Below are 72,089 nucleotides of genomic sequence, written 5' to 3'. Positions count from 1 at the left end.
ACGGAAGAAATTGTGACCTTGCCATCGGCTTATACACCACTCCTGCATAAGTGTAGTAGTAATACACCAAGGGGAGGAGGATCACGGCATATTGACACGTGATCACACCCTATCAAATGTTAATATAATGGAGCTAATACGTATACAGCATATGGTTATTTATTGGTATATACATACAGTGCCTTCAGAAAGTATTCAGACCCCTTCACTTTTTCACATTTTGTTATGTTGCAGCCTTATACTGAAATCGTTTAAATTAATTTTTTCCCACATCAATCTACACTCAATACCCCACAATGACAAAGAGAAAACAGGATTTTAGAAAGTTTTGCAAATTTATTAAAAAGAAAAAACTGAAATATCACATTGACATAAGTATTCATATCCTTTGCTATGACACGTGAAATTTTGCTCAGGTGCCTCCCATTTCTCTTGATCATCTTGAGATGTTTCCACACCTTGATTGGAGACCACCTGTGGTAAATTCAATTGATTGGACATGATTTGGAAGGCACACACCTGTCTATATAAGGTCTCACAGCTGACAATGCATATCAGAGCAAAAACAAAGCCATGAGGTCGAAGGAACTGCCTGCAGAGCTCAGAGACAGGATTGTGTTGAGGCACAGATCTGGGGACAAACAACAACAACAACAACATGCATTTTAAGGCCATTTCCCTGCTAGGGCTGGGGTTAGCCTTGCGGTCCCCATGACAATCTTCTCCATTTTGCCCTATTTTCTGCATCTCTCCTTGTTAACCCCCTTGCTCGCATTTCTTCTTCCACCATCTTTTGCCAAGTCTTTCTCGGTCTTCCCCGTTCTCTACTTCCTTCTTCATTCATTTCCATCACTCTTCTCAACCAGTCACTTTCATCCTTCCTCAACACATGACCAAACCAACTCAACCTGTTCCTCTTCACAGCATCAACCACAGGCTCTATTCCCATCATCTTTCGCAATTCATCATTTGTCTTCCTCTTTCTCAACGATACTCTGCACATCCACCGAACCATTCGCATTTCCACCCTTTCCAGCCTTCGTTGCTGCTCTACGTTCATTACCCATGTCTCGCTCCCATAAATCATAACACTTCTCACACATGCAGCATACACCTTTCCCTTCAGCTTTAGCGACACTCCCCTCCTCATCAGCCTGCCACTCAGTTCCCGAAACTTCTTCCATGCACATCTCACTGTAGCAACCGTTGCCGAGTCTGATCCACCTTCTCCATTCACCATGTCTCCTAGGTAGCAAAATGTTTTCACACCTTCCAGTTTCACGCCGTCTCCAAGATCCAACTCAACATTTCCTCCATCTGCAGCTCCCTCTGTGCACACCTTACATTTGAATGTAGCTGCTACACTGGTTAATGACCCTCTCAGACCACTACATTTTTGATGAACCCACTCAGCGCACATTGTACAATGAATGGAGTTCACTCCGACACCCTTCCTGCACACAGCACATGGCCACTTCCCAGTTCTTTCCACCTCACCACTTGCCATCACCTTCGTCTTTCCGATATTCACCTTCAGACCTTTTGTCTCCATACATTCCTTCCACTTGTTCATCTTTTCCTTCAGATCTGGGGAAGCCTACAAAAAACATTCTGCTGTATTTGAAGGTTCCCAAGAGCACAGTGGCCTCCATAATTCTTAAATGGAAGAAGTTTGGAACAACCAGGACTCTTCCTAGAGCTGGCAGCCCGGCCAAACTGAGCAATCGGGGGAGAAGGGCCTTGGTAATAGAGGTGACCAAGAACCCGATGGTCACTGGCTGAGCTCCAGAGATCCTGTGTGGAGATGGGAGAAACTTCCAGAAGGACAACCATCACTGCAACACTCCACCGATCTGGGATTTATGGCAGGGTGGCCAGACGGAAGCCTCTCCTCAGTGAAAGACACACGAAAGCCCGCTTGGAGTTTGCAAAAAAGCACCTGAAGGACTCTCAGACTGTGAGAAACAAGATTCTGTGGTCTGCTGAAACCAAGATTGAACTGTTTGGCTTCCCTGGCCACTCTGCCATAAAGCCCAGATCGGTGGAGTGTTGCAAGTAATGACTATAAAGGATATTTTTGATTTATTGATTAATCATTTAATCGATTAATTATTTATTGATTAATCAATTAATTAATTTTTTTTAAAATTAATGACTTATTTAATTAAATTTCTAAAAGATACATCTTCGGATGAAGCACTAGTGGTTTAGTTATGCTATTAGCCAATTGATTAACAAAATATTTTATGATAATCTTTTATTGATTTTAATTATACAATTAATCAATCAATTAGTGTACACCTCTCCCTCCCAATGCGGCCTCTATGAGCTGCACTACCGTATTGCCGGGCGTCGGAGGCGCTCCGGCAATGCCGCGCTGTAGGATCTATATAATAATACCGTAAGGACTCGACTTTGTTATCCCTTTTACGCCGCACCCAGTGACCCCATGCCCACGGCACTAATGCATTTTCCATCTACGAACCGCGCTCTTTGTTTATCACGTACAGCCATACTCGAAAAATCTGAATTCGCCGACTTTGGGACCCAAAAGCATCCGATTATCGGCCGATACGACGCCATCTTACGACACCATCGTATTGGCGTCTGCTGGGCGAAGGCGATGGTCAAATGGTCTTTATCGTCATTTTAATAAAGTTAAATGGAGTGACGTTTTGGAAACGTTTTTTGAAGTTTGAAGTTTTTTCGAATCGAAGTGAAGAAGTTTTTGAAGTTTTGATTTTGGAAACGTTAAATGGAGAAACAGTTTCACAGGAAGAGAATGCGATGCGATGAAGAAGAATCCATCTTTATTTTATTTTTTTGAACCACAAAAGATTGAAGCTCCACGAAGTCAAGAATGTGAAACTACGTCAATGTAATAAAATAACAAGTACAAAAAGTTTTAATTAAAACAAAAGCCGCGTCGATGTTACACAGTAACACAATGCCTAGATAGATGCAGCTGTGCCTATAAGTATAACGTCGATGTTATAAGCACAGGACAATTCCTATTGATTCGATTCCTTGATGTTATTTTTGTGCAAAGTGAAAATATATCTCGGCAATTTCTTGTGTGTGGCGACGAATTTTTAATATATCTCGGTATTTTCCCGTCTGTTATTTCAGGCGGTGTATGACTGACCATGCCGCGATTGAAAAAAAAATACATCTCGGCAATTTCCCGTGTGTGGCGACACGTGAACGAAGCTATGCTCCTCTCTCCACATTATTGTGACGACGTATAAATTAAATATTTCATCGTGACGATTGTCATCAAATGGACGAATTTTTAATACTAGGGCGTGCCCGTACGTGGGTGCAAAAAAACATGCGTGCAAACAACAACAACAAAAAAAAACTTTGAAACCACGTGGCAGTAACGACCACAGAACCCCCCCCTCTATTTACATGAAATGGTTTGGTCCATTCGCAAAGCCAAAGCGAACGGCTTGCGAGTACGGTAGAACCCCCCCCCCTCTATTTACATGAAATGGTTTGGTCCATTCGCAAAGCCAAAGCAAACGGCTTGCGAGTACGGTGACCATACCTTGGGAACCACTTGTCCGATTAATTTCAAACCTTGAAAAGGCACATCCTCAGGTCCCCAGCAATATATCTGGCAAGTTTCAATTAGATCGGACCCGTGGTTGTCGAGAAACAGCGGTCACAGACAAACACACAGACACACACACATACACACAGAGATTACTGGAATTATAGATAGACTAGGGCATGCCCGTACTATATCTATATCTAAAATTATATCCCCCCCTCTATTTACATGAAATGGTTTGGTCCATGAAATGTTTTGGTCCATTCGCAACGCCAAAGCGAACGGCGAACGCTTTACATGAAATGGTTTGGTGCATGAAATGTTTTGGTTCATTCGCAACGCCAAAGCGAACGGCGAACGGCTTGCGAGTACAGTGACAATCCCCCCGGGGTTTTTATTAGTTTTAAAACATAGTTTAACGCCAACATAGCGCCAACATAGTTTGCAAACGTGAAATAAATGAATACGCTCTCAAATGTGCCATCCGAGGCAGAGTGTGTCCGCCACGTTCGGCACACGCGATAGCTCGCTGCTCTCTGATTGGTTGAATCGTTTTTTGGACATAGCTCGGTAAGTAATTGTCCGATTAATATGAAACCTTGAAAAGGCACATCCTCGGGTCCCCAGCAATATACCTGGCAAGTTTAAAGTATATCGGACCCGTGGTTGTCGAGAAACAGCGGTCACAGACAAACAAACGTACAAACGTACAAACAAACACACAGAGATTACTGGAATTATAGATAGATATCTCGGCATTTTCCCGTCTGTTATTTCAGGCGGTGTATGACGGACCATGCCGCGATGTAAAAAAAAATATATCTCGGCAATTTCCCGTATGTGGCGACACGTGAACGAAGCTATGCTCCTCTCTCCACATTATTGTGACGACGTATAAATTAAATATTTCATCGTGACGATTGTCATCAAATGGACGAATTTTTAATATATCTCGGCATTTTCCCGTCTGTTATTTCGGGCGGTGTATGACTGAGCATGCCGCGATTTAAACAAAATATATTGTTACAGACACGACTTTGATGTTAAGGTGGGCCGAGCGGAATGGCCGTCGTGTCCGCACAAATTACCCGATTGTACTCGAACGTTGACGGAGCCGCGCTACGCTGGATCAATAAGGAAAAAGAAGACACCCGGCTGGGTTATAATGACAGACACCAATGTTTCGATTCTCAATTATATTCGTAAGGAAAGGTTAGATTACAGGGGCTAGAGGTATATCACAGGAAGACAGGCACTTAGACACACTCTTATATTAACCCCAACAGACGACAGGTAAACGGGACAAGGCTGACTCACACGGGGGTTGATGGCAGGAAAGCGGGTATCGATGGCTCAAGGTGCACTCTTGGCTCAAAGCAGGGTACAGTCCGGTCCAAAGATGCGGGGAGGTCACAGCGCTCGGAGGGGACGTTCTTTCTCAGGCGGGGCGCATCTGACTCAGCGCTCGCAGGTACCTCTTTCTCCAGCTGGGGGCGCATCTCTCGTCACGTCCGCTAAGTCGCCACGTATATCCGGCGGGGAGTGACACGCCCTCGGCTCGCTAGCGCCGCCCCAGATGGAATCGGTCCGCCCTTCTGATTGGGTGCGGGGGGTTACCAGGCTCCGCCCTTGAGGAGGAGCTGACAGCCAGCCCCTCCGTGGTAACCCCGTGGAGCGCGTGGTCAATGGCGCTAATCGAGCCGGTGTGAGGACGCATCCTCCCCCGCGCCGCCGCCATCTCCTCTGTTGTTGTTGTAATTGTTGGGGAAGAAGATGGAAGGAGGTATGGGAAAGGTCCTAAACTCACTACTGATGCCATATAATCACATTCTGGTGCAACGAAGAGTCAGAATTAATGGAAACGAGTCCTTAACTGACATAGATTAAGAATAACTAGCAAGATGTCCGAAAGTTGTCTACGTGTGGTGCGGTGGACCTGGGCACGACATTTAATGGGGGAATAAGGGGAAGGTCGGCTCTACTGAGTGTTATTTACATGCAATGGGACTAGGGAATGGGGGATTGGGGAAAGTTGGGGAGTATTGGAGAAATAGGGGAATATTTACAAGCGGATATGGAGGCCAAATTCCATATTCGCAACATTGCACCCTTCTCTACCCTCGGGGCGTCCCGACCCGATAAATTTTTACCTAGTTTAGTGTGGCACTCAGATGTAGTCCCTCTACTATTAACTCTACCCTGAGTGCGACAGTTTTACAGATGTTCACAAATGAGTAAATATGTCCCCCTGCGACGTTGCACCCTTCTCCTCACAGAAACACCCACAGGATAACCGAATCCGGAAAGAATTCTCAAACTACACATACAGCCGGTAGGGGGCATTATTTACAAGACTACGCTGCTATTTACACTACGATCCAGGACCTGTTTTTGGAGGAACACATGCAGATGTTATGCATAGAGAGAGCGCGCTTGCCAACATCGATACACCAACCCACGAGTGCTCTGTGGCCGACGGCCTTTAATAACGTGCAGAGCACCCTTCCCGAGCATCAAAAGCACCACCCCACCACCAATCGGTGCAGTCACCATTGTTCATCGGAATAAAAATAAATTCGACAACCCCTAACCCTGCAGGTGTCTCTTGCTCTTCTTGTGGTGCACTTGGTGTTAACTAAAAGTGGTTCACCTGTATGGCATAGGTGCCACGTTGACCCATAGGTCCATCCCCGGGTGGTGCTTGGCCGCAAACGAACTGCGGTCCATTGTGGGTGGCCACAAACATTGCGGTCCATATGGTGTATCGATCCCGGCAGCAAACAGCGAAAGTGCAGGCCCACAACTGCGCAGCCAGCACCTCTCTCTCCTCTCTCTCTACCCCAAAGCCAGATCCTCGGAGGTGGGAGACAAAAGAAGCAGACAAGTGAGTAAGGTGGTAAGGGCGCAAAAGTGCACGCAATGTAAGGTGATGCACACTGGGGGCACATGGGAACCAGGTGAGACAGGTACGTTCCTATCGTACGCCCCCCCCCCACCAGGTAACCTACATGGCCCCTCCCTTACCCCTTACTGTATCCACAAAACACAACACTACCCATAAACATCTACTTTACAAATCAACAAACATCCCTACTGTCTTCCCCGTTCCTCCCATAAACCAAATTCGTCTTCTCTCCCTCCTAACCAATCAAATTTGCCATTTTCAACTCTCATCAAAATTTGCCATTTTCAACTCAACATCAAAATTTGCCATTACCAATTCAACATCAGTCCCTCCTAGGGAGGGAGAGATGGAATCACCCCAATGTCTCATCCACGTCGTGATGCGTCTCACAAATCCACACAGCAATCTCATTTCCTGCAACAAACAAAGAAAACACAGGTGTGGAGTCATCATCATCACCACAGGTAAGTGGCTGTGTATGGTGCGACAGGTTCATCAATCCTAACTATCTCCAAAATGACTTTAACAACTTTACACTACCCGGGGTCTTTCTCCGGCCAAACCATTGGCCCTCTTACACTATGGGTTCTAAAAACCAATTCCCATTGGCCAAACTGTGGTGCTCTTCAATTTGGGGTCTCACTCCCCCGATTCATCTCCCGGTGCCCTCGCACAATTTCTGGGCTGTGGCGTGTACCTCTCCCAGTGGGTCTACCCACCTGCACACCTCCACCACTGCAGTTGCCTCCGAGCTTACCTGCTCCTTGCCCTAACCTAACTACCTGGGGAAGGCCCTCTGGCACTCTCCCCACTCGGTGCCCTCTCTGGCACTGGGCTACCCGGGTCCATCCTCCGGATCCTCGGGCCCCATCCACAACTACCGGCTCCCAGAGCCCACCTGCGGCCTCACCTGGCCGACATCCTCACAGTGGTGGAGTGCCCAACCAACTACACACACTAACAGGCTACACGCCCAGCCATTTCCACAACACTAATGCACCCATTCACAACACCATTCTGCAACCGCACCACAGATGCCAATATCCAACCACAATTTACCTGTACCTTCTACCTAACACTTACACTACCCGCCCCGGGTACTCGTGAAAGGGGTCCACTCTTCCCCCATCGACACCTTCGCACCATGCACACCACTCCGTACCACTTACTCCAACTCTCTCCACACACCTGTACCTGCACACCTGTGCTCTCACACCTGGTGCCACCTGCACCCTTCTCTCCCCAAGCGCATTCGCGCTGATCCACAACACTCACTACTCATACACTGCTCCACACACCTGTCCAGTTGCACACCTGTGCAATCACACCTGTTCAATTCTCACACACACAGCATCATCTCAGCTAACTACTCCCTTCTGAAACTTGCGCTTCCCAGTCGTCCCTTTAAACTATTGCGCTCCCTCGTCATTATCATCCATACTAATCTACCTGCGTCCCCACTACAGGTATCAGTCACTAACTAACCTTAACGTCACCTAATGTCATCTTCGTTAGATCCCTACCAATATAACCTGACCCACCCGGGCTAGTTTTCACTGCCATACACCCCATAAGCTATTGCTCCTTTGCCCCCTCATGGGAAGGATGGTGGATTTGCCATCCCACCACATCGGGGGTCTCTCACTACCAATTTTGCACATCAAATTTCAACAAATCAAAAATTTGCCAATCACTACCCATCATCTGCCAATCACTACTGCCAATCCTTTGCCAATCATCAAATTTTGTTTTTCTCTAATTTTGGGGCCAAAACACTAACCTCATCACCCAGTCTACTCACTAATACCTCTCGGTGCGCCAATCCCTGTCCAAAGCCCGGCTGCGTAAAGCCAAGCAATGGATGCTGGTTGTTTTGTGCCAGCGGCTGGATGCGTCCGGCACTCGGTGCAGGGACGGGGGCTTACCCGGGCCGAGATCCCACGCATCACCTCGGCGTGGAGCCATCCAATGTCCCGATCTCGACCTGCCGGCACGTCTCAACAAAACGTGGTCGCCATAACGACCCTTCCTATCGGGCTGCCAGCTCCGCCTAGTGGAGCCTGGACGCGGCCGTTCAAAGCGAGGCCCGGCACGCACCGAGGGCCTGCTTCGGCTAAAAGTCGCTCTAACCTCTAACCCGTGTAACGTCGATGCTTCACCTGGACGCTTACACCCCGCAGCCCGTTCCTTGCTCACACATCCAGCTGTGCCCATGCTCCTCGTACCCTTCCTTACACACCCAGGTACACCCATTCCACTCACAGCCTTGGTCACACACCTGACCACCGAACACTTTGGCACACATTCGTTGCTCGCACACCTCACCAATACACCGCTTCGCGCCCCCTCCTCGGTCACCTCTGTGACAATCACAGGTGTGCCCTCATTCGCACACCCAACCATGTGCCTCACCACCAACTCCAGCGTGCATTCCCACTCACGCTCTACCATTCCAGGTGTGCATCCTTCCATCCCAGGTGTACATCCTCGCTCACCTGTCACAACCAACTCACTCTCCTTGTCACTCTCAATACTCTCACCACCACTCTTGACAACGCACTCACCCTTACTCTTGACAGCGCACTCTTTCCTCGTGCACCTGTCCGTCACACACCTTTCTCGCGCACACTCTCCCGTTACACCCTCTGTAACACTCACCACAGGTGTGCATTCTTCCTTACTTCTGACAGCGCACTCTTTCCTCATGCACCTGTCCGTTACACACCTCTCTCGCGCACACCCTTGCGCACACTCTCCCGTCACACCCTCTGTAACACTTACCACACCGCGCTTCCATGTGCTCCCTCGCACACTCGCTACGACCGACTCACTCTCGCCAGCACCCTCACTCCTTGGCGTGCACTTTTTCCTCACACACCCCAGAGTCGGACTTTCTCGCACACCTCCTTTTTCGCACACCAGACCTGTCGCACACTTCACCAGTGGCCTCTCACGAACATCCGGGTCTATCTCGACCCCCAAGCTTATTAAATCACCTGGCGCATCATACGCACGACCATATTGGTCACCACTTACACCAGGTCTTCTTCCTCTTCGCTTCTCCTCCATCACCTGCGAATCCCTCATCCGGTTAATGAGCACATCACGATCCAAACACAGACTTTGGACCAATTCTTTCATCTCCTCTTTTATCTCTTTGTTATCCCCTCTCCGTCGCTTCTTAATTTCGCTCACCCCCTCTTCCACTTCTTTCTGTGTCGCTTTCAACCCTCCTAATACCGCAGTGTTCCTTTGAACCTGCTCCACTAACTCCGTCTGTCCCACCGTCAGCTGCTCCACCTCCTGCGTCAGGTCCTCTATGCCCCCTTGTAACTTTACAGTCCCCTTTCTCACCTCCTTCTCCATGTGCTCCTCACAGTGCCTCACCTCCTCGCGCACTCCTCCGACCTCCTCACTCACACCTCTTCTAATCTCCTCTCCCTCTACCCCATTTTTCACTCCCTCTATCTGATTCTCCTGGGCAGCCATTCTATTTTCTACCCCCATTAACCCATTTTTCACCTCCTTTATCCCGTTGTCTAACCCCTCTCCGGTACCCCTCGCTTCGTCCCTCATTACCCCCATCTGGTTTCCCATTACCCCCAATCGCTCACTCCGAGCCCTCGCTTCGTCCCTCATTACCCCCAGTTGGCCCTCCAATCGCTCACTCCGAGCCCTCATTCGGTTCGTTATTTCTTCAATTTGGTTTCCCAATCGCTCACCCTGAGCATCCATCCGGTTTCCCATTCTGTTTGCCATTTCTTCATTATTCTGGGCCATAAGGGCCTTCATTTGTATAAAAAACAAGTTCCAATCCACCGGGGGCGCTGCCACGGTCGCCGGCGCGGTGACCAGCGAGGCGCCATTTTGCGTGCTTGCTACCCTCGCTGTTTCGCTCTCCTCACGTGTCTCAATTTGGTCCTGGACCGACCCTGCTTCACTCTCCCCTACCGGACCCCAGCCGTCTTGATCCGCCATAGCGCGACTTGCAAAATTCGAGTTTCGTAAAACAAATCCAAATTTTTTTTTTTTTTTTTCCGTTATAATTTCGGCGAGCGCAGTAACCGCGGGACCGCGCTCCGAATCGATTCGGTCGAGCGCCGTACGCGCTCCGAATCGATTTTCCCTCCCAAAATTTGGGCCTAACTAATTTAGTCCCGGGTCCGAATCCCACTCCTGACACCAATTGTTACGGACACGACTTTGATGTTAAGGTGGGCCGAGCGGAATGGCCGTCGTGTCCGCACAAATTACCCGATTGTACTCGAACGTTGACGGAGCCGCGCTACGCTGGATCAATAAGGAAAAAGAAGACACCCGGCTGGGTTATAATGACAGACACCAATGTTTCGATTCTCAATTATATTCGTAAGGAAAGGTTAGATTACAGGGGCTAGAGGTATATCACAGGAAGACAGGCACTTAGACACACTCTTATATTAACCCCAACAGACGACAGGTAAACGGGACAAGGCTGACTCACACGGGGGTTGATGGCAGGAAAGCGGGTATCGATGGCTCAAGGTGCACTCTTGGCTCAAAGCAGGGTACAGTCCGGTCCAAAGATGCGGGGAGGTCACAGCGCTCGGAGGGGACGTTCTTTCTCAGGCGGGGCGCATCTGACTCAGCGCTCGCAGGTACCTCTTTCTCCAGCTGGGGGCGCATCTCTCGTCACGTCCGCTAAGTCGCCACGTATATCCGGCGGGGAGTGACACGCCCTCGGCTCGCTAGCGCCGCCCCAGATGGAATCGGTCCGCCCTTCTGATTGGGTGCGGGGGGTTACCAGGCTCCGCCCTTGAGGAGGAGCTGACAGCCAGCCCCTCCGTGGTAACCCCGTGGAGCGCGTGGTCAATGGCGCTAATCGAGCCGGTGTGAGGACGCATCCTCCCCCGCGCCGCCGCCATCTCCTCTGTTGTTGTTGTAATTGTTGGGGAAGAAGATGGAAGGAGGTATGGGAAAGGTCCTAAACTCACTACTGATGCCATATAATCACATTCTGGTGCAACGAAGAGTCAGAATTAATGGAAACGAGTCCTTAACTGACATAGATTAAGAATAACTAGCAAGATGTCCGAAAGTTGTCTACGTGTGGTGCGGTGGACCTGGGCACGACATTTAATGGGGGAATAAGGGGAAGGTCGGCTCTACTGAGTGTTATTTACATGCAATGGGACTAGGGAATGGGGGATTGGGGAAAGTTGGGGAGTATTGGAGAAATAGGGGAATATTTACAAGCGGATATGGAGGCCAAATTCCATATTCGCAACAATATATATATCTCGGCATTTTCCCGTCTCTTATTTCGGGCGGTGTATGACTGAGCATGCCGCGATTTAAAAAAAATATATGTCAATGGACTTGAAGTTACAGGCCTTTGAGAATTCATTTCGTTCTATAAAGGGCAACTTTCATCACATTTTCTTCCCGTTTTTTTTCAACCGAGTCTAAAACTATGTTGGCGACTGTGAAAAAAGAAATGATATATCGAATTTGATTTGAAAGAAAACTGTGTGAGAGGAAGACACCACGGGCCTACAAAACAGGCCTCAAAGCTATGCGAGTTAATAAATGGTGGATATTTGTTTATATGAAGGCTCTCCCAGAATGGGTGTAGCTTTGAGGTTTTGTCTACTCTGCAAGAACAAGAAGAAGAAGAAGAAGAGGAAGAAGAAGAAGACGTGGTAACAACAACAACAGCAGAGTGCACTCTATGAGCAGCGTCTGCGACGCGGCTAAAAATGTACATAAACGACACAGTTCTATGAAACAGTTTCACAGGAAGAGAATGCGATGAAGAAGAATCCATCTGTTCCGCCATTTGTGCCGGTCTCATCGATGGCGGTGTACGCTAACCTCATCAGGTGGGTTTACCATAATTTCTTCCATATACTGTGATAACAACGAAGTGAAACCGATCAGCAGCCCATCAGTATCTGCTCTATTCACGGTGCTTAAGTTAATCCTTCAAATCATTTAAAAACAACCCAACGTTGACGAAGCATGGCATACGAGGCCCGTTCAAAAAGTTCACGGAACGACGTACTCTCAAAGGTCTGAGGCCAAAATATTTGTTTTTTTCCCCCCCTTACACAACGGAAACAACAACTGGATAGGTAGGGCCGAGGCCTACGCTTACGTTTCGCTCCTGCATCTGCCACCGTTCATGATTATCAAAGTAGGCTTTACCCTGTTCACGATAAGGTAGAAATCAGTGAGGTGTATGAATGAATGAATGAATGAATGAATGATCGTTTTAAGGCCATTTTTCCCGCTAGGGCGGGGTTAGCCTTGCGGGCCCCATGACAATCATGGTTCCCTGTTTGAGGCAATGTTTTTATGGCCGGATGCCCTTCCTGACGCCAATTCGCCCTGTATACGAAGAGATAAAAGGATGGCATTGACTTCGAGACGGTACGTGATAGTTGGCTGCGGCTGGCTGATGCCACGTTTTTTTTTTTTTCCTAAGTGCCATGGATGCTGATGGACATAATAAAGGTATCGGCTGATCTCTCATCGTAATATTACCCGATGGAAATGAACTGTTTCTTTGTTTGTCATTTCCTGTGCAATAATGTCAAATTGATAAGTCAGACATCCTTTTCTATTGACAGCTGCGCTCCTTTTCAATGGCATCGTCTATTGATATGCATGTTCTTCTTTCATATAATTTTACACATGCACAATCAGTATTTCAACTCTTGCAGACATTGGAAAGGAAGTTGACTCACAGGCCAACTCTCTGGCTCAATCACAGGCCGACGCACAGGCGATGTAATTGTGAGTAGCATTTTTGCACAAGTGAAAATTGAAAATACACGTTTTTGGTATGTGGCTATGTTATTTAGTGTTTGTTTTGTCTCTAACAATATAAAATACAAAGTCAGGAGGTGACACTTTATACACAGTGTAAGTTGGATTCTACAAAGTGTCGCCTTTTTCTTGATTTTGTTCACACAAATCCAACCCACACCATATAGTCTCATAAAAAATGGCCAGAGTGGTGCTATGCCGATTCCTATTACGAATCCATTCATTTTTCAAAAGTATATCGTAGCGTTGTCATTTAAGTAGATTGCAATAAATACGTTGTTCATATACGCACTCTTCATTCTCATCTTTCTTCCTAACTCTTACTCGGACAAGCAAATCCCCTATGCCATCCATATTGGTACACTCTATCCATACACCACATCCTCCCTTCCGTGGATGTTCCACGGGTTTCGGCTAGTCTATATAATAATAGTGTAAGGACTCGACTTTGTTATCCCTTTTACGCCGCACCCAGTGACCCGATGCCCACGGCACTAATGGATTTACGATCTACGAACCGCGCTCTTTGTTTATCACGTACAGCCATACTCGAAAAATCTGAATTAGCCGACGTTGGGGCCCAAAAGCATCCGATTAACTGCCGATACGACGCCATCTTACGACGCCATCGTATTGGCATCTGTTGGGCGAAGGCGAAGCAAGCCGTCCGCTGAGTGGACAATCCCAGAGTGGTGCTATGCCGATTCCTATTACGAATCCATTCATTTTTCAAAAGTATGTCGTAGCGTTGTCATTTAAGTAGATTGCAATAAATACGTTGTTCATATACGCACTCTTCATTCTCATCTTTCTTCCTAACTCTTACTCGGACAAGCAAATCCCCTATGCCATCCATAATGGTACACTCTATCCATACACCACATCCTCCCTTCCGTGGATGTTCCACGGGTTTCGGCTAGTATTTAATTATTTGGCATGGGGGTGGTGTACTTTGAATGTATCTGTACTTGTTATTGTTTTTTTTTTTTTTTTTGGCTCTCGGCGGTGAAGTTTCAACTCTATAGCATTTGCCTGATCAGGGTCGCTGATTCCGCTTGTGTTTACGGTGATGTGTTTAATTTACCATGTGAACATAAATTGTTATAATCACCAGTAAAGTGTTTCACAGTGGTAGAGTTATTGTGTGTGTGTGTGTGTGTGTGTGTGTGTGTGTGTGTGTGTGTGTACGTGTGTGTGTACGTGTGGATGTGTGTACTTGTGTGGGTGTGTGTACTGGTGTGTGTACTGGTGTGTGTACTGGTGTGTGTACTGGTGTGTGTACTGGTGTGTGTACTTGTGTGTGTACGTGTGGGTATGTGTACTTGTGTGTATGTGTGTATGTGTGTGTGTACGTGTGGGTTTGTGTACTTGTGGGTGTGTGTACGTGTGGGTGTGTGTTCTTGTGTGGGTGTGTGTATGTGTGGGTGTGTGTACTTGTGTGGGTGTGTGTTCTTGTGTGGGTGTGTGTATGTGTGGGTGTGTGTACTTGTGTGGGTGTGTGTACTTGTGTGGGTGTGTGTACTTGTGTGGGTGTGTGTACTTGTATGGGTGTGTGTACTTGTGGGTGTGTGTACTTGTGTGTATGTGTGTACTTGTGTATGTGTGTACTTGTGTGTCTCGTAAGTTATTATATCTCCAGATACTGGTTTCAGAAGGTGCAACCCAGCCCGACCAGCGCTCAAAGTATCCATCTTCGTGTGTGTGTGTGTGTGTGTGTGTGTGTGTGTGTGTGTGTGTGTGTGTGTGTGTGTGTGTGCGTGTGTGTGTGTGTGTGTGTGTGTGTGTGTATATATATATATGTTTGTATATAATGTAATTGAAAGTGTTTGTAGGTAAATGATTGAATATCTGACAGGAGTGTTCTGTGATTACGAGTTGCGAGGTTGCTGGTATGAAAAGCACTGAAATTTGATCTGTAGGTGTCGTGTGGAATAGTAATTTAAACGTGGATACTGATTTTTATGAACTTTGATTCACTAGCAAATATAATATACGGTCGCGCCACCAAAAATGCTGGCGGGCCACCAAAAAATCTGTTTAGATGGCCCGGCGGACCACAAAAAAAAAAAAGCGTGTATATATATTAGACCCTGGATAGCCTGTCTGTTGGTAGATATATTATTCTATTGGCCTAAGAAAGCCTGCTGTGAAGCGGGTGAAACATCGCATGAGACGAGATCTGCTCTTGCTTATTTGCTCAAATTTGCGGAGTCGATCTCGTTTTACTTTCTGGCTGGAAGCGCCTTCTGTCGTTAAAAATGTATAATCCCAACTGCCTCAATCTTTTATCTCACTCTCACACACACACACACACACACACACGCACGCACGCACGCACGCACACACACACACACACACACATTAATAGGTTGTTAGAGGCATGGTACACATCGGAGTGAAGCTAACATCTCATGCGTATACTCATACATACTGTATGTATAAATAAATAAAAAAAAATAAAAAAATATACGTATATAAAAAAAATAAATAAATATATATATATGCAAATACACAACTTTTCCAGGTATATTTGATACTTTTGTATCATTCAGGTTGGTTATATCCTCCCACTTGTGGATATAAATATAGGCCACCAGGCATGGGAGGGTAGACAAACCAAATGCATGGCAAACTAGAACGGCACTCAGTAGAGAGCATACCTCCACCTGGTTGGCCATATCACTCAATGGTGAAGAATCACTTAAAAACCTCTAGTAGCCGGATCCGAATCCGGATCTTCACCAAAATCTAATCATTTCGTCCTTGTCACATACTCACGCTCTCCACCAAGTTTCGTCCGAATCCGTCCACAACTTATTGAGGTATTTTGTTCACAACCGGGCAAACAGAAAGACAGACAGACAGGGGTGAAAACATAACCTCCATCCACCTTTGGTGGCGGAGGTAACACGTTATCGAGTGGCAGGAGTTTGAGGGAGGATAAAAATATGAAACAAACTTGGTTGTCTAAACCGACTCCGTGGATCCTTTTTAGTGGCTGAACAATTCAACACTTTGCAAATTCTGTTTTTATATTTTTATACATTGTCTAAGGCTCGTAATTTGTACATGGTCGAAGGCTGGCACACTCACACACGCACACGCACACACATACACACACACACTGACGACACAAACACTTAAAAGCCACTGAGCTTGGGGGAAGTGCCGTCACCAACATCATTTCCTGGGATACTCTAGGTACCAGAAATGTCATAACAATGGCGTAAGTAACATTGGGTTACATGTTACCAGTGGCAGTCTCAAAAGACTGCTTCACAACTAAAGGAAAAAGTTAACTTTGGGATGGCGTGAGTAGTCAGCAAGGTCATTTTAGACCAATAATATGGTGAGTCTTAAAATGCTGCCTTGTTCAGACACACCTGCCTGAAGAAGATCACAAAACAGAATCCCATCAAGAAAGGCACAATGGCGTCAAGCTTAGGAAGTACTCAAGCGGTAGAGAAGGCTCAAAAGATGTCCAAAGATCTGGCACAGATTTCTTGCTTGAGGTTTAGACCATCCATAGATTGTTGAGTTAAAAGGAGAATATCCAGGGTGGAAGGATAACTCATGAGAGAGCAGAAAGTTAGTGAAGAGACAATGCCTGAGCTCTGCAGAAACGATAGAGCGAATCACTTTGTTTATGATGGGAAGTCGACTGAAGACTTGGAAGTCTTCTTTGAATATGAGTGATGTTGGTGGCTTTCCTACTTGAATACAGGCGACTGAAAAAGGTTTGAAGAGGGGCAAGGAAATAGGAGAGGGGTAAAGCACTGTTTCCGTCGAGGATTAAAGCTCCAATACCGTTGGGCCCATCTGTAGTCGTGAAGCGTCAGGATCAATTGGAAACCTCTCTTCTATAGTGAGAGAGAGGGAGAGAGCCTTTCCCAGAAAGTGAAAGGGTGGTTTTGGGAAAGGGATTGGGGGAGAGGAGCAGTGAGGAGGGGGAATTGGGGACTTCGGCCTTTTCAGTGAAGAGAATATTACAATATTCGGTATTATCAAGATCCTAGTCCAACATGGATCGTCCTGTAGGAGTGAAGCTGCCACCACGATATGGAGGATGGTGAGAGGCTCCTCGCCAGCAACACTCGTTCTTCATTCCACATGGTATCTCCCATAAGTTACATTTGCCTATTCCAAAGCAATCTGCTTTTTGCCAACTGCCTCACCACACACACACCATTGGACCAACGTCAGGAAGTCGGCAGACAGTTCTGAGCATGAAGGGGACACCAATGGTGACAGGGAGAAAGTGGTCTGTTGAGGAAGGAATTCCGGGAACTGTCGATGTCAGGAGCCATTGAGACGCGATAAACAAGACTATGCGGGAGGTAGAAGATTTTAGGGCAGACCAATTGCCCTGCACGGCGCATCGTGGCAAATCACTGAAGGCGGTGAATAAGATGTCAGAAATGCCAAATTTATTACCCTGCGCTCGCGAAGCGAAAAGTGGGGTTAAGCGTTCGGTTGCATGCGTACATTTGTCGTGCGTATCTGCATTTCTAGAAATCTTTTTCTCGGCAAGCGTTGGTCCGATTGACAGGAAATTTTGCGCTATAGGAGTGCCTCCTCCTGTAGATTGTTTAGTGATAATTATGACGTCATAGATCAAGTGATACGGATGCCATCTTGGAAAAACGTTGCACCTCTATATCTGAAACCGCTGAATGGAAAAAATTGAAGCATGGCTCATTGTCAAGTACTCCCCATGGGGAATAAGATATGTTAATGATGATGTCATCGGTGCCTTCATTATGACGTCATAATTCAACAAGTACAACGCTTGATCTGATCAGTATGGATTTGTTTCTCTGCAACTGTTAGTCCGATGGACACAAAATTTTCATCATAGGAACGCCTCCTCTGGCAGAATTTTAAAAATGATATTTATGACGTCATAGATCACGTCTTACAGGCGCCATCTTGGAAAAAACAAAAAAATTGCACTTCTCCATCTCTGAAACCACTCCATAGAAAAAATTGAAACATTTCTCATTTTTAAGAGCTCCACATGGTGAATAAGTATTGTTAGCGATGTCATCATTGGTGCCTTAATTATGACGTCATAATTTGACAAGTACAATGCTTAGTCCGATCAGTTTGAAATTTATTGAGCGTGATCTATGCAACAATTACATTGGAGAGAGTAAAATTTATGACGTCATCGGTCACGTGGTCTGGCAGTCATATTGGATCAAAGAAAAATACCCTTATAAACAGAAGAGTTGGCTCGCACCAAGTTGACTGCACGGAGTAAGTATTAAATGAATACCATATATTTATTAGTTGCAGTTATAAATTACACTAATTTCTCCACATAATGGATTGAAGTGAAAATATTGGCTAAATATAATGGTTAATAATAGAATATTGGATCTGACCACTAGTACAGTCAGCTGCAGATGCAACAGGTGATCCTGTATTTAAGAACACGAAATCGATCAAAAGGGACCGAAAGCCGGCTTTCCCATCTCCTTGCAGAATTAAAAAATATCTCTGGCAAAGCAAGGCCTTTGAGCCAGTCTTCCCATCACATCCCAAATTCCCTGTATTGGTGGAGCATATAGGGTAACCCTGAAACATTATGACATTTCCAGGTCTTTAAGTCTTATAACTGCTGTGCCAGCATGATACGGGATGTTTTAGTCCAATGGGAAATGAAATTCATACAATTTCGAGTATAATCCCCTTCATGAGCTTGTGGAAGGCACATAATCAACCAGTTAATGAAATGACAGATTAATCCATATTACCATCGACCGTTTAGCTATTATATCGTGTGTGCGTAAACCCTGAAAGAGACAGAAGAGGGGACAACTAGATTACTCCAGATTATAGTGGAAGTCACAGTGTAATGTCTGAGGCTTATAATGATAATAATTATAATTAGTATTATAATTAGTCCACCCGTCTGCGCTGTGGGAGGTGTGTGTGTGTGTGTTTGTGTGTGTGTGTGTGTGTGTGTGTGTGTGTGTGTGTGTGTGTGCATGTGTGTGTGTGTGTTTGTGTGTATATCTGTGTTTGTGTGTTGTGTGTATATGTTTGTGTGTATATGTGTGTGTTGTGTGTATGTGTATGTAGGTATGTGTGTGTGGTGTGTGCGTCCCGTGTGGTGTGTGCATGTGTTTGTGTCTGTATATATGTGTGTGTTTGTGTGTTCATTCCCGTGTCTGTCCATGGCATTAACTTTTTTTAACCAGTTGAGCATTTGTCATCAAATTTTCAACAAACCCTTATTTATGAGAATATTATCACGTTCCTGTTGATTAAAATCTTTCCAAGGAACGAATAGCTGAACAAGCTGTTACTCCACGGCGTTCATTTGAATGGCGGAGTTAATACACGCAGGGGAAAGAAGGGGGGAGGAAGAGGATGAGGATGCCGAAGCACTTACCTGCACGGATCCCCATCACAGTCCTCAAACCTGCGGAAAATAACTCAAACGAAACCGGATTTAAAATGTCCAAAACACCGGCTTTATTAAAAGAAAATGCCGGTACAAAGTAAAATGCGCGATAAACTAAAACTCCTAAACAGGACGTCCCCACAAACAGACACAACACACAGACGAAGGATAAAATAAACTGGAAAATAATTGTGTTGGATTTATGTCATGGACCTGACTCAGATCACTGGTAAGGTCTCGTCAGGGTCGGAAAAATCGTCCGGGGCACCGACGACGTTGCGCGCGAGGCGCGTGCTTTGGCCCGGAACAGGCGTCACTGTGCGTCCCTTCACTCCGTGCCTCGCACGCGAAATGAACAGAAGTTGTTGTGCCGCTAGTCGTTCTTGCTTGGGAAAACCTGCAGCTCTCCCTCCCGGACTCTTCCGCCTCACGTCCCCCAGCCCGACGTCGGAACACGGCTGCTCGCGATGAATCCTCCCCGTTCACTATCGCTTTTGGAATGAGGGGTGCAAGAGAGAATCTTTGCTCTCAATGTCCAGACGCCAGACGAACAGGGGAACGAGAAGAAGATGCCGGCACACAACCGTTACTGCCAGAACCGAAACCAAGAAGGGGGAGGAGAGGAGCACGACGACCGTTCACAATGGCATCTAAAAACATGCACAAGAGGCAAAATGCCGGTCAGAGTGTTCTTTCAACGTCCCGGCTCTGACGTAATCTGTGGTGCTTTTCCAATCAGCAAGTTGCTTCTTACTCGTCCTTCCTGTCAATCAACAGCCCTGGTCAATCACTGCCCCTTTTGAGCGTGGCTCTTAGTGGTGATGTAGCTGGTTGCCGTGCCATCGGCAGTGCACAGAACTGGCTTCCGGTTGGTTGCGTTTAAATGTGGGATTCTAGCCCTACGTGTGGTGCGGTGCCAAAAGAAACAGAGGGATAAATCGCCGAGGGAAAGACATACAGGGAATTTACATAATCCCTGAGCTAGTTAACATGCCCCATTCCTCGTAATGGGGATAAAGATACACCTTAATCCACCATCCGGGCTAAACAAATTCCCTACTTATTACAAGGTGGTTCTTCTTCTTCACGGCAATCGGTGCACACTAATCTATACAAATCTACCTGGTATAAAGTCATCACTGCCTACCCCATACAAACGTAACAATATGAAGAACACTGATTAACTAGTAATAGGCGTCGCCAACCATCCTTGACCATGTTGTGGAACGTCGGCTAAGGGAGGACCTCACGTTTTTTTCCTTCCACCGTCACTTTTTCACCTTTTATTCGCTTTTGAATTTGTTTTCTCCGCGACTGTTTGAGCAATTTACACGAAACTTTCAACATCGGAGTGCCTACCCATCAAAAATGTTAAAACAAAGTCACATGATGATTGGATGGAAAATGCGGCCGGCGTTCCAAAAAGTCTGTTTTCTATAGGCATGGGTTGCAGGGTGTTTTACGTATCAGGAATAAATAATTGAGTCAAAAGGCAAAGTCGCAGTGAAATAGACCTCATTAGCCCGTCTGCTGCTGTGCAGCACGAGATGACCGACCTTTTTTAAACTCGCTTCCCGTATTTCTTTATTTACTTACCATTTGAGCTTCAGTGTGTTTGCTCAGGCCATTTAACTTTTTTTTTACCATTCAAGCTTTTGTCATCAATTTTCCAATAAACCTTTACTATGAGAATATAGAAGAGGCTAATTAATAAAATTTACATTTTTTTTAGCTGTTGTTTTCGTCAACTTTAGTTTGATTAGTACAAAGTGGATGCGGCTGGGCTCTGCATTTTCAGATGCCTTCTAGTTACCCTCGCCAGAGGAGAGGGTATTTAATTTGGGTCTGTTTGTCTGTCACTTGTGAAAAATCTAAGATTTTTCAAGTGTATTGGTTGGTCTTGTGCGTTATTCTGTCTGTCTGTCTGTATGTCAGTCGCCTACAGGTCACAATTATTTTCAACCGATCTTCACAAAACTTCAACAAACGGCGGAGTTGGTCATAAGCAAGAAGTCTATTGTTATTGGGGTCAAAAGGTCAACATAGGCCGAATTTCTAAAATCCTCAGTTTTAATCCAATTGACTTGAAATTTGAAAAAGATTTTCATATCAGGTCACTGAATTCAACCATAAATTATTTTTTAAGGTCAAACGGTCAACATAGGTCGAATTTCTAAAATCAATTTTCATCCGATTGACTTGCAATTTGAAGAGGATTTGCATATTTTGACATTGAATTCAACCATAAATTAATTTTGAGGTCAAGATCGGCCAAGAGGTCAACATAGGTTGAAGATTAACAACTTCGATGCAATTTCTAAAATCCTAAATATTGATCTGATTAAATTGAAATTTGAACAGGATTTGCATATCACATCACATCACTGAATTCAACCACCATTTATTCTTGAGGTCAATATAGGCCAATACGTCAATATAGGTCAAAGGTCAACAACTTGGGTGGAATTTCTAAAATCCTCAATTTTCATTTGATTGACTTGAAATTTGAAGAGGATTTGCATTTCAGGTCACTGAATTTAACCACTAATTATTTTTGAGGTCAACTTTGGGCAACAGGTCAACATAGGCCAAAGGTCAACAACTTAGTGGCATTCGTAAAATCCTCAAATTTCATCCAATTCACTTGAAATTTGAACAGAATTTGGATATTTGGTCTTTGATTTCAACCACCAATGATTTTTGACGTCAAATTTGTTTTTGGGATATCACAAGTATCGTGCTCTGTATGACATCTTTCTTGTTTGTTTGTCCGTTTGTTTGTCTGCACATAATGTGCTAACATAGGCCACAAACGCCACCTAGTGGTAGCTAGTAGTACACGTTATCATTTTTCAACCGAGCACCTCCATAAAGTAGGTACATTTGGGACGTGAGTCTATAAAATACGTGTGATAAAACCACATGAAACAAATCTTGGCAATGCTGTACAATCGTTGATTGTTCTTTCTAGTTGTAATTGTAATAAAAAAAAGGGACCGTGTGGATGGGCACCCCTGTGTCACGCTGCCTGTCATCCCCGGGGATATTGAGTGCGAGCATCGAGGCGGCACAGGATGACAGGGTCGGGATTCGAGGAGGCGGTGGGTCATGGCCTGCAGGAGCAGTGATTGCGCCCAAATCTTTCCATCAGCGCCGGCCACCGGCGCGACCGCTTTGGCCCCCTTTCGTGCTAAGCATTTGATCAGGGGGCTTATTTACCCGGCCAGCTTGCAATCTCTGGCTGCTACACACCGTTATTCGTTTTATTTGGCGGCTTGATTCCCCGCGCACGACTTTATGAGTTTCTCCGAATCCCGCGCTCTGGCGTGGGAAGAGCGCACGTGCAGAGGGCGAGGGAAAGACACGGCAGCACAAATGCTTCGGACAAAGGTCCCCAGAGAGACCGAAGCGCAATTTGCCCGACGTCTTCTCAACGACAATTTCATCAGAGGCATTTCTACTCTACGCTTTAAACACTGATAAAGGTGACCATTGTGAGATTGTTGGTAATGGTGAGTGGTGGCCGTTGTTCTGGTGTTAAAATTGACCAGCAAGCACTTTCAGGTTAGATTTCAACACAATTTAAAGGTCCACTTCTGATGGTATCTGTAAATTAGCTTCAATGAAATACGAGATCTCAGCTGATAGGATAATTCAGAGGTGGTGTCCTCACCTTTGAGCTGTATTAGTCCGATTTAGAACCGACTACAAACTGCCACCCTGGCGCTGCGCAGACAAGTGGCACCTTCTTTCAAAATTAGGACTTGAAGTTCATTGCAAACCGACTGGTAAGAATTGCATGTGAATGTTAAAGATACCCTTTCAAAAAGAGCACACAATTGTGCGCTAGTGCACCCTGGTCAAGTTTTTAATTCCTGTCCTAAATATACAGACATCACTAACATCAGCAGGTCAACCGCAGACATGACGCAACTAGAATGATGGAATGTAGGAAAAAACAGAATCAAAATTGACTTCAACTCAGCAAGTAATTACAATTACAAATCAACTGCATTTTATGCGATGAAGGTCGATAACAAGAAATATGTCGTGCATAGCACGATACATGTGAAATCCCGAAAATAAGTTGATGACCTTTGGCCTATGTTGACCTCAAAAATAAATGGGGGTTGAATTCAGTAATCTCATGCAAATCCTCTTCAAATTTCAAGTCAATCGGATGAAAATTTAGGATTTTAGAAATTCCACCTTAAGTTGCTGACCTTTGGCCTAAGTTGACCTTTTGGCCTATGTTGACCTCAAAAATAATTGGTAGTTGAATTCAGCAATCTCATATGCAAATCCTCTTCAAATTTCAAGTCAATCGGACGAAAATTTTAAGATTTTATAATTTTGGCCTATGTTGACCTTTTCACCTTTAGACCTCAAAAATAATTGGTGGTTGAATTAAGTGATGTGATATGCAAATCTTCTTCAAATTTCAAGTCAAGCAGATTAAAATTTAGGATTTTAGAAAGTCCACCTTAAGTTGCTGACCTTTGGCCTAAGTTGACCTTTTGGCCTATGTAGACCTCAAAACTAATTGGTAGTTGAATTCAGTAATCTCATATGCAAATCCTCTTCAAATATCAAGTCAATCAGATGAAAATTTAGGATTTTAGAAATTCCACCTTAAGTTGCTGACCTTTTGCCTAAGTTGACCTTTGGACCTCAAAATCAATAGGCTTTTTCTTTGTGACCAACACTACTATTTGGTGAAATTTCATAAAAATCGGTTTAAAATTGTGACCTGTAGACAATTGACAGACAAACATACAAACATACAGACAGACAGGCAGACATACAGACATACAGACATACAGACATACAGACATACAGACATAATGACAGAATAACATACAAGACTCACCAGCTCTGCTCACCAAACTCTCCTCCGATGGTATCCATTTAAATCTCCACGCATGGCTTGCGGACTTCCTCTATGGTCGTAGTCAACGTGTGGCCTTGAATGGAATTCTCTCATCTCCCCTTCCTGATCAGGCTGGAGTTCCCCAAGGCAGTGTTCTGGGTCCTGTGCATTTTCTGGTCTTCATCAATGATCTCTCCGACTCTCTGGAAAATCCTATCTCTTTGCTGATGACTCCACTCTCTGCCGCTCCATTCCTCTTCCCTCAGATCGGCAGTCTGCAGCCTCTTCACTCTCTGCAGACCTGGACAAAATCACAGACTGGTCAAACAAGTGGAACATGTCTTTAAATCCTGACAAATCTCACACTCTCACTATGTCTCTCAGAAAAGACCGACTGAACAAACCTCCCATCTACTTTCTCAACAATCCTCTTGAAGAAGTTCTGTCACTCAAGCTTTTGGGTCTCACTATCTGCCATGATCTTTCCTAGGAAAACCACATTTCCAAGCTGGCTTCCAAAGCCAGTCGCCGACTGGGCATCCTCCGTCGTGCGAAGTCCTTCCTTGGCGCACACCTGAGCTCCTCACATACAAGGCTTTCATCCGCAGCTCAATGGAATACTGCTCTCCCCTCTGGGCCGGTGCTCCTGCCTCACACCTAGCTCGTCTTCACGCTGTTAAAACCAAAGCTTTCAGAATCATTGGAATCTCCCGCGATGAAGCTAACTCTGAGGGCCTTTCACTCACTCACCGCAGGCAGGTTGGTGGACTTTCTGTCTTCTACCGACTCCTATCCGGCCTTGCTCCCCCAGCTCTGTCTGTGTTCTGTCCCCCAAATATTCCTCCAGGTCGCACAAGATCTGCCAGCAACCCTCTTCTTGTGACATTGCCTAAATCAAGACTCTCTGCTCACCTTCACTCTCTCATTCCTCTTTTCTCCCACCTCTGGAACAAACTCACTCACTCTCTTCAATCCCACTCCTCCGTCCAGTTCTTTAAAACAGCTGTTCACCACCATCTCTTATCTTCCCCCATCCAAAACCTTGATCTTCTCTACCCCCGTTAATTCACCCCAGATCCACTTTTTTGAAATACCGACCTCTTTCCTGGGTGTCCTAGCTGTGTCCATGTGTTTTTTTTTAACCTCCCCCCCCTCCCATGCCTCCTCTCCCCCCCCCCCTTCCCATGCCTCCTCCCCCCCCCCTCCCCCAAGTCCTCTCCCTCCCACAGATCTCCCGATGTCCCTGTTCTCTACTGTTGTACTTGCGTGCTTCCCTCTCTCTCCCCATTTTGTCTCCCCCTCCCTTTATCATGTTTATGTGTCGGTTTGTTTTTTTGTGATTAAGATTAGCTCTTACATGAGCCTCGATCTTGTACACAAAAAACAAGACCAAAAGTCTAACAGCGGCGTAGCCGGGCTTGTAAAATATTATAAACCACAAACACACATGATTAGCTTTTTAAACAGTTGATAATGTTGTTTATAACATTAAACAAAGAAATTTTGTGGAATCCAGACATCCATGAGGTAAGAACTGAGCGAAGATCTGCTGTAATCTATATACCCCACAAGGGATGGAGGTGTGCTCATTTACCAAGCAGCTAGCTAGCGCTTGCCAAGCCAGCAGTTCCTTAAGGGCTTTGAATGGAGTGCTTGCTCGAATGCTTAAATCACTTGGCGATCTCTTCACAAGAAACTTGGTAAATGAACACACCCAATGCTCTTGAGAAATGAGACCCGACCATAGATCGACTGTAATCTATATAACCCAAAGAGGTCCTTTCCTGCCGCTCTCGAAGTGAGCAGGTGTTTACGCCGTAATGACATCATATACGTAATGACGTAGCATGACGGCCGGACACAAAACTTCCACTAGTATAATGTATATAAGATATATATTTAACCTCCAGTAACGTTGCGGTCACTACAAAGGGATTAGTGTTACGATTAGATTTACTATAATAATAACGTAACGTTATTATTACGAAAATTATATTATTTTTTTAAAACTTACTTTTAGAGGTGAATTCCTTACTTCCACGGTTACACCGCTTCAATCCATCACCTTTCCATTCACGACATTGGGATTCAAGTGTTATGGTTATATTTACTATAATATTATTTTTACAAAAACTATACCACTGTATTAAGAAACCTGGGTTTAATTTGTCCGAAGCGGACAGTGAGTCATAATGCCTAAGGCCTATACGTACTGTATTGTTGGAAGAGACGTAACGCCGATGCTTTTGATATTTGATGGTCATTTTAACAATCGGTTTGTTTGTGTTTCAGACTGAATGAAAAACGTAAAGGTGGGGCATGGCGATTGTGATATATGACAGGTACCACAATATGTTCGGCATGAACGGCATATAAATCAAAATGGCGGTGCATGGAGAGTCAGCCGCAGCACCGCCATAATGACATCAGATGTTATCACATCACCCTGTCATGTGACCAGATTCTCAGCTCTGATTAGTATACGTTTGAAGGGACATACATGCACACATACATACATACAGATGGACAAACACTGTTCTAGACGGCTCTGCCCGATGGGCTACGCCATAAAAAGTCAAATCAATATACACTACATGGCCAAAACTATGTGGACACCCGAACATCTCATTCCAAAAGCATGGGCATTAATACAGAGTTGGGCCCCCCTTTGCTGCAATAACACCCTCCACTGGGAAGGCTTTCCACTCTATGTTGGAACATTGCTGTGAGGATTTGCTTCCATTCAGCCACAAGAGCATTAGTGAGGTCGGGCACTGATGTTGGGCGATTAGACCTGGCTTACAGTCGGCGTTCCATTTCATCCCAAAGGTGTTCGATGGGGTTGAGGTTCAGGGCTCTGTGCAGGCCAGTCAAGTTCTTCTACTCTGATCTCGACAAACTATTTCTGTATGGACCTCACTTTGTGCACTGGGGCATTGTCATGCTGAAACAAGAAAGGGCCTTCCCAAAACTGTTTCCACAAAGTTGGGAGCACACAATCGTCTCAAATGTCATTGCATGCTGTAGCGTTAAGATTTCCCTTCACTGGAACTAAGGGGCCTATCCCGAACCATGAAAAACAGCCCCAGACCATTATTCCTCCACAAAATTTTATAGTTGGCACTATGCATTCGGGCAGGTAGCGTTCTCCTAGCATCCGCCAAACCCAGATTTGTCCGTCGGACTATCAGATGGTGAAGCGTCATTCATCACTCTAGAGAACGCGTTTCCACTGCTCCAGAGTTCAATGGCGGTGAGTTTTACACCACTCCAGCCGATGCTTGGCATTGCGCAAGGTGATCTGAGACTTGTGTGCGGCTGCTCGGCCATGGAAACCCATTTCATGAAGCTCCCGACGAACAGTTGTGCTGATGTTGCTTCCAGAGGCAGTTTGGAACTTGGTAGTGAGTGTTGCAACCGAGGACAGAAGATTTTTATGCGCTATGCGCTTCAGCTCTCTGCTGTCCCTTTTTGTGAGCTTGTTGTTGCTCCTACCACTTTGTGGCTGAGCTGTTGTTGCTCCTAGACATTTCCACTTCACAATAACAGCACTCAGTTGACCGGGCAGCTTTAGCAGGGCAGAAGTTTGACGAACTGACTTGTTGGAAAGGTGGCATCCTATGACGGTGACACATTGAAAGTCACTGAGCTCTTCAGTACGGCCCAATCTACTCCCAATGTTTGTGTATGGAGATTGCATGGCTGTGTGCTTGATTTTATATATAGCTGTCAGCAATGTCTGTGGCTGAAACAGCTGAATCTACTAATTAGAATGGGTGTCTGCATACTTTTGGCCATGTAGTGTACTTTAAAATCTTCGATTTCCGCAAGTACCAAGTTGTTGTTTTGTCAACTTCAATTGTTTTTGTATACAGAGTTAAGGCTCGTGGCAGGGCACAGTAGAGAGAGAGGGGGGGGGGGGGGGTCTCACCAACAGCAGGGTTGAAGGACAAAATAGAGGGAGACTTGGAGATGTAAGATATGTGAGAAAGAATGAGGGAGATGGATGCCGAAGCAGACTTTCAGGAAGGAAAAACTGGAAATTTGGAAGTCGGTGGGCTTGGGGGATCAGAAAGGGAGAGGGTTGACGGAGGTGGAAAAGATCATGGTTTTCATTGGACGATGATCTGAGATGATGAGGAACAGCTGTCTTGAAGACTTTGAGGGAAGATTGATATTGAAGAGAATGTGGAAGTTGTTTCCACAAGTGGGGAAAAAGAGGAACAAATGAGTGGAAGTGAGCAGTGATTTGGGGTTTAGGTAGTTTCACCAGAAGGGGGGTTGATGGTGGACCGTGTGTGCCCTGCAGAAACCTGGAGGGGACAAAGCACAGAAAAGGCAGAGGGTGCAAGACCAGAAAGGATGCAGTGGAAGACAGAGAGACCATCGACCTGTCTGGGATAGAAAAGTGATAAGCCCATAGACCCAGCTTCATCGCAGGAGATGCCAATAATCCTGAAGTCCTTGGTGTCTACGGCATCAAGCTGAGCTAGTTGTGAGGCAGGTGCACCAGCCCATAGGGGAGAGCAGTACTTCATCAAGCTGCGGATGAAAGCCTTGTCGGTGTATAGGAGTTCAGGTGTGTCAAGGAAGGACTCTGTATGATGGTGGTTGCCCAGTCAGTGTCTGTCTTTGGAGGCCAATTTTGAAATGTGGTTTGCCCAAGAAAGTTCATGGGTGAGAGAGAGAGAGATAGAGAGATAGAGATAGAGATATAGTGAGATTTGCCAGGATTGAAGGATATATTCCAAGTGTTTGACCAGGTTTTAATTTTTTTTTTCAATGTCTGAAGAGCGGAAAAGCATCCCCATAGCATGATGCTGGTGCACCACCATGCTGCACGGTACGGATGGTGTTAGATAGGTGATGAGCTGTGCTCGGTTTTCATCAGACGTAGCGTTTTTCATTCAGGCCAAAGAGTTAAATTTTCATCTCATCAGAAAATATAATATTTTGCCTCATGCTCCCAAGTCTTTCACATGCCTTTTTGCAAACTCCAGGCATGCCGTCATGTGCCCTTTTTCTCAGGATTGGCGTCCGTCTGGCCAATCTCTCACAAAGCCTACATTTGTGAAGGGCTGCAGAGACTGTTTTCCTTCCGGCAGGTTCTCCCATCTCAGCCAAGGAACTCTGTAGTTCTGTCAGAGTGGTCATTGGGTTCTTCGTCACATCCCTGACCAGGTCCTTCTTGCCCGGTTGCTCAGTTTGGTCGGACGGCCAGCTCTAGGAAGAGTATGGGTAGTTCCATATTTTCTATTTCCTAATGATGGAGGTCACTGTGCTCTTGGGAACTTTCAACACTCTAGAAATAGTTTATACTCTTCCCCAGATATATACCTCCTCAATATTCTATCTAGGAGTTGTACGGACAGTTCATTGGACTTCATGGTAGAGTTTCTGCTCAGACATTCACTGTCAACTGTAGGACCTTTTATAGAAAGGTGTGTTTCTTTCTCAATCATGTCCATTCAATTGAATTGGCCACAGGTGGACTCCACAATCAAGTTGTAGAGACATCTCAAGAATGATCAAAGGAAATTGGATGCACCTGAGCTCAATTTGGAGTTTACTAGCAAAGAAGGTGAATACTTATTGACTCAAGACATTTCAGCTTTTCATATTTAATTATTTTGTAAAACATTCTCAAAAAAAATTCCACTTTGACATTACGGGGTATTATGTGTTGATCAGTGACAAAAAAAAATCTCAATTTAACCCATTTTAAATTCAGGCTGTGACAACAAAATGTGAAAAAAGTCAATGGGCCAACTTTCAACCACTCATCCCAACTCTCTCTTCTTCAAGCAGTATGTGGCAAATTAAATTGTTGGTTTAGTCCAGGGGCCAATACTGATATTTTAACAAATTGGTACCACCCAAGGTCAGCAAACAATTTTGGTATTTTTGTCTTCCTACATGTCTCTAGTTTATATTTTGGTATGATAACCCTGCCTATATATATATTTTAAAAATAACCACCTTTAGAGGCCATTTTTCCCCGCAAAGCGGGGGTTGGCCTTTTTCGGGAACTGTGGTTGTTGTTGTTTTTCCGTCCCCTTTTTGAAGCAATGTTTTACGGCCGGATGCCCTTCCTGACGCCAACCCTTTTTGCCGCCTTTAACGACAAACAGGGAATTACCAGTGAAATGGTACTCAATTTGCCGACCTCGGAAGGATGACAGGCTGAGTCAACCCCCCTGGCGTTAGTTCAGCGATCGACCGGGATTCGAACCCAGGATCCTTGGTTTTTTATTTATTTTATCCTAAGCCGGCACCCTAGCCGCTAGCCCAACACCAGGGTCAACACCAACACCTGCCTATATAGTATCTTAATGATAGTTTTCACTCTGTAAACAAACCCACCTCCATATAAATCTGGAAGTTGAATTTTATGGGAGAGGGGTAGCATTTTTGCTTATAACTTCAGTTCTACTGAACATATTTTGACAAATTATGACTCATTGTGAAGCTACATCATATATCTACATAACTGTAATCCAATTCACACCTTTAATTATCAGGTGACTTCCTCGGAGGTCAAAAGGTCATGTTTCATTTGCAAAATCGAAAATGTAGCGTGTTTTTGTTTTCAACTGATCTGATTACTATTTCATGATATGTAGATGCTGAAATTATTTCACAATGTATATATAGGACGTTGTGGATGATTTTAATAACCTAGCATTCAAAAAACTTCAACAATTAACTTCATATTAACCCTTTTTATGCAAGCATTGTTTCTTCGATTTCCGAAAAATTTAGTCATTGCCTGTAAACAAACCCACCCCCATATAAAATGACTGTATATGACATATATTATGACTTCTAGACAATATTTTTGGAAAACCAATGAATATGTCTCCAATGTGTTTTATCATTGACATACCCGCAAGCGTTGGTATAAAGTTACACATTTATAAGAACATAAGCAGATAAAACAATCATCAGAAAAGAAATAAATAAGTTTTATTATCTCTGTTTCAATTATGTACAAAAATATTCAAATTGTCTAATAGGCCATTGTACTTGTTGTGAACACCATCTAGGTAATGCTCATACATTATAATCTTGTTATTTGAAGTGCGTTTAGACTACAAACAGTTTCTTTCATGTCATTGGGACAAACTTAGTCTGTGTCACAATCGTCCACATCACTATCATTCAGCTCTATTTGTTCTAGTTAATTTGCTTGGTTGCTGCAGGTTTGCAGCTTACACATGTCTGTGCATTTCAGACCATTTCAAAGGCATGTGCAGATTGGTAATTTGCATGATCATACACATGAGCAGGATAGCAGGTCCAACACAGCCTCTGGTGCAGGTGTACCTCGCATCCACTCAATGGCCAGATCCCCATCATGAATCTTCCATCCATGAGCCATTGGATAGGGTACACTAGGATTGCACTCCAAACACCTCTGCCAGATTGCAGCCTGATAGTTTGCCTGTAAGGCATGCATGAAGAGACAATCTTCACAAGGGGGAAGCTGACTGGAGTCAACTTATCCATGCCTTGCACAAAACAGCTGGCAGCGAAGCTTGTTGACTTGAGTTGTGTTTGTGGAAGGCAAATACATCCGACATGTTACTTCCTAAAGCTTTCCAAATAGTTCATCAGAGACCTCAAAGGACCTTCCCAACTCTCTGAATGTGTCTTGACAGGTCTTGTTAGTCTTCAGTTGTTTGAACATGGCCGACTTTCCATGCCCAGTGAAAGCACTGACTGTATCACAGCCTATAAATGAATGCATTCCAATCAGAGCATCACAGACATTATCTCCTAGTGCATGACTTAGCTTGCTGATGTCAGTGAACCTTGTGCAGTTCTTGGTGCCACATTTCTGGAACATGGGACATGGAATTCTCTTGCTGACTCCAATGCTTATAATCATTACATCTGTGTCCTCTGCTGTGACAACTATACCCTTGTAGCCTGATTCAGCTGCATGTAGAGCATGGAGTAGAAGACGGGTGTCTGCTTCTTCCTGGGTACTTGATAGCTCCGGAACCTCCTCCCATCGTTCCCTTGTGAGCTTGAAACAGACATCCTCACAGGTAACATACAGATCTTTGTCCTTGATCTTCTCAAGTTGACCTTTCCATTCTTCCACAAAGAACCTGATGAGGTGTGTTTTGTTTTTAGAGCTACACAAAAGCTTCCTCCACTGGTGTATATTGTGGCCAGGCGCAATGCTCCTTAGCTCAATACCTGAATCTGCGCCTCTCTTTGCTCTCTCCAAATCTTTGATGGACACCTCTCTATATACATCAAAGATAACATCAATGCGCTTGCTCTGACCACCTTCATGGATAACTTGAGCCAATATTGATTCTGCCAGTTTGGAGAACGTTTTGTCTTTCCCCTTCATCTTTTGGACCACGCTTCATTTCTGCTGGTGAGACATGCTTCTCCAACACCCTGGCAAGAGCAGCCTTGTTGGTCTTACGAAGAGACCCATCAATGTTTGCTAGGGCCTAAGGCAAATGTCCAAGCGGGTGGGCTAAAACTTCACCCATGTGCAGCTGCCTGCTTTCTGCAACAAGAATCATCTGCCCAAACAGCTTCCTATCAGCCTTGAGGATAACTTCCTTTCCCAACTTTCTGTTGCCAAGGGTACGTGATTTCTTGCCAATGTCTGAGAATGTTTTCAGCTTCTTCTTTGTAATCCTGTCATGAAACTTTATGGCTGGACTGTCTGTCTGACGCGCTTTTCATTGTGAGGCAGTTGCAGGAGAAGTACATGGAGAAGAGGAAGAAGTTGTTTCTTGGGTTTGTTGATCTGGAGAAAGCATTCGATCGGGTTCCACGCAAAGTATTGACATGGGCATTGAGGAAGTTAGGAGTGGAGGAATGGTTGATCAGAGTAGTGATGGCAATGTACAAAAGAGCGCGCACAGCTGTAAGGACGAAGGACGGGAACAGTGGTGAGTTTGAGGTGAAGGTGGGAGTGCATCAGGGGTCGGTACTAAGTCCACTACTATTTGTTGCTGTGATGGAGGTGCTGGCTCAGAACGTAAAGGAGGGTTTACCGTGGGAGTTGTTATATGCAGATGATCTGGTGTTGATTGCGGAAAGTATGGATGGACTGAAGGAAAAGATGAACACGTGGAAGGAATGTATGGAGACAAAAGGTCTGAAGGTGAATATCGGAAAGACGAAGGTGATGGCAAGTGGTAAAGCATGTGGTGAGGTGGAAAGAACTGGGAAGTGGACCTGTGCTGTGTGTAGGAAGGGTGTCGGAGTGAACTCCATTCAGTGTACAATGTGCGCTGAGTGGGTTCATCAAAAATGTAGTGGTCTGAGAGGGTCATTAACCAGTGTGGCAGCTACATTCAAATGTAAGGTGTGCACAGAGGGAGCTGCAGATGGAGGAAATGTTGAGTTGGATCTTGGAGACGGCGTGAAGCTGGAAGGTGTGAAAACATTTTGCTACCTCGGAGACATGCTGAATGGAGAAGGTGGATCAGACTCGGCAACGGTTGCTGGAGTGAGATGTGCATGGAAGAAGTTTCGGGAATTGAGTGGCGTGCTGATGATGAGGGGAGTGTCGTTGAAGCTGAAGGGAAAGGTGTATGCTGCATGTGTGAGAAGTGTTATGATGTATGGGAGCGAGACATGGGTAATGAACGTAGAGCAGCAACGAAGGTTGGAAAGGGTGGAAATGCGAATGGTTCTACGGATGTGCGGAGTATCGTTGAGAGAGAGGAAGACAAATGATGAATTGCGAAAGATGATGGGAATAGAGCCTGTGATTGATGCTGTGAAGAGGAACAGGTTGAGATGGTTTGGTCATGTGTTGAGGAAGGATGAAAGTGTCTGGTTGAGAAGAGTGATGGAAATGAATGTAGAAGGAAGTAGAAGACGGGGAAGACCGAGAAAGACTTGGCTAAAGATGGTGGAAGAAGAAATGCGGGCAAGGGGGTTAACAAGGAGAGATGCAGAAAATAGGGCAAAATGGAGAAGATTGTCATGGGGACCGCAAGGCTAACCCCCGCTCTAGCAGGGAAAATGGCCTTTAAAATGCATGTTGTTGTTGTTGTCTGACTCCATCCTCGCTTGTTTGAAATCTTCATAAACGTCTTTACCTATTTGGTGGGCTTTAATGAGGTTTTCAGAAACATCTGGAGGTGCAGCAATGCCAGTCGACAAACTGACAATGTCTTCATGGTCAGGATCGAAAGGACTGATCCAGCTGGACTCCATCATTTCAACAAGTGACTGAATATCAGCTTCATCCTTCCTGATTCTTGGTAATTGTAGATCAGGATGACTAAAGTTGGAGTCATTCTCACCAATCATGTCCTGATCCTGCAAGATCCTGCAAGATCCTGCAAGGAAAGCAAGGCATGACATATTTCATTTAGCATTTACGAGTCACAATATTATTTTAGTATCATAATGCTCTATTTAAAGCAGGTTTCACATTTGTACAGAGAATGACAAAAAATTTCGGAAATCGAAGAAATAATGCTTGCATAAAAAGGGTTAACATAGGGTTAATTGTTGAAGTTTTGTGAATGATATGTTATTTTAAATCATCTACAATGTCTTATCTATACATTATGAAATAATTTCAGCATATACATATCACGAAATAGTAATCAGATCAGTTGAAAATAAAAACACTCTTAATTTTCGATTTTGCAATTGAAACATGACCTTTTGACCTCTGAGAAAGTCACCTGATAACTAAAGATGAAAATATAACACAGTTGTGTAGATATATGATGTAGCTTCACAATGAATTATAATTTGTTAAAGTATGTTCAGTAGAACTGAAGTTATAAGCAAAAATGCTACCCCTGAAGCGGCTACCGCTGGGTTTTCACAATCGCCTTGCACCTATCAAGGACGCGGAGCGATCACCATGCCGGGCTCGTCCAGGACGCCCGGGCAGGCCCGCGCTCAACTTGCCAGGCCTCGGTTGGGACGCCCGGGCATGCCCGGGCAGGCTCGCCCTCAACTTGCCAGGCCGCAGCCAGGATGCTCGGCCACGCCCCCTCTCGCCTTTCCTGGGCAAACGCTCCGGGATAATGTGTGTATATATATTGCTGCCCGATAAACGGGCTTTTCAGAGTACCTGAGTGTTTTGTTTGAATAAAGCAACTCAGACGAATTCCAGCTTTTTGTCGCGTCCATTCTTCCGATCGACGTGGGAGCCTGAGCTCCTTCATTGGTGACCTACCGACATGGACACGGCAGTCGCCCTTAAACTGCCTACCTTCTGGGAGGCTCACGTGGCGGTTTGGTTCGCACAGGCGGACTCCCTGTTCGCACTGCGAGGCATCACGGCCGACGACACCCGCTTCCACCATGTGGTAGCAGCGCTCGGTTCAGCCACCGCGGCCCGCGCCCTGAGCCTCCTCGAGAGCCCACCAGCCGCCGACAAATACGGCGCGATTAAAAAGCTCCTCCTCGACGCTTTCGCCCTCCCAACGGCGGAACGCGCACGGCGCCTGCTCGACCTGCCCGAGCTCGGCGACACGCGCCCTTCCGAGCGAATGGACTACATGCTTTCGCTACTCGGCGAGCACTCTCCGGCATTCCTGTTCCGGGAGCTGTTCCTCCGTCAGCTGCCTAGCCCGGAACGCCTCGCCCTGGCAAGCACGACGATCACGGGTCCCCGTGCCCTTGCCAGGGAAGCCGACAAGATCTCCGCCGCAGGCCAGCGCATCACAGCAGCGACCTGGGGCCCACCTCCGTCCGACGCAACACCCATGGCGCCCGAGCACCCGGCACGGTCGACGACTGAACTGCCGACGCAATTGGCGGCCGCTACACCGAGCCGACCACCTCCAGCACGACGACCGGGGCCTCCACCTGACCAAGCGTGGTGTTACTATCATGCCAGGTTCGGACAGAAGGCCCGGACATGCCGACCCCCGTGCACCTTCGGCAGGCGGGGAAACGGCCGGGCCGGCGTTCATTAACAGCCATGAGCGCCGGCCACACGGGCAACTTACTGTTCATCACGGATAAAGCCTCCGGACGGCGCTTCCTGTGCGACACCGGCGCCCAACTGAGCGTCATACCCGCCTCTGACCAGGACAGGCAGTCCGCGGTTTGCGGCCCCTCCTTGGTTGCGGCCAACGGATCGGCCATCCGCACCTTCGGCCCGCGCAACGTCACCCTCTGCTTCGGCGGCCAACGCTTTACTTGGACGTTTGTAACCGCAAACGTGCCCATGGCTCTGCTAGGCACCGACTTCCTCTGTGCACACGGACTGCTGGTGGACGTCCAACGGCGTCGTTTAATCAACGCCGAAACCTTCAGCTCCCTGGTATGCACATTGAGCAGCTCCGCGCCGACCGAGCTGGCATGCGCCCTCCCGGCGGCGAACGAGTTTGCTCGCCTGCTCACGGAGTTCCCGGCCCTCACGCTGCCGACGTTTTCGGCCGTCGCAGTACGGCATGGGATCGAGCACCACATACCAACCACGGGCCCGCCGGTCTACGCCAGAGCCCGCCGCCTCGACCCAGCCAAGCTCGCCGTGGCCAAAGCCGAGTTCGACGCTTTAGAACACCTCGGCATCGTGCGGCGCTCCGATAGCGCGTGGGCTTCGCCACTACACATCGTCCCAAAGCCAGGGGGCGGCTGGCGCCCATGTGGCGACTACCGCCGCCTTAACGACGCTACCACCCCCGACAGGTATCCGATCCCGCACATCCAAGACTTCTCCGCCCGTCTGGCGGGACGGGTCATTTTTTCGAAAATTGATCTCATACGGGGATATCACCAGGTACCTGTCAGGGCGGCCGACGTCCCTAAAACGGCAGTCATCACGCCGTTCGGCTTATTCGAATTCTTACGGGTGCCGTTTGGTCTCAAGAACGCGGCTCAGGCGTTCCAGCACTTGATGGACGTGTGCTGCGTGACCTGCCGTTCCTTTTCGTTTACCTGGACGACATCCTCGTCGCCAGCACGTCCCGGGCTGAGCACCTCCTCCACCTCCGAACACTGTTCGGGCGCCTCAGCGAGCACGGCCTCATCGTCAACCCGGCCAAATGGCACTTCGGGACGACGGCCTTTGATTTTTTGGGCCACCACATCACCAAGAACGGGGCCGTGCCACTGCCAACCAAGGTCGAGGCCATCACCACGTTCCGCGTCCCCGCACCATAAAGGCCCTGCAGGAATTCCTGGGAATGGTGAATTTTTATCACCGCTTCGTGCCCCGCGCTGCTCAACTCATGCGGCCCCTCTACGAAGCCCTCCGGGGCAAGCCGGCCAAGCATGACATCGCCTGGTCCGCAGCAATGGACGCGGCCTTCCAAAGCTCAAAGCGGGCCCTCGCCGACACAACACTGCTCGCTCACCCGGTGCTCAACGCTCCCATCGCCCTCACCACGGATGCCTCCGACTACGCGGTGGGCGCCGTACATGAGCAATGGGTGAACGGGGTTTGGCAGCCACTCGCTTTTTTCAGCCGGCAGCTCCGGCCGAACGAGCTCAAATACAGCACGTTTGACCGTGAGCTCCTCGGTCTACACCTGGCCGTCCGCCATTTCCGCCACCTCCTGGAGGGCCGACCTTTCACGGCGTTCGTCGACCACAAGCTGTTGGTTTACGCAATGGCCAAGGTCACGGAGCCGTGGTCGGCCCGCCAACAGCGCCACCTCTCCACCGTGTCGGAGTTTACCACGGACATCCGGCACGTCGCCGGCAAAAACAACGCCGTGGCCGACTGTCTTTCCCGGGCCAGCGCGAACGCGGTCCACCTGGGCGTGGACTTCGCGCTTATGGCGGCGGACCAAACCACCGACACCACGGTGCAAGCCCTCCGGGCGGCGGACACGGGCCTCCGCCTGGCCGACATCCCCTTCGCGGACACTGTCCTGCTCTGCGACATCTCCCAAGGCCAGCCTCGCCCCATCGTGCCCGTCACCTGGCAACGCCGCATCTTCGCCTCCCTCCACGGCCTTTCCCACCCGGGCCGGAAAGCTTCCCAGAAGCTGGTGTCGGCGCGATTCGTCTGGCACGGCCTTCGTCGGGACGTCCGCGATTGGACCAGCACCTGCACAGCCTGCCAACGAGCCAAGGTCCACCGACACACCCAGGCCCCGCTGGCACCTTTCACCGTGCCCGAACGACGTTTCGACCACGTAAATGTGGATCTGGTGGGCCCCCTCCCCCCGTCACGGGGGTTCACACACCTGCTCACTATGGTGGACAGGACCACCAGGTGGCCGGAGGCCGTTCCCCTCGTCTCCACCACCACCTCCGACGTGGCACAGGCTTTCATCGCCACCTGGGTCGCCCGCTTCGGCGCACCGGCAGATATCTCGTCAGACCGCAGACCACAGTTCACCTCCGAGCTGTGGGGCGCGGTCGCCCGCAACCTGGGGGTCAAGCTCCACCGAACTACGGCCTACCACCCCCAAGCAAACGGGTTGTGCGAGCGATTCCACCGCTCCATGAAGGCCGCGCTCATGGCCGGCCTTCATGACGGCGGTTGGGCCGACCGGCTGCCGTGGGTCCTTTTGGGCCTCCGCACGGCCCCCGAGGAGGACTTCCAGGCATCCACCGCCGAGCTTGTCTATGGCCAGGCGCTACGCGTCCCGGGCGAATTCGTGCCCGACGCTACCAGTCCCTGGTCCGCAGCTCACCAGCGCACGGACCTCCAGGAGGCCGCCCGACGGTTTGCCCCCGTGCCAACATCCCACCACGGTGACCCCCAGTCCTACGTCCCCCCAGCACTTCGCACAGCGGAGTATGTTTTTGTGCGTCATGACGCACATCGGGGGCCACTCCGGCCGCCGTACGACGGGCCCTTCCTGGTCCTGCGACGGGACGACAAGTCGTTCGTCATCGACATCGGCGGCAGGTCGGACCGGATTGCGGTGGACCGCCTCAAGCCGGCGCACGTGGACGTCGACCAACCACCACGGGTGGCCCTTCCGCCGCGGCGAGGCCACCCCCCGTCCACGGTGCCCCCCACTCGACCGCCCACCACCACACCGGACCCCCCCCCCCCCCCACGACCCGCCAGGGGTCGCTTCGGCCGGGTCATAAGGACCCCCCTCAAATTGACCCTGCCAGTGCAAGTCGATTCTGGGGGGACGTGTGTAGCGGCTACCGCTGGGTTTTCACAATCGCCTTGCACCTATCAAGGACACGGAGCGATCACCATGCCGGGCTCGTCCAGGACGCCCGGGCAGGCCCGCGCTCAACTTGCCAGGCCTCGGTCGGGACGCCCGGGCATGCCCGGGCATGCCCGGGCAGGCTCGCCCTCAACTTGCCAGGCCGCAGCCAGGACCCTCGGCCACGCCCCCTCTCGCCTTTCCTGGGCAAACGCTCCGGGTTAATGTGTGTATATATATTGCTGCCCGATAAACGGGCTTTTCAGAGTACCTGAGTGTTTTGTTTGAATAAAGCAACTCGGACGAATTCCAGCTTTTTGTCGCGTCCATTCTTCCGATCGACGTGGGAGCCCGAGCTCCTTCAGCCCGAGCTCCTTCACCCCTCTCTCCTAAAATTCAACTTCCAGATTATATGGAGGTGGGTTTGTCTACAGAGTGAAAACTATCATGAAGCTACAAGATAGGCAGGATTATCACACCAAAATATAAACTAGAGACATGTAGGAAGACAAAAATACCAAAATTGTTTGCTGACCTTGGGTGGTACCAAAATCTGTATTGGCCCCTGGACTAGTTCACGAGTTATCAAACAGAGTGACCACTATATTCGTCATGGGTGTGTGTGTCTGTCTGTCTGTCTGTCCGCAACATAACTATCCGATGATATCATCCGATCTTGATGAAACTTGGGTGGGAGGTTGATATCATGATCTAGTTGTGTCCTGCCTAGAGTGGGCGTATTGCGCCCATTGTTGGTGGAGCCACGCCCGAAAAAGATGTCTTTTTAGGGGGTAATCGAGTTCAAGCTACATCTTCTCCGAGGGGTTGGGTGGAATCTGACGGGGGTTTCGGTATTTGGTTAGGCCAATGTCACGTGTCTAGCCCCACGGAGCTTGATTTTTCATTTTCGCTCCAAGGTCAAGGTCACAAGGTCACAAAATTCAGAAAAGTCGATTTTTCATGGTTTTATTACATTGTTCACTTCCTGATAGGGTGAAATGTCGTACATGTTTTTATATTATCACACACATCATGAAATACAAGTTTTCCAGCAAATTTTAGAATCTTCGACCTTTGACCTTTGAAGGTCACAAAGGTCCAATTTTCAAAGTTGTCGGAATCGAACCAAATTTTCGGTATTGTGTAGCTAACTAACCTCATAACTGATTATACATTATTTTCTATCTCATTTCAAGGCCAGTAACCTTCGTTTTGACATTTCAAGGTCATAAAGGTCAAATTTTCAGAGTTGTCGGAATCGAACCGAATTTTCGGTATTGTGTAGCTAACTCGTCTCATAACAGATCATACATTCCTATTTATATATTGTCAATGTCGGTTTTGACCTTTGTCATTGAATACCGCTCGCTCGTGAACCATCCTGACTTTTCATCATGCAAATTGGCTAGGTGATGCTACTTCTCTCACCAGCCATGGCACATCAGCAAATGACTTCATGGGACTGAATACAACAACACAACAACAACATGCATTTTAAGGCCATGTTCCCTGCTAGAGCGGGGGTTAGCCTTGCGGTCCCCATGACAATCTTCTCCATTTTGCCCTATTTTCTGCATCTCTCCTTGTTAACCCCCTTGCCCGCATTTCTTCTTCCACCATCTTTAGCCAAGTCTTTCTCGGTCTTCCCCGTCCTCTACTTCCTTCTACATTAACTTCCATCACTCTTCTCAACCAGTCACTTTCATCCTTCCTCAATACATGACCAAACCATCTCAACCTGTTCCTCTTCACAGCATCAATCACAGGCAATATTCCCATCATCTTTCGCAATTCATCATTTGTCTTCCTCTCTCTCAACGATACTCCGCACATCCATCGAACCATTCGCATTTCCACCCTTTCCAGCCTTCGTTGCTGCTCTACGTTCATTACCCATGTCTCGCTCCCATAAATCATAACACTTTATAAACACATGCAGCATACACCTTTCCCTTCAGCTTCAGCGACACTCTCCTCCTCATCAGCACGCCACTCAGTTCCCGAAACTTCTTCCATGCACATCTCACTCGAGCAACCGTTGCCGAGTCTGATCCACCTTCTCCATTCAGCATGTCTCCGAGGTAGCAAAATGTTTTCACACCTTCCAGCTTCACGCCGTCTCCAAGATCCAACTCAACATTTCCTCCATCTGCAGCTCCCTCTGTGCACACCTTACATTTGAATGTAGCTGCCACACTGGTTAATGACCCTCTCAGACCACTACATTTTTGATGAACCCACTCAGCACACATTGTACATTGAATGGAGTTCACTCCGACACCCTTCCTGCACACAGCACACGGCCACTTCCCAGTTCTTTCCACCTCACCACATGCTTTACCACTTGCCATCACCTTTGTCTTTCCGATATTCACCTTCAGACCTTTTGTCTCCATACATTCCTTCCACTTGTTCATCTTTTCCTTCAGTCCATCCATACTTTCCGCAATCAACACCAGATCATCTGCATACAACAACTCCCACGGTAAACCCTCCTTTACGGTCTGAGCCAGCACCTCCATCACAGCTACAAATAGTAGTGGACTTAGTACCGACCCCTGATGCACTCCCACCTTCACCTCAAACTCACCACTGTTCCCGTCCTTGGTCCTTACAGCTGTGCGTGCTCTTTTGTACATTGCCATCACTACTCTGATCAACCATTCCTCCACTCCTAACTTCCTCAATGCCCATGTCAATACTTTGCGTGGAACCCTATCGAATGCTTTCTCCAGATCAACAAACCCAAAAAACAACTTCTTCCTCTTATCCATGTACTTCTCCTGCAACTGCCTCACAATGAAAAGCGCATCTGTCGTTCCTCTTCCTGGCATAAATCCAAACTGCATTTCGTCGATCTTCACTTTCTTCCTTATCCTCCTCTCCAACACCCTTTCCAATACCTTCATTCCATGCTCCAATAACTTTATCGCTCGGTACGAGCCACACTCCAGAGGGTCACCTTTCCCCTTGTATAGAGGGACGAGGGTACTCAGTTCCCAATTCACTGGAATGCGGCCTTCTTTCACCACCAGATTACAGATCTCTGTCATTCTCTTCACACCCCAACTTCCTGCTGCCTTCAACATATCTCCCACAACTCCCGTCGGCCCTCCCGCTTTTCCACTCTTCATTGCTTTTATCGCTTCCTCAACTTCCTTCTCAGTTATCTTCTCTGCCGGTCCTAAAACTGGGTTACTCTCGATGTTGCCATCCCATTCATTCTCTGTATTCAACAGCATTTCCATATATCTTTTCCATCTTCCTTTAATTCCATCTGGGTCGACAACGATTTGTCCCACTTCATCCTTCAAGCAACTCACCCCCATCACATCACACCTCTCTTTCGCTATGTGCTTTGCAATCCTGAATACTGCTTTCTGACCCTCTTCCGAATCCAAGCGTTCTCCGAACATTTTCCTACATGCCTCCTGCGCCTTTGCTACCTCTTTCTTTGCAGCCTTCCTGGCTGCCTTATAACTTTCATGCTCTGCTGTTTCTGCTCCCGTACCCTTCGCCTTCTGCCACTCTTTGAACTTCTTCCTCTTCTCGTCAATCCTCTTTCCAACCTCAACATCCCACCACCATGTTTCCGAGTGCCTCGGTGGTCCTTTTGTCCATCCACATACCTCACCAACGGCTCCCAACAGACTAGCTTTCATTGACATCTAACCACTTTCAAGCTCAACCACATCATCCTCTACCCTACTCAGCCTCTCTTTTAATGCCTCCCTTACTGTCACCTCTTTCAACCTCCACACCTTCATTCTCGGTTGGTACTTCACCCGCCGAGCTCTCCTCGCACCTTTCACCCTTATGTCGCAGACAACCAAGTGATGCTGTGAAACAGCCTCCTCCCCTGGGATCACCTTTGTGTCCCGGAGGTGCCCCCTATCTCGCCGACGCACCATCAGGTAGTCAACAGTTGTCGTCGACCCACCTGACGTGTATGTAACAAGCTTATTGTCCTCTTTCTGGAACTGAGTATTACAAATCAACAAATCAGCTCCATCAGCAAACTCCAAAATCCTTTCACCTTCTCCATTTCTCACACCATATCCGTAACCCCCATGAACTCCCTCAAAACCATCCATACTCCTTCCCACATGTCCATTCAGGTCTCCTCCCACCACAACTTCCTCATCTTTCACGTTTTCCATCAGCTTCTCTATCGCACACCAGAACTTGTCCTTCTCTTCATCGCTTCGACCAACCTGCGGAGCATATCCCGAGATGACGTTCACCAAGAGCTTTCCAATCATCATTTTCACCATCATCAACCTATCACTCACTCTAGTCACACTCACCACACTGTCTACAAACTCCTCAGAAAACAGGACACCAACACCATTCACGCCCTCCGGGCACCCTTGCCACACAAACTTGTATTTCTGTCCCTGCCTACCCTTCACCATTCTCACACCACTTCCCTTCCATCTCGTCTCTTGCACACAACATATGTCCACTCTTCTTCTGACCAATACTTCCACCACTTCTCCTGATCTCCCTGTCATTGTCCCCACTGACTGAATCAATCTGTATATTTTCCCACCCTATTTGTCCCAATGGTAAATGCTCCTTTCTGAACTTGGTGATGACTAGCTTCCCTGCAAATCTCTGATGCTCTTCCTCTATGTCAATTCGTTCATCTGATCATGTGCTTGTGAAAGTGAACATCTTTGTGGCTGTTCTCAGAGAGCTGCCTCAGTGCCGGAGACTGACATTTCAATCGGGTATATTAGCAGGAACTGCAATCAGTCATCTCTCTTCTGGACTGGTCTCCCATATCTACTGCCCCTGATAATAACTAAGCCGGGGAATTCTCCCACAGAAACCTGTTCTCTCATGCGGTGACCAATAACCCAATGACCATTCTGACAAAACTACAGAGTTCCTTGGCTGAGATGGGAGAACCTGCCAGAAGGACAACAGTCTCTGCAGCACTTCACAAATCTAGGCTTTATGGGAGAGTGGCCAGACGGAAGCCACTTCTGAGAAAAAGGCACATGACAGCACGCCTGAAGTTTGGCATGTGAAAGACTGAAAGCATGAGGCAAAAGATTCTGTGGTTTGAAGAGACGAAATTTGAACACTTTGGCCTGAATGCAAAGTGCTACGTCTGATGGAAACCGAGCACAGTTCATCACCCATCTAACATCATCCCCACCATGAAGAATGGTGGTGGCATCTTCATGCTATGGGGATGTTTTTCAGTGGCAGGGACTGGGAGACTTGTAAGGATAGAGGGAACAATTAATGGAGCCAAATACAGAAATCCTTGAGGAAAACCTGCTTCAGAGTGCAAAAGACCTTTGACTGCGGCAAATATGTATGTTCCAACAGGACAATGACCCCAAACATACAGCCAAACCAACACTGGAATGGCTTCAGAACAACAACGTGAAAGACCTTGAGTCTTCATCAACATTTTACGGCCGTTTCCCTGCTTGCATGTGTAAGCTGAACTTAACAGAGTGGCCCAGCCAAAGTCCAGACTTGAATCACGTTCAGAATCTGTGGAAAGACTTGAAGATTGCTGTTCACCAATGCTCCCCATCCAAATTGAAAGAGCTTGCGCAAATCTGCAATGAAGAATGGGAGAAACTCCCCAAATCCAGATGCGCAAAGCTGATACAGACATACCTAAAAGTCCTCGAAGCTGTAATTTTTGCCAAAGGTGCTTCTACAAAATATTGACTCGGGGTTGAATACTGTCGCATTCCTGGCGATTAAAATCTTTCCAAGGAACGGATAGCTGAAAAGCTGTTACTCCAAGGCGTTCATCAAATGTGGCGAAGTTAAAACACAGGAGGAGGGGAAGGGGAGGAGGATGAGGAGGATGCTGAAGAGCGCATACCTGCACGGATCCCACCGGCAGTCCTCAAACCTGCAATAAATAAACTCAAACGAACCGGATTTATAATGTACAAAAAAAATATCAAAATGATTTATTAAAAGAAAATACCGACAACAAGAAAAGCGCTACGTTACAACTAAATTCCTATGGGGATCCTCCACACCAGACTTAAACACGGACAAAGGGGAATGTAAAAAGAACCAGAAAATAATGGTGTAATTTAATCGTGAGGACTTGAATCGGATCGGTGTCTCGTCAGTAATGTCAGGCTCCGAGTGCGCAGGCCCGACACCACTTCTGCCTTGGTGGGAAGAAAGCCTCGATGGCCCTGGTTGACTAGGCCTCGATGAAGGCCTCCCACGTGAGGCGAACGAGCAGGCGTGCAGCCCACTCCCCAGCCGTGCTCGTCCTCACGAATTCGGCACTGAAACCGCGGCTCTTCGTTCTTGGCGCTCTGCCTCTTTACGACCACCTCCACACCAGACTGGTCGCCGGCCGCTGCGATGAAGCCCAATCAAGAGAGAAATGTTAGCGCACAGCCATCTCCCACCAAAGTCCGGAACCAAGAGGACCAAAGGTCCGTCAGCTCGTTCTTTTATCGGCCAACCTCTCACGTCGTCGGTGCTTCTCCAATCCCCGCAGGCCAACACCACACGCTCAGCTCTCTACCACTCAACACGCAGTCCGCCTTCGTGACGTAGTCCGCCTTCGTGACGCAGGCTGCCTTCATGACGCAGTCCGCCTGTCAATCAAAACCCTGACCAATGGTGTCTCTTCGAGGTGTGGCTTATGGCCTGCCTGACCCTGTGGTGATGTAGCTGGATGCCGTGCCATCGGCAGTGCTCAGAACTGGCTTCCGGTTGGTTTTTATTGTTATTTAAAGCAGTTAATGGGAAATTCCTGCTCTACGTGTCTAATGCGGTGCCATAAGGGACAAGGGATATAAATTGCAGAGGTTTGACGAACAAGGTAGTAGTTAACATAATCCCTACAACTAGTTAACATGACGGCCATCCCCGTATGGCCACAATTGTTCACTCTTACACGACAAACGGCTAAACAAAATCCTTACTTATTATAATGTGGTGGTTCTTCTTCTTCACGACATTCGGAGCATGCTAATTTATACATTCTACCTGTACTACTATGTAATCACTACCCCACAAACATAACAAAACTTATGTGAATTAGAACGGCACTCAGTAGAGGGCATACCTCCGCCAGGTGAACAGTTTACTTTTTGTATCCCAGAGTAGACATGAAAATCACAATACAGAATCGCATTTAATCAAAATCATCCGTCCACAACTTTTTGAGATATCCTGCCCACAGAACTTTTGATGTCCACAACGTTTGAGATATCGTTTTTGCCCTAACCTCCCAATGGTGAAGAATCACTTAAAAATCCTACGAGCTGGATCCGGATCTTCACCAAAATTGAATAGATTCTTCCTTGTCACACACACAACCTATCCACCAAGTTTCGTCCAAATCCGTCCATAACTTTTTCAGATATCCTGCTATATGTTGGTTTTAGTCCTATCTCTCAATGGTGAAGAATCACTAAAAAATTTAAATAATTCTCATATCCGAATCCATATTCAGATCTTCACCAAAATCGAATTGATTAGTCCTTTTCACACACACAACCTGTCAACCAAGTTTCGACCAAATTTGTCCACAACCTTTTGAGATATCATGGTATATATCGCTTTTGGCCTTATCTCCCAATGGTGAAGAATCAGTTAAAAAATTATACTTTCCGGATCTTCCGATCCGGATTGGATCCGGATTTTCCCCGAATCCGGATCTTCACCAAAATCTAATCATTTTGTCGTTGTCACATACACTACCTCTCTGCCAAATTTCGTTTGAATCCGTCCCCAACCTTTTGAGATATCTTGTTCACAGACAAACAAACAGACAGACAAGCAGACATGGGTGAAAGCATAACCTCCATCCACCTTTGGTGACAGAGGTAATTAGATATTTCAACGTTTCGTTTTTATATATTTTGTAAAAAAATCAAAAAAAATTCCACTTTGACATTATGGGGTATCATGTGTCGATCAGTGGAAAAAAAAATTCAATTTAATGCATTTTCAATTCAGGCTGTAACACAACAAAATGTGAAAAAAGTCAAGGGTTGTGGATACTTTCTGAAGGCACTGTGTATTCAATGAAGATTCAGTTTGGAGATATTGAGAAAAGGGAGAAAAACAAATAATGGAGTACAGGAAGTACAGACATTAGGAGATTCAAGTAGATTAATGAGATTGTTGTGGAGTGAAAAGAGAAAGTTTTTTTTTTCTTTACCTTCGCCCCCGAAAGTGGATAAAAAGTTGTGGACTGATTCAGACGAAATTTGGTGAAGAGGTTGGATATGCGACAAGGACGAAATGATTAGATTTTGGTGAAGATCCAGATACGAATCTGGATCTGAGAATTTTTAAAGTGTTTCTTCACCATTGAGTGATAAAGCCAAAAACTATATTATAGCAGGATATCTCAAAAAGTTATGGACGGATTATGACAAAACTAGGTGGACAAGTTGGTTAGGTGACGAGAACAAGTCGATTAGATTTTGGTTCAGGTCGGATCCAGATCTGGCCTATCAATGGATATAAAACATAAACTGTTCAGCCTGGCGGAGGTATGCGCTCTACCGAGTGGTGTTCTAGTTTGGTTTTTGTTTTTGTAAGCATATAATGCATTAATTGTTTTTAATCAAGGTGGTGAGACTGTTCTCTTTCACAGTTAAATTCGTCTAGATAAATAAACCAATTTTTTTTTTTTTTAAATAAAAGAATTTGTATCTGCTTGACTCGCTTGCCATCTGAGGTTGTATTATTACGAGCTATAACCCATGGAACATTGCATGCCACAACCAATAATTATGTGGCAAGATACTCCTTCACCTTTGTCCCCGAACCAACCACGGTCCCCGAAAAAGGCCAACCCCCGCTTTGCGGGGAAAAATGGCCTCTAAAGGTGGTATACTCCTTCACCTTTGTGGTGCTCTTGACCCCCAAAACAACACATGGGATCTTCTGGATTGCAGTCTTGAAAAAAGGTATCACAGTTTGGCTCTCAGGTATGCACACACACACCCTCTTTTGAAGAAGTGTATTTCACAGTGTATTCAAGGTAGGAGGCAATACAACTCACGACCAAACTAATATAATCTTTGGATTTTCCAATAGTTCTCGGATGAGGTTTGCTAAAGCTTCACAAGAAAGTGTCAGACTTTAAAATTGAGAAGAAGATTTGAAATTGCATTCATTGAGTGGTCCTTATTATGGAGGAATGAAATCTTCAACATCTACTATTGGAGAAGACAATCTATCTCCATGCCTTCTGGTCCAGAGCTGCCAATGCTATTCACATAATGGAACCTCGATGGTGATTGTACGTCACGTCAGACCTCGATTTCCAGGTGTGCATCCAAGTGACTGAGGACAGAGCCTTAAGTCTGTCTGATCCATCTTTACATCCTGGTGTCTGTAAAGCCCAGATAGGCTTGTGCTGCGATGGTGTTTCACTTGAGATTGGTGAAGGTGTCACTGTAAATTCTACCTCCAGCATCCCGCCTCCCACTGGATGTGGTGCTCGCCCTTGACATTTGGCCCCCAGATTCTCTAATAGCCTCCAGTTTGGATCTCCAATTCTCTTGGCCTCTTCCATGCTGCATGGCAACCCATTGGGAGTGTGCAGATCATATAGTGGAGCTCACGGTCGCGAGTGCGCTGCTTTGAATCACAATCATTTTTCATCTTCAACCAAGTCATCTCGTGAAAAATTCAGTGGTATTGATCGGGATTATTACTTTCTTGTACAGAGTCGAGGCTCATGGAGGAGCTGGAAGAAAGCATGGGCCTTGATATAACAGAACAAAAATAATAGTGGAAATATGGGGGCACACCAACAGCAGGGTAGAGGGGCAAAATAGGAGACCTGGAGGAAGAAGGGCTTTGGGAAGAACGAGAGCAAGAGGACACAGGGTGAACATGCTCCATACAGGTGCAAACTCTTAATCACAGAAGTGGAAGAAAAAACTGGGGAAGATGCAGAAATTAAAAAAAAGAAGAAAATAAAATAAAGAAGGAAGGTGTGGGAACTGGGTGAAACAGACAACCTGGAAACACTGAAAGAGGTGGGCCTGGGGAGGGTTAATGAGGGTGGAAGAGATTGTGGGTTTGGATGGGTGGTGACCTGAGATGGTGGTGAACAGCTGCCTGGAAGCACTCGAGGAAATAATGGGATTGAAGCAAATGTGGAAGTTGGTTCCACAGGCCAGAAAAAGAGGAAATGATGAGTTGTTAAAGGTGTCACTGTAATGGTGGCTTCCATGACATGGAGTGAGCAGTGAGCCTGGGCCTTGTTTACGGCAGAGACTGTAGGACAATGCCACCTGGAAGAGCGTTTGTTGAGGTATGTATGTATGTATGTATGTCCCTCACAAACGTTCACCAATCAGAGCTGAGGATCTGGTCACATGACAGGGGGACAGCGTTTGGTAACAATTGCAGTCGCATATTTTACTAAAAGGAAATATAATAACCTTCTGTGAAACGTTTGGGGTCCCAGCGCGGTACGAGGTTTCAGAAATTCCTCAATACGATTATGATTTTGAAATGCCATTGACACGGACCTTGCTCCCGAATCCGGAAGTGAACAGATGATGATGGTTCGCTGGTTTGATAATATCTCGATACAATCGTGATTTTACATTATATTTTGATATGCTATTACGATAGTATTAATTTGTGATTAGAATGATGAATGATGCTGTTTGGAATGAAAATATAGAGATATTGAGTTTAAAGCAGAACGAGGAAATGACGTAAGAAATTCCATCCGTGACATTCGCGGATTCCCAATTTCCAGTTTCGCCATAGACTGGATATGGCACCATTCAGACTGGGTACGTTTTTTGTCCAAGTCCTTCACGAACCTGCAGTCAATGCCTGACGTTCGACTGAAGGTGGCACAGGAATGTGGAATTTATTGAAATAAAATTAATTCTTACATTATTTACTAACTGGTATCCCCACCCAGGTCATACTATCCTCTTCAACTAAAGTATCAAATAAGCCCGGCTAGTCCGTTGTTAGACTATCGGTCTTGTTTCTTCAGGATAGGAGCTATAGGTACTAAAAAAACCATGCAATGTCGTTGCTTTAATTTATAACACCATTTGGACATTTTCAAAAGTGTCAAGAAGCTAGTCAACCAGTCAGCAGACATAAAAAGGACAGAATCTGTTCTGTTGCAAAGTACTCTTCCAATGAGTCAAGATGACCGACGTAACGTTCAGGCCACTAGTTCACTAGGTGTGTATTAAAAGGTGATGCATTAGGAAGTGTCATTTGCTTCACAAGGTGTGTAGGTATGAGGTAAGGGACTTCACAAGAGGCATGGTAGTAAGTGGACAATCCAAAGAAGATGTCATACAGGTCCAGTGTCTGCAAGTAAATAAAAATATGGAAAAAATAAAAAATATCCCTTTAGGTGGAACATCGCAAGACTCACACCAAACTACTTTCTGCTTTTATGGAACTATGCTGAGATTACCGAAGAGAGCAAGGTGGTTCAAATTTTACTTTAACTTTTGTTTTCATCTGTTACCATGGCATTGTGGCTTTCCATCACTCCCCTGAGGTCCAATGGACAAAAGCTCATTGTGAAATATTCAGTAAGGACTTTATACAAATTATAGAATCAAGAACGAGATGGCAGGTTAAAAAGGCAACAACATACTGACAACGGGGCATAATGGGGCAAGGTTTGGACACAAACAAAGGAAAGAACAAATAGGACTAGATATCTGCAATCACAAAGCCTCTCCCGGCTTACCCTCGGCGATCGCTCGCGACTTACCCTTGGCCCATGATCCAGTGAGGGCCATATCTTTTTCAGACCGTAATACGAACATTTCAGACCTTCAACATTTAGAGACAGATTGTGGATTAAGAAAATGTGTCACCGTCGAAAATCTATCCATGAAACCCAATATCATGAAAATCGGAGGAAGATTATTAAAGTTATGATCAAAAAAGTTTTGGTTAATTTAAGTTCAAAAAAAAGTTTTAAAAGTGTTTTTTTTAATTAGGTCACAATCTGAAAAAAGTGGTTCGAGGACACTAATCAAATATCAGGTGCACAAGACCAGTGTAGATTCACTATTGTAATGTAAAAACATCTTGGAAGGCCAAGCGGTCTTTTTATTTTTATTTTTATTTTTGTATACAAGATCGAGGCTCGTGGAAGAGCTAACATTGATCACACAAAAAGTCAAACCGACACATAAAACACAAAATAAGGGGAGCGGTAGGCAAGATGGGGAGAGAGGGGGAAGGAACAAACACAACATTTGAGAGCAGGGACATCGAGAGATCTGTGGGAGGGAGAGGGCTTGGGGGGAGGGGAGAGAGGTATAAAACATATGGACACTGCAAGGACTTCCAGGAAAGAAGTTGGAATTTCAAAAAAGTGGATCCGGGGTGAATTAGCAGGGGTAGAAAAGATCAAGGTTTTGGATGGGGGAAGACAAGAGATGGTGGTGAACAGCTGTTTTAAAGACCTGGAGGGAGGAGTAGGATTGAAGAGGATGAGGGAGTTTGTTCCAGAGGTGGGACCGTAAAGAGGCATGGAGGAGTGAAGGTGAGCAGAGAGTCTTGATTTTGGCAATTTCACCAGAAAGAGGGTTACTGGCAGATCTTGTGCGACCTGTAGGAATATTTGGGGGACAGAGCACAGACAGAGCTGGGGGAGCAACGCCGGAGAGGAGTCGGTAGAAGACGGAAAGACCACCAACCTGCCTGCGGTGAGAGAGTGAAAGGCCCTCAGAATCAGCTTCATCGCGGAAGATTCCAATGATTCTGAAAGCTTTGGTCTCTACAGCGTGAAGCCGAGCTAGGTGTGAGGCAGAAGCACCAGCCCAGAGGAGAGAGCAGTATTCCATCAAGCTGCAGATGAAAGCTTTGTATGTGTTGAGGTGCCAAGGAAGGACTTCACACGACGGAGGATGCCTGCCCAGTCGGCGACTGGCTTTGGAGGCCAGTTTGGAAATGTGGTTTTCCCAGGAAAGATCACGGCTGATAGTGAGGCCCAAAAGCTTGAGTGACAGAAATTCTAGGAGAGGATTGTTGAGAAAGTACATGGGAGGGTTTTCCAGCTGGTCTTTTCGGAGAGACATAGTGAGAGTGTGAGATTTGTCAGGATTGAAAGACATGTTACAGTTGTTTGAGGAGTCTGATTTTGTCCAGGTCTGCAGAGAGTGAAGAGGCTGCTGCCTGCCGATCTGAGGGTTGAGATATGGAGCGGCAGAGAGTGGAGTCATCAGCAAAGAGATACAGAGGATTTTCTAGAGAGTCGGAAAGATCATTGATGAATACCAAAAAAGCACGGAGCCCAGCACACTGCCTTGAGAAACTTCAGCTTGAACAGGAAGGGGAGATGAGAGAATTCCATTCAGGGCCATACGTTGACTGTGACTGGAGAGGAAGTCCACAAGACATGCGTGGAGATTTCCATGGATACCATAGGAGGAGAGTTTGGTGAGCAGGGTGGGGTGCTAGACCGTATCAAAGGCACGAGATATGTCGAGGGAGACAGCTCTGATTTCCTGTTTGGTCTTGAGGACCTCCATATATTGTTGAGTGAGCAGAAGCAGCATGTCCAGAGTAGAATGACCCGGTCTGAATCAAAATTGATGATCAGAGATCAAGCCATTGGAGAAGAGGCAGGATTTAATATCAGAAGTGATGATGGATTCCATGACCTTGCTGATGATTGGGATCAGGCTGATTGGTCTGTAGTTGCAAGGATCTGTTTCTGCACCTTTTTATGTAAAGCGGTAATGTTGGCTGATTTCCAAGCAGATGGTAGATGACCTTGAGCAAACGAGAGGGTGAAGAGAACAGAGAGAGTGTGAGATAGAGCGGCAGAGTAGGATTTTAGGAACCGTGGGCTGAGGCCGTCTGGTCCAGTTGCAGAATCAGAGTCGATGTTTGAGAGAAACTTCTCCACCTTGTCAGGAGAGGACACAGAGTCCAGGAGCAGCTGGGTTCGACTGGGTAAGGTGGGTACAGAGAGAGATGGGTTTGGGACACAACATTTTGAGGCAAACACAAAGTTAAGGTATTCAGATTTTTCATCTGTGGAGTCAGCTCCCCAGATAGTCTTTCGGTGTGTGTTGCTTTTGTGTGTCCCCTAGGAAGATCTCATCCGTAGGAAGCTGTGTAGCCATTTGAGGTAAGGGAGAGGATGGAGGGGGAACAAACACCAGAAACAGATTTGACCAGACGCCACCAGGATTTGGAGGAGGGAGACAGGTTTGAGAGTTCAGTCTTGAAAGTAGAGAGATATTGTTTCCTGGCTCTCCTGAGGGTAGACACACACTGGTTCCGAGTTCTGTGAAAGGAAATGAGATTGCCCTCCGTTGGATTAGCCTACCATTAGGCGAAGGCAAGTTGTTTCAGGGCAACTGCCTCACCACAAGATTCTGTGTACCATGGACAGAAGGAAGGGTATGACAACTGAAGACGAGATGGGCTAAATCTGTGCATGAGAGAGAACAGTTTATTTTGGAAGCATCCCAGGAAGAGTTTATGTCAGAGGCAGTAGATTTGGCAGACCAGTCCAGATGATTAATGGCTGGTTGCAGACCGTGCCAGTCAGCCTGAGTGAAATGCCAGACTCGTCGACGCTGAGGAGGCTCTCTGATCATGGCCAGAGAGATGTCCACTTTAACAAGGAAATGATCAGATGAACCGATTGGAGCAGAAGAAGAACAGCAGACATTTGCAGGGAAGTTTGTCATAACCAAGTCTAGAAGAAATGTTGTACCATTGATTGAGATCCGGGTCGGGAAATTGACAGATTGTGTCAGCCCCAGTGAGCCGCAGAAGTCCTTTGCTGAGGTGCCATGGCTTGTGCAAGAGCAACCCCCACCCAGCCAGCTGGCATGATGACAGTTGAAGTCGCCACATATGAGAAAGGGAGAGTTGGGATGAGTTGATAGAAGTTGGTCCATGTTGTCAGACAGCGAGATGTAAATGGATTAATCACTGGTTGACGGTACAACACACATATGAACAAAAGGTGGGAGCGGAGAGGAAGCCATAGCCAGAGGTACTCCTGGGGGTGGGGTGGAGAGAGGGCACTGCAGGGAGAGTGAGGAAGAGAGAGGAATGGAGTTTTTGATATCGTTAGCAACCCCACCACCCGGACGAGGCTCAGGTCTATCATACCGGAGGAGGGAGTAACCAGGAAGAGAAATTAAGGAATCAGAGACATCTTGAAGGAGGAAAGTTTCTGTTAAGCAGATTATGTTTGGTTTGTCTGAAACAACCTGTATGGAGAGATCAGTCAGGTTTGAGCAAAGGCCCCGGATGTTTGAGGTCCATACCATTAAGGAAGATGGAGGGGGAGCATCGGATACAGGACAAGGGAATGGAAAATTGTGGGAGGAGAGGGGGAGGTAGGGAGAGCTGTTAACAATGTGTCGGAGAACTAGGAGAAAGGGAAGGATGAGGAGGACAAAAGGTTTGATGGTGATGGGATGAGGCACAGTGAGGTGTTGTTTGAGGGGTGGCAGAGTGAAGTAGAAGGTTGGAGGAGATGGAGGTAAGAGTTGGATGGGAGAGGAAGTGGGGAGGATTTAGCTTTGTGGAGGAGTTAAGAGGCAACTTTGAAGAGGTGGGGTGAGAGGAGAGAACTGAAGAAAAATGGTGAGGGGAGATTTGAAGGGGAGTGGGAAGGGGTGATGGGGGAAATGTGATGGGGAGTGGTGAGGGGGGAGATTTGAGGGAGAGGGGTGAGGAGGAAAATTTGATGGGGGGAAGTGAGGAGGAGATTAGAAGGTAAGGGGTGAGTTAGGAGTGTTTTGTTGGGGAGGGGTGGGCTGGGAGTTTTGAAGGAGAGGGGTGATGGGGGAGATTTGAGGGGGAGGGGTGAGTGAGGGAGATTTGAAAGTTTTGAATTATTAAAGAAAATCGAACATTTATTACAGACTGGGTTGCTTGAGATATCCAAATCAGAGATCCGTTTGAGAACGTTTGATGAGGGGTGGAATGAAAGTGAGTTTAGAGAATGAAGAAAGGAAGAATTGTACGAGTGAATTTTTTTTTGTGATGAAAGATTTAATGAGCAAATTGATTGCAGCCTTTTGAACAGGAAGAAAAAAAGCGAGTTGTAATATACAAATGAATACAACATGGCAGGAGGGAGTTTAAACATTTTAAAGCAAAACCGTCGGTTCAACACGGACGGGGGCGGGGAGGAGGAGAGACCGCGAGGTGAGAAGGTAATTCTTATTATTCTTTTTTTAAATTTTTTTAAGGAATGCACTCCAATGCTAGATTTAAGTCCTGGAGGGAAGAGCGCGACAGGAAAACCTCTGGAAGGTGGTTCATTATTAATGGACATGCGTCACCCTACCTTTTAAATAAAATTCCACATTGTAGGTTTCAAATATTCCCATGTCGTTTATGCCACATTCTGTTACTTCCTCTGGTCCAGGGCAAAGGTGGTCCAACTTGTGATATTTGGGAATTTTTTTCTTTTCTTTTTTTAGCTGGATACTATAGTTGAACTCATGGATGCGGTGATGGTGGTCCATCTAGCTCTGCGAACACAGCATTGGTACTTCCGAAGCAGTTTGCTGGCTAGATGGTTCAATATTGCCTTCCCAGTGGTACAGTTCGGACAATATTTTGTAATTTGTTCAGGGTTCCACAGATTAACTAACTCCTTTTCTTGAATTCAACACATCCTGGAATATTTAACTTCTGCCAATTAATGTTATGGTAGACTGGTCACCCGGCGTAGCGCACATCCTATAGGGACGGAACGCTTGTTGATATTGGGCCCTTCCTGTGAATAATCAATCCGACGCTTTATAGCCGGGTCGGGAATTGAACCCATTCTAGAAATCTCAGGAGTGTACGCACTCCACACCATCCCGTCGAGTTTGATCGGACTAGAGGCCTAATCTTCAACTACATGCCTGACTATGTGAAAAGTATGAAGCTTTTGACTTGCAGTTGTTGGAAACATAAATATATGTAAATAAAAGCTACTCGCGTGTAAAGCAAACGGATTAGTCTTATTACCTCGAAGCTTATCAACGATATCTCTTCCAAAGGCGCATTCAAAACTCGGTCTGGAGAAGATTGCCCCGCTCGCTCTGCGCGTTCGGGACCATGGCACCCTAGCTGTAGGTTTAATCATTCCCAGCGACATAGCGGCACTCACCTTCAAATGCCTTTTACAGAGATTTCAAGGCAAAGCATTTGCTTCGCATAAATCGCAGAGTTTTTTGGATTTAACATCGCTTCGTCTTTCTTACCGTGACTCGAGCAAGGTGGGGACACGTCTGCGCGTCCGTCCATTCAAAAACGGTAACCTTCGCCAAATCGCACGATCCTTCAATTTCATTTTGATGCATTTCTGCAAATCCGCCGATTTATCGGCCTCGAGGAATTTCCCAGTTCGTAATTGGGAATTCGTCTCTGATCTCCTTCGGTCACATTGCTTTCACTCTCCTTCGTGTGCTGGTGGCAATTGTTACACCAATTGCGATCTGCAAAATACCCTTGAAGGAGAGCTCGGTTGGATCCAACTCCTTGCAAGTTCATGTATCCATCATGAAATGAGTTTTAGAGAATAAAAAGATTATGGCAACTATCAAGAAAGTCAGGAAATTGACAGAAGTGAAGACTTGGTAGACTTGACTTGACTAACTAGACTACGCTGTGATACCTACAAATAGTTAGGTTGGTGACAACAACCAAAAGGTTTCGGTTGAATTCAAATGGCTTTACCTGATTCCTTCAGGAAAACGAATCCCAATTATTTTCGAAATTATCTTCATGAAATGAGCTGAATAATTTACTCATTTGCATATTCTTATCCCAGCTCCCTTTATTCGAGAGGCAATCAAAAAACCTTTGGATGCTGCATGAGGAGTGCTCAAAAAGCTTCTCGATACGAGATACTCACAACAGCCCAAGATGTTAAACCCGATGTCCTGTCTGCTGGCACGAGTTTGTGGATGTTAAAGATCCCATGGTGTCTTTGAGAAGGTATTTTTCTTACTAATCTACCATCTATTCTACATATTATATGTATGTATATATATATATATATATATATATATATATATATATATATATATATATATATATATATATATATATATATATATATATATATATATATATATATACATATATATATATAGATATATACATATATATATATATATATATATAGATATATATATATATATATATATATATATATATATATATATATATATATATATACATACATATAATATGTAGAATAGATGGTAGATTAGTACATATATATATACACATACATATATATATATATATATTATATATTATATATTATATATATATATATATATATATATATATATTATATATATATATATATATATATATATATATATATATATATATATATATATATATATATATATATATAGAAATATACGAGTATATACAGTATATATATATACAGTCACGTGAAAAAGTAAGTACACCCCATGTAAAGTTTTGACTTTTTCAACATATTTCAACATACAGCTATTTGATCTTCAGTTCAACAATATTGATAGATAAAGGTGATATAATACAACAAACATCATGAAACATTTACATTTTGTAGTCCATTGTATAATTTAAATAAACATAAATGCAAATTTCGCATTTGGAAAAAGTAAGTACACCCTTGGCTCCAATAGGTGGTATTGCCCCCTTTGGTGGAAACCACCTCAAGTAGGCATTTCTTATAACTGTCTACCAGTCTCTGACATCGACTGGGATAAATTTTTGCCCACTCCTCCATGCAGAATTCTTTCAGCTGTGCGATGTTTGAGGGGTTTCTTGCATGCACAGCTCGTTGCAGCCTATTACTCTTAGTTTTTATCTCTACATCTTTTTTTTTGCGCTGGCATTTTTTTCATTAAATCATTAGTTGTTGAATTTCAATTTATTGCCTTGTTCTTTACACGCGAGGGAAAGAAGAATGACGAACTTACCTTCACAGGTCCTACCGGACGTCCTTGAAACTGGGATCATTATCAATTCAAGCTGACACAGAATTAAATGTACAAAAATACCGGTTTTGAGGAAATGCCGGTAACCAAATACAAAACTAAAATTTTGCACGACAAAACATTGCACGACAAAATTCCTAAATGGAGCGCCCCCTCACAGACTCGTATACACACAAGGGGAAAAATAAGTGGTGAAAATAATGTGTAACTAGCGGTAACCCGTGAAAATCACGGGCATAAATAGTGTTTATGTTCATACAAACTAACTTTCCCTTCCTCTTCCTTTCCGCTTCCTTTCAAAATAATTGTGTCAGTTGGCACCAACATTCATTCTGGCGGATCTCCTGAATATCACTTTGTATTCAACTGCAGTATTGTCTCTTATCGTGTGGTTACTGGTAAGTATCCCCTTTACATTTCTGATCGCATTTATATTTGTATTGAAATTTATATTTGTATATATATTGCCTCTCGAGTCGCTGCGCGTCCGGCACACATCGGGGACGTCTTCTTCTTCTCCTCGGTATCAAGTGCGGCGTCTCACTGTGCGTAAAACAAAATGACGCGGGTTATTCAAAGCTTTTCACTGATTTTCAGCTTTTATTCCACACTTATAGACATTTGGAGACATAGGTATGCTTATCTGGAAGGGTGAGTCATAACTACATAGTATCACACATATCTTAGGGCGACAGGAGCAATAGCTGGAGAGAAGTTCCGATTACAAACTTCAAAAATAAGCGTTTTAATGATATAGATGCTTCTGTACTCAGCTGCGAGTGGCTTCTGAACCCCGTCGGGAATCATCCATGCCCCGAGCGCGCAATCCTGGTGCGGAACAGGCCCTGGCAGGGAAGTAGGCCTCAGCGCACCCTTATTCACTCATCCGCGCTTGTCTTCGTCATCCGCTTCAACAGCACCCACGTCTCTCAGCACACCAAGACGATGCCCAGCCAGCACTATCGAGCCAATGAAAGGACAATGGGGCCGCTCAGCCGATCGCCCGGACCAAGAAGAAGGAATGCACGAGCCATGACCTTCTGCAGGAACTCGGCACACCCCTGGCGACAACCGTGACTGTTCGCTATCAAAGTCCCAACTCAAGACAGATGTCGACCATTCATATTGAAAGTCCAGCACGAGAGATATCCGCCTTCCACAAACACTAGGACCTGAGAGACAAGAGGATGCACAACCGCACGCTATCGATTTCCCAAGAGCTTGTAAACTTCGAACATTCGTAGAGACTGTCCCACTGCAAGAGCTCGTAAACTTCGAACATTCGTAGAGACTGTCCCACCGCAAGAGCTTATCGGCTCCTGTTCACTTTCAGATACAGAAGCCGAGAGAGAAACTGTCGGCCCTCCAACTCCTTTGTACTCAAGGCTCTGACGTCATCCGACGCAGCCCATGCCTGCTCCAACCAGCGAGTCCCTCTCTTCATTGCTCGACAATGCTAACCAGTCACTGCTCTCCGGGGCGTGGCCTTAAGGCCCTGCTTGCTTGATGTGGTGATGTGGTGGCTGGCAGATCCAGCGGTATTGTTAAAAGTCTTGTTCCGGTTGCTTTATTTAGTGTGATAATGCATGCCGATTGTCTGGCTTTGTGTGTGTGTACTGCATTGTCATAAAGAACAGAGGGGAAATAACAGAGGCAATTACATACAGGGGATTTACCATTAATCCCTAACTAATTAACATAACCCCACTCCTCATCATGGGAACAATGATACACTCTTACATGACATATGGTCTCAGCGTACCCAGACGATGCCCAGGATTCCCTACTTCTGATACTTGGGGTTTTTTTCTTCTTCATCGTGACATACAGAGCATGGTAATCTATACAATTCTACCTGGCTCTAAGTTAATCATTGTCTATGCCCCACAAACGTGTGTGTGTGTGTGTATATATATATATATATATATATATATATATATATATATATATATATATATATATATATATATATATATATATATATATATATATATATATATATATATATATATATATATATATATATATATATATATATATATATATATATATATACATACATATACATATATATATATATAATGTGTGTGTGTGTGTTCTCTGCCAGACTGTCTGTATATCCGTTCCGGGCAAGGCATCAAAATTAAATTGCTGCCATTTTATTCGCTACGTGCTAATTCTCAGCCATTATAGGCCTCTGATGTACAGGACCCGAGGCAAGTTGCCGGCGTTGCTGCGGTTTCGTTTGTGGGTCGACAAATGGATGTTTGGAGAAACAAGTGTTCTCTTAGAGTAACAAGCATTCTGAGTATTGCGCTGCAATACATGTCCCCTACCGGCATTGGGTAGCACTGTCATAGAAGACAGTATTATGACTTACCGCACTCTAAATTATAGTCCGGAAAACTGTTGGGGAAATTCCCAAAGTTCAAAGTGCCATAACTTTGTCAAAAATGATCAAAACGTCGTGAAGTTCGAACTTGATCTGTAACTTATCATGACGAAACCATGTACCAAGTTTGAAATCATTAGCATTAAGAGTTTAGGAAAAAAGTCCGGAAAGCTGTTCTTTGCGTGACGGACGGACTGACGGACCGACAGACTGACAGACGCAGGGACGGAGTGCAAACCTGTAGTCCCCTACGGTGTACACCGGTAGTGGACTAATAAAGTAAGTGGTGTGGCGGACACGAAAGCACTGACGTGGTGACATCACCCCGCACACCAAGTGGGGATGGGCCACGCCAGGGAGAGAGGCGTGGCCTCACGATATACACGGGGCGCGCAGCCCTGAGCAGCTTAGTGCTGCAGTTTGAGTACTTTGAATAAAGACTCTTTTATGAACCGCGTTGTCCGCGTGCTCCTTGCGTAAACATTAGCGCGCAGCATCGCGCTTTATATGGTGACCTCGACGTTGGATCTGCCGTAGCGATCCTTCCGAACACGACGCCATTGCAATGGCAAACGACAAGGCAATGGCGATTAAACTTCCCGAATTTTGGGAGGCCCAGGCCGAAGTCTGGTTCGTTCAAGCCGAAGCCCAATTTCAGCTTCGGCGCCTCACCAACGACGACATGCGCTACTGCCACGTCGTCGCCTCCCTCGGGCCCGGCACGGCCGCTCGAGTTGTGTCCGTCCTTCGCCACCCACCGGACGGCCACAAGTACGAGGCACTCAAGCGGCTACTCCTAGCCACGTTCGGCCTCACGGACGATGCACGGGCCGACCGCCTCCTGGATCTCCCCGAGCTCGGCGACACGCGCCCGTCGGTCCGAATGGACCATATGCTGTCACTGTTGGGCGACGAAGCCCCCGGTTCTCTATTCCGGGCGCTTTTCCGTCGCCAACTTCCAGCGCAGGTTCGCCTCGCGTTGGCCGGGACCGGGCTAACGGAACCCCGAGCATTGGCAGCCGAGGCGGACAGGTACTTCGCGGCTTCGGATACGCGGGCGAGAGTCGGCGCGGCCGTCACGGACCTCGAGGCTGATGCTGCTGATGCTGCTGATCCACAGCATCAGCTTACACAGCATACGCAGCATGCTGATACGCCCCTCGTGACCGCCGCCACGCCCCGCCCACCGCCGCGGTGAAAACCGCCAACTCCACCGGCCTGGCGGAGCCAGCCACACTCCTCCAGCTCCACCACCTGGTGCTGGTTCCACGCCAAGTTTGGCCACGAGGCTCGGCAATGTCATCCGCCATGCTCCTTCAACAGGTCGGGAAACGCCCGGGCCGGCGCTCAATAGTGGCGATGAGCGCCGGCCGTTCGAGCAGCCTGCTGTTCATAACGGACACCTTATCCGGGCGCCGTTACCTGTGCGACACGGGAGCGCAGGTGAGTGTCGTTCCCGCCGGCACGTCAGACAAGCACGCCGCGGGCGGGGGCCCCGCGCTGCTTGCCGTGAACGGGACGCCCATCCGTACGTACGGAAAACGCTGCCTCTCTCTGCGGTTCGGAGGGCAGGTTTTCCGATGGACGTTCGTCACCGCCGACATGCGCATGGCACTGCTTGGCGCGGACTTCCTGTGCGCTAATGGGCTCCTGGACGATGTAAAGCGCAGACGTCTTGTCCAGGCCGAGACGTTCAGCTCGCTCGCTTGTGCGCTGCCCAGCTCGTCGAGCAGCTCAACGAGCGGCTTGCCAAGCGGCTTGCCGAACGGTTTGGTTCCGGCCACGTTGGTCTGTACGCTTCCGGCAGCGGACGCATTCACCCGCCTCCTCGCCGGCTTCCCGGCCCTCACGCGGCCCACCTTCTCAGCGGGGGCCGTCAAGCACGGGGTGGCCCATCACATCCCCACCGTCGGGCCACCGGTCTACGCCCGGGCACGCCGCCTCGAGCCGACGAAGCTGGCGGTGGCAAAAGCGGTGTTCGCTACCCTGGAGCGACTCGGCATCGTTCGGCGCTCAGAGAGCGCTTGGACGTCGCCGCTGCACATCGTGCCGAAGCCCGGCGGGGGATGGCGACCGTGCGGGGACTATCGCCGTCTCAATGACGCCACGACTCCCGACCGCTACCCCGTCCCCCACATTCAGGACTTTTCCGCCCGTTTGGCGGGCATGTCCTTCTTCTCGAAGGTGGACCTCATACGCGGCTACCTTCAGGTCCCCGTCAGGCCGGAGGACGTCCTGAAGACGGCGGTCATCACGCCATTCGGACTCTTCGAGTTCCTGTGGATGCCCTTCGGTCTGAAGAATGCGGCTCAGGCGTTCCAGCGACTGATGGACAGCGTCCTGCACGACTTGGATTTTGTCTACGTCTACCTGGACGATATCCTCGTCGCCAGTGCGTCCCGCGAAGAGCACCTACGCCACCTCCGCACGCTCTTCGAACGCCTGGGCCAGCATGGCCTGATTGTGAACCCCGCAAAGTGCCGGTTCGGCGCCGCCATAATCGATTTTCTGGGGCACCGTGTCACCAGGCACGGAGCCGTCCCCCTGCCGGCCAAGGTGAAGGGGTTTCCGCACCCCCGCACGATCAGAGGGCTGCAGGATTTCCTGGGCATGGTGAACTTTTACCATCGGTTCCTGCCCCGTATCGCCCAGCTCCTGCGCCCCCTGCACGAAGCTCTCCGAGGTAAGCTGGGCAAAGGCGACGTTACCTGGACCGAGCAGATGGACACGGCGTTCACAGGCGCGAAGCTCGCCTTGGCTAACGCCACCATGCTCGCGCACCCGGTGCCCGATGCACCGATCGCCCTCACCACCGACGCCTCGGACTACGCGGTGGGCGCGGTGCACGAGCAATGGGTGCGTGGAGCTTGGCAACCGCTGGCGTTCTTTAGCCGGCAGCTTCGCCCGCCCGAACGCCGTTACAGTACCTTCGACCGCGAGTTGCTCGGGCTTCACTTGGCGGTCAGGCACTTCCGCCATCTGCTCGAGGGCCGTGCGTTCACGGCCTTCGTCGACCACAAGCCGCTGATCTTCGCGATGGGCAAGGTCACCGAGCCGTGGTCGGCCCGGCAGCAGCGTCACCTCTCGGCCGTGTCCGAGTACACGACGGACATCCGGCACGTCGCGGGGAAGGACAACCCGGTGGCGGATTGCCTTTCCCGGGCCGTCGCCCACGCAGTCCACCTCGGCATCGACTATGCCCGGATGGCAGCGGACCAGGCCGCTGACCCCGACGTCCAGGCCTTGTGGACCGCCGTCATGGGCCTCCGTGTCACCGAGGTGCCGTTCGACAGCGCAGGCGCGGCCCTCTTGTGCGACGTCTCCCTCGGGCGTCCTCGCCCCATCGTGCCCGCGGGCTGGCAGCGCCAGGTGTTTGACGCCATCCACGGCCTGTCCCACCCGGGCGCGAGGGCCTCCCAAAGGTTGATCGCCGACAAGTTCGTCTGGCATGGCCTCCGGAAGGCCGTCCGTGGCTGGGCCAGGACGTGCCTCGCGTGCCAGCGCGCCAAGGTGCACCGGCACACCCAGGCCCCGTTGGCCCCGTTCACGGTGCCGGAACGCCGGTTTGACCACGTCCAAGTGGACCTGGTGGGACCTCTGCCCCCCTCGCGGGGTTTCACCCACGTCCTCACCATGGTGGACCGCACCACCCGGTGGCCGGAGGCCGTGCCCTTGGCGTCGACGACGGCGGCGGATGTCGCGCAGGCTTTCATCGCCACCTGTGTCGCCCGGTTCGGCGCCCCCTCAGACATCTCGTCCGACCGCGGCCCCCAGTTCACCTCGGAGCTCTGGGGGGCGGTCGCGCAGTGGCTCGGGGTCCGGCTGCACCGAAACACGGCCTACCACCCCCAGGCTAACGGCCTGTGTGAGCGATTTCACCGCTCATTGAAGGCCGCGCTCCGGGCCACCCTCCACGACAGCGGCTGGGTCGACAGGCTCCCCTGGGTCCAGCTGGGCCTCCGGACGGCGCCCAAGGAGGACCTGCGCGCATCCGCGGCGGAGTTGGTCTTCGGGCAACCGCTGCGGGTGCCGGCGAGTTCCTCCCCGACTCCACGGCACCATGGTCCGCGGCACAGCAGCGCTCCGCTCTGCAAGAGACCGCCCAGAGGTTCGCCCCGGTGCCAACGGCATGCCACGGGCACCCACCGACGCACGTCGCCCCGGAGCTTCGCACGGCGGAGTACGTCTTTGTCCACCACGATGCCCACCGGACACCACTGCGGCCCCGTACGACGGGCCTTTCCGCGTGCTGGAGACCGGGGCGAAGCACTTCACCCTGGACATCGGCGGTACTCCTGACCGCGTTTCTGTAGACCGCCTCAAGCCGGCCCACCTCGACGTGGACCATCCACCGCCAGTGGCCCGACCCCCGCATCTGGGCCGCCCCCCTGCGGGCAGACCCCCGGCACCGCCCAGCCCCGCCGCCACGCCGCCCCCCGGTCCTGCAGCCGGAGGCATCCCAGATGGCATCCCTGCATCCCAGACGCCGCCAGTCGCCAGGGGGCGCTTCGGCCGGGTCATCCGTTTGCCCCGCAAACTGACTCTTCAGGTGCGCGGGGATTCTGGGGGGGCGCGTGTGGCGGACACGAAAGCACTGACGTGGTGACATCACCCCGCACACCAAGTGGGGATGGGCCACGCCAGGGAGAGAGGCGTGGCCTCACGATATACACGGGGCGCGCAGCCCTGAGCAGCTTAGTGCTGCAGTTTGAGTACTTTGAATAAAGACTCTGTTATGAACCGCGTTGTCCGCGTGCTCCTTGCGTAAACATTAGCGCGCGCAGCATCGCGCTTTAGTGGCATATTTGTGGGGGTCTCAGGTTTAGATTTTATGAATGTTTAAAAATTCCCCGTGGTTTGAGGCCTTGAAGGTTGCATAGCCATGACGGATATTCACAAATAAACGGGTCTTAATAAAAACAATTCTAGCAAATTGATGTTGATTTGAATTGATTGAATTGATGCATTTCATTGCATGCTTGACATTAACAGCTCTTAGATTCGACAAAGAATGAAGATGGAGTTAGGGTTTGATTTTGGTGAAATTTGATTTTGGTGTCGCGCACATCGCAGTCGTTAATAGACTGAAATCTGCTGCGGTGATCTACGACGATATACATAGACTGAAATCTGCTGCAATGATCTACTATAATCGACATAGACTGAAATTTGCTGCGGTGATCTACTACGATCTACATAGACTGAAATCTGCTGCAATGATCTACATGAACTGAAATCTAATGCAGTGGTCTACTATGATCTACATAGACTTATATCTGCTTCAGTGATCTACTATGATCTACATAGACTGAAATCTGCTGCAGTGATCTACTATGATCTACTTGGACTGAAATCTGAGGCAGAGATCTCTCGATGTCCCTGCTCTCAAGTGTTGTGTTTGTGTCCTTCCCCCTCTGTCCCCATCTTGTCTACCGCTCCCCGTGTTATATGTTTTGTGTCGGTTTGTCTTTCTGTGTGATTAATGTTAGCTCTTTCACGAGCCTCGATCTTGCATTAAAAAAAAGGGGGAAAAAGTGATCTACTATGATCTACATAGACTGAAATCTGCTGTAGTGATCTACGATCTACATAGACTGAAGTCTGCTACAGTGGTCCACTACGATCTACATAAACTGAAATCTGCTGCAGTGATCTACTATGATCTACATGGACTGAAATATGATGCAGTGATCTACTATGATCTACATAGACTGAAATTTGCTGCGGTGATCTACTACAATCTACATAGACTGAAATCTGCTGCAGTGATCTACGATCTACAATGACTGAAATCTGCTAGGGTGATCTACTATGATCTACATGGACTGAAATCTTCTGCAGTGATCTACTATGATCTACATGGACTTAAATATGATGCAGTGATCTACTATGATCTACATGGACTGAAATATGATGCAGTGATCTACTATGATCTACATAGACTGAAATCTGCTGCAGTGATCTACGATCGACATCGACTGAAATCTGCTGCAGTGATCTACTATAATCTACATAGACTGAAATTTGCTGCGGTGATCTACTACGATCTACATAGACTGAAATCTGCTGCAATGATCTACTATGATCTACATGGACTGAAATCTGATGCAGTGGTCTACTATGATCTACATAGACTGAAATCTGCTTCAGTGATCTACTATGATCTACATAGACTGAAATCTGCTGCAGTGATCTACGAACTACAATGACTGATATCTGCTGTGGTGATCTACTATGATCTACATGGACTGAAATCTGCTGCAGTGATCTACTATGATCTATATGGACTGAAATACGATGCAGTGATCTACTATGATCTACATAGACTTAAATCTGCTTCAGTGATCTACTATGATCTACATAGACTGAAATCTGCTGCAGTGATCTACGATCGACATCGACTGAAATCTGCTGCAGTGATTTACTATAATCTACATGGACTGAAATTTGCTGCGGTGATCTACTACGATCTACATAGACTGAAATCTGCTGCAATGATCTACATAGACTGAAATCTGATGCAGTGATCTACTATGATCTACATAGACTTATATCTGCTTCAGTGATCTACTATGATCTACATAGACTGAAATCTGCTGCAGTGGTCTACTATGATCTACATAGACTTAAATCTGCTTCAGTGATCTACTATGATCTACATAGACTGAAATCTGCTGTAGTGATCTACGATCTACATGGACTGAAATCTGCTACAGTGGTCTACTACGATCTACATAAACTGAAATCTGCTGCATTGATCTACTATGATCTACATGGACTGAAATATGATGCAGTGATCTACTATGATCTACATAGACTGAAATCTGCTGCAGTGATCTACGATCTACATAGACTGAAATCTGCTGCGGTGATCTACTATGATCTACATAGACTGAAATCTGCTGGAGTGATCTACTATGATCTACATGGACTGAAATACGATGCAGTGATCTACTATGATCTACATAGACTTAAATCTGCTTCATTGATCTACTACGATCTACATAGACTGAAATCTGCTACAGTTATCTACTATGATCTACATAGACTGAAATCTTCTGCAATGATCTACATGGACTGAAATCTGATGCAGTGATCTACTATGATCTACATAGACTGAAATCTGCTGCAGTGATCTACGATCTACATAGACTGAAATCTGCTGCAGTGATCTACTACAATCTACTAGAATCAGAAGGGAGCAGCAAGGGAGTATTTTTTCTCCCAGACAAGTTGCATAACTTCCAGGAGTTTGATTTATTATTTAGCGATAACAAATAGTTTTCAAGTTATTATGTCCAGCAGTTTATTCTATTAAGGCTTTCATACAACGATTCTTCAACTTTTCTTTCTTCTATAAATTTCAAATTACCTTATTCAAAGCATCGAAGCCTGTTGACTTTTCAAAGGGTGAGTGTGAGTCTGTATAATAATACGCTTGTCATTCCTGTCAAAATATCGCGATATTCCGTCATCTCATGAGATTGGGAATTAAAAGTTATTTTGTCTTTATTTAATATTAACGTTGTATTTATGCATCCGAAAGAAAATAATTAATTTAGGAGAATTTATGAATACAATCAGGCTACTATCAATCACTTGAGAATGCCAATTTCACTGATTTTGAGACATATCTTGCAAGATTGGACGTTTGGACAAAACCTTTAATTGGACGTTGTTTTCGACTGTGACTTCACACCTGGCATACGATGGCATAACTTTGGCGGAGACCTGTCGGAGAGACGGCTGACTGCTGGCGACCTAAAGGTAGTGGAACAAGCAAACAAAGTACCAACGGTCGAGCCAAGCACGTCTCCTCTGAAAAATGAAACGGGCAAGTTCTAAGCAATGAACCTACTTTTACGGTGAATTTTCACGGGCACCTGCTTGTCATAATATATTTTTGTTGAAAAACAGCTCGGGTTTCTTGGATTGTTGTGAGTATGTCGTTCTGAGAACTTATTTATTCAAACTTTAAATATATGCTGACAACTGTTTTGTGTAACATGTGCTCCTTTTCTTAAAAAGAAGAGAGCGCCTGCATTCCCTCTTCACTAGAATCCATTTTACTTGGCCATAGCAGAACATAACGAGATGGTATTCATAGAATACTTACCCTGCGCAGTCAACTTGGTGTGAGCCAACTCTTCTGTTTTTGAATGTTGTACACCGCTCCTTTCCTATGCCATCTCCAGGCATTGCAAATCGTCATTGCCGGGCACCAAAGGGGGCTCGGCAGTGACGCACGCTGAAAGAGAGTACTCAGTTTTCACTCTGGTTTCTTGTTGTACACCGCTCCTTTCCTATGCCATCTCCAGGCATTGCAAATCGTCATTGCCGGGCACCAAAGGGGGCTCGGCAGTGACGCACGCTGAAAGAGAGTACTCAGTTTTCACTCTGGTTTCTTGTTTGTTTTCTTGTTTTCTTGTTTGTTTGTTTTCTTTCTTGGTTGTCCGGACGATATCTCAGCCATCCTTTGAGCTAGGAAGCTGAAATTTCGGCACAGTAGTGAGCAAGTCCTTTGTCAAATACGGTATTTTTTGTTTTTTGAATAATCAATTAATTGAGGAGTTATTTAATTATTAGCGTTTAATTAAGTACTTATTTAATTAATTAAATTTCATTTATCTTCTGACCATTATTAACTCAGGCACCTTTTGAGTTAGGAAGCTGATATTTGGACATGCCAATGACCAGGTGATTTGGCTGCAAAGGATATTTTTTGATTTATTAATTAATCAATTAATCGATTAATTATTTAATTATTCGATTAATGACAAAAAAAAATTTTTTTTTTAAGTTACAGATTCTGATGAAATAGTGGTAGTTTATGTGTTCTCTGACCAAATTGATTAATAATTTAATTTTTTTATGATTATTATTTATTTATTTTCATTATTAATCATTTATTTATTTTCTTTCTCATTTGGCCAATATCTCAGGCACCTTTTGAGCTGGGAAGCTAATATTTGGACATGAGTGACCAAGTGATGTGGCTATCAAGGATATTTTTGATTTATTGATTAATCATTTCATCTATTAAGTATTTATTGATTAATCGATTAATTATTTATTGAGTAATCAATTAATTATTTAATTTTTTATAAATGACTTATTTAATTAAATTTCTAAAAGATACATCTTCAGATGAAGCACTACTGGTTTAGTTATGCGATTAGCCAATTGATTATGAAAATATTTTGTGATAATCTTTTATTGATTTTAATTATACAATTAATCAATCAATTAGTGTACACCTCTCCCTCCCAATGCAGCCTCAATGAGCTGCACTGCGGTATTGCCGGGCGCCGGAGGCGCCCCGGCAATGCCGCGCTGCAGCATATTTAATTATTTGGCATGGGGCGGTGTACTTTGAATGTATGTGTACTTGTTTGTTTGTTTTCTTGGTTGTCCGGACGATATCTCAGCCATCCTTTGAGCTAGGAAGCTGAAATTTCGGCACAGTAGTGAGCAAGTCCTTTGTCAAATACGGTATTTTTTGTTTTTTGAATAATCAATTAATTGAGGAGTTATTTAATTATTAGCGTTTAATTAAGTACTTATTTAATTAATTAAATTTCATTTCTCTTCTGACCATTATTAACTCAGGCACCTTTTGAGTTAGGAAGCTGATATTTGGACATGCCAATGACCAGGTGATTTGGCTGCAAAGGATATTTTTGATTTATTAATTAATCAATTAATCGATTAATTATTTAATTATTCGATTAATGACAAAAATTTTTTTTTTTTTAAAGTTACAGATTCTGATGAAATAGTGGTAGTTTATGTGTTCTCTGACCAAATTGATTAATAATTTAATTTTTTTATGATTATTATTTATTTATTTTCATTATTAATCATTTATTTATTTTCTTTCTCATTTGGCCAATATCTCAGGCACGTTTTGAGCTGGGAAGCTAATATTTGGACATGAGTGACCAAGTGATGTGGCTATCAAGGATATTTTTGATTTATTGATTAATCATTTCATCTATTAATTATTTATTGATTAATCGATTAATTATTTATTGAGTAATCAATTAATTATTTAATTTTTTATAAATGACTTATTTAATTAAATTTCTAAAAGATACATCTTCGGATGAAGCACTAGTGGTTTAGTTATGCGATTGGCCAATTGATTATGAAAATATTTTGTGATAATCTTTTATTGATTTTAATTATACAATTAATCAATCAATTAGTGTACACCCCTCCCTCCCAATGCAGCCTTAATGAGCTGCACTGCGGTATTGCCGGGCGCCGGAGGCGCCCCGGCAATGCCGCGCTGCAGCATATTTAATTATTTGGCATGGGGCGGTGTACTTTGAATGTATGTGTACTTGTTTCTTTTTTTTTTTTAATCCAAATTGGCTGCCAGACCACGTGAGCGATGACATCATAAATTTATATTCTCCAATATAATTGTTGCATAGATCATGCTCAATACATTTCAAACTGATCAGACTAAGCGTTGTCCCTGTCGAATTATGACGTCATAATTATGGCACCAATGACGTCATCATTAACACATATTCCCCATATGGAGTTATTTACAATGAGCCCCGTTGAAAAAAATTTCATGGAGTGGTTTTGGAGATATAGAGGTGCAACGTTTTTCGGTTTTTCCAAGATGGCGCCTGTACCACATGACCTATGACGTCATGATTATCATTAAAATATTCAAAAGTACTATGGTGAAAATTTCGTGTCCATCAGACCAACAGTTGCTGAATTTTTTTTTATAATGATCGGATGGATAAGTGTTATATTTGTCGAATTATGACGTCATAATTAAGGTGCTGATGACATCATCATTAACATATCTTATTCCCCAAGCGGAGTACTTGACAATGAGCCATGTTTCAATTTTTTTTCCATGTAGCGGTTTCAGAGATATAGAGGTGCAACTTTTTTTCGATTTTTCCAAGATGGCGCCTGTACCACGTGACCTGTGACGTCATAATTATCATTTTTTAAATTCCACAGGAGGAACCGCTCATATTCTGAAAATTTCGTGCCAATCGGACTGACAGTTGCAGAAGATTTTTTTTTTTACTGATCAGATCAAGCGTTGTAACTCGAATTACGACGTCATAATTAAGGCACCG

This window comes from Myxine glutinosa, chromosome 5 (genome assembly GCF_964187855.1).
Source record: "Myxine glutinosa chromosome 5, kmMyxGlut1.1, whole genome shotgun sequence".
NCBI classification, from domain to species: Eukaryota; Metazoa; Chordata; class Myxini; order Myxiniformes; family Myxinidae; genus Myxine; species Myxine glutinosa.
Note: the sequence above shows the minus strand (reverse complement) of the source record.